At 42.6% G+C, this 72089-nt stretch overlaps 1 protein-coding gene and 1 long non-coding RNA gene across 2 annotated transcripts in view; both read left to right on the plus strand.

Annotated features, from left to right (window-relative positions):
* The first annotated feature begins 11272 nt into the window (after window positions 1-11272).
* Window positions 11273-19709, plus strand: LOC118003000. Its single transcript, XR_004677237.1, has 3 exons — window positions 11273-11358; window positions 12587-12625; window positions 19267-19709. It is a non-coding gene; the product is annotated as an uncharacterized LOC118003000 (long non-coding RNA).
* A 28033-nt stretch (window positions 19710-47742) lies between these two features.
* The window catches only part of GLDN (gliomedin), a 65383-nt gene continuing 41036 nt past the window's right edge, over window positions 47743-72089 (plus strand). The window contains exon 1 of the mRNA XM_034994013.1: window positions 47743-48105. Coding sequence (XP_034849904.1) covers window positions 47743-48105 — 363 coding nt within the window. The remainder of the gene's footprint in view (window positions 48106-72089) is intronic.

Genomic DNA, 72089 nt, shown 5'->3' on the forward strand with positions numbered 1-72089 from the left:
TAAAATATAGTTTTAGAAAACAATATTTTAAATGAACTACTTTTGGGCACCCAAGAAAAGGCGTTTCTGGTTTGGTCTCCCTGGTTAGGACTTACAACCTCATGCCGGTGTCGGTTGAATTGAGAATTACTTCCTTTGAGGATCACCTCAAAAATGAGTGGGAAACCAAGTCTTTTTGACTCAACGATTTTCAAAAGGACCAGGTGACGCCTTTTGTGCACACCTCCCTCCAGAGACACCCATGAACAGGTTTTTGGTGGAAATCCAGGTCATGCAGACTGGAAGGCCCGGAAGAACTTTAGAATTTGTTTTGTCATCTCTTCTGGATTAATCTGTCTGAGGCCCTTTCAAAGGGAGCAGATGTGCCCAAAGCCACACAACCAACTAGCAGCAGAGCCAAGATGAGAGGCCCAGTCTCCAAATCCCCAAGCAGCCCTCTCCCATCTCTACTTTCTCCTGGCTTAGGACCATTCCCCACAGGCAAGCCTCAAGCCAAATAATAGCAGCCTTGGCCCAGCATGCTTGGCTTATGGGGCAGTACACAGAGAGCCGTTTTCTCCTTTGTAATAACGGCTGTTGCTTCAAATGTTTAATGCCTTCCTGATTGTATCACTCAAAACTGCTGTTCCATCCCCTTAGTCCCCTCCCAGAGGGGCTTCTCTTCCAGTGACCCAGGGGTCAGTTCCAAGGCCCAGGATTTCATAGTCCACCTCAACCTCCACGATTTCAACAAGGCTTTCCTGCAAACGCCTCCTCTGCCACCTCCCTCTCTCGCCTCCCCGTTCATTGCCCACCCCAGGAGTGGCATCTTGCTTCTAGTGAACCAGACCTTGTGGGAATCCCAGTTTTACCAATTAGCACTAGTAGCCTTTGAGGCTGAAAGATCAGGAATTACAAACAAGAACCCCTCTAAGTCTGGTGGAGACCTAGCAGAGTCACCTTATGCTGTGACTGTAAGGGACATGGTGGACAGGGTACTGTGGGAGCATGAGAACAGGGGATTATTTGGGTCACTCTGAGGAATGTGGGGAGGCCCCAGGAAAGCTTCACAGAGAAGACATTTGAGCTGGGCCTTGAAGAACGATTTCGAGGCAGAGAAAGGATCTTCTAAACCCAGCTCCTTGCCTCTAGTCATAGAACTGATCTCAGAGAGCAAAGCAGGAGATGGAGAGGAGAATTGCAGTAAGAGACAGGGAGGACCCAGCAGCTGGGATGCAGCTACTGTTTGGGGTAGCACAGAATCAAATGGTCCTTCCTTACTAATTTGGGTTATGCCCCAGCTGATGGTATAAGGTTATCTGTCCACTGGTATAAGCTAAGATTTAATGCCCTAATGACATTTAAGTTACTTTGTATTTTTGGCTTATCATTTTTAGAACTTATAGAATAATTCGAACTTATGGAGCCTATGCCATGAAAAATTAAGTGTAAGAAATTACTGTTTCAATTGTTATATTGACAAAACACATTGACATCTCACTACCATTTATGGCCTTGGGTGATGATTAAAAGTAATGATATAACTACTTCACGGTGCATGCTATGATAAGGTGTTTACTTGGAGATGTGTCATGAGCCTGTGTTTTTAAAAGATGATATGTAGGGCGCCTGGGTGGCTCAGTTGGTTAAGCGACTGCCTTCAGCTCAGGTCATGATCCTGGAGTCCCTGGCTTGAGTCCCACATCAGGCTCCCTGCTCGGCGGGGAGTCTGCTTCTTCCTCTGACCCTCCCTCCTCCCATGTGCTTGCTGTCTCTCATTCTCTCTCTCCCAAATAAATAAAATCTTAAAAAAAAAAAAGAAAAAGTTGATATGTATCATTGAAATTAACATAAAGGAATCCAGAAACATTCTCTCTTTGTGGAAAGATCAGGTGGGAATCAAGAAGACATGGCTTCTCACTCTGGCTCAGCTCCTGGCACTGTGTCTCATCCCTGACTACCATCCACTTTACTTTCTCATCTATAGAAAGGAAGCAGTGCCTAGGGAGGGGAAAAATGGAATAGATGGTTTCTAAGGACTCTTCCAGCTCTGCCATTTCTATGGTGAAATTCAAGGGATTCCTTTATTGAACAGTGGTCCAGAACATTTCCTTCCATGCCTATCTTGTGCATCATTTGCTTCTAAAACCCTGAACTCTTGCTTTCTCAGTAACTCTTAGCTTTGCTAGTATGTTGACTCAGAAATTGCTCAACTGCTAACGATCATTATCCCACTTTAGCAATTGCTGAGAAAGTGAGAAAAAGGAACTGGGCTGGGGGCAAAGAATCATCCCTAGGATAATGGATTACTATTTTTCCTAAATTAGAAAACAAGTCTTGAGCTGACAGCAAATGTGAGCTTGCTCACATGGCTAGTGGGAAGCTAGGAAAGAATGTGGCTGGGCCAGGCCCCCATTGGCAAGTTCCATCCCTTTAGGTTTCTTGGAGCCAGCAAAGGCACTTTCTGATCCCACAGTCTTCTGCCTCAGAAGGTTTCATGGAGAGGCAAGGGGCCTCTACCAAAATAGAGGACCCTTCCTCCTGAGCCTCCCATGTATTCCTTTCCATTGTTGGTGGCATCTGCTGTCTGATGACAACTGGGCTTCTTGCCATCACCAGGGCTTCCTTTTGATCCCTGGTTTACATGGCTTTCTGTTGAGCAAATAAACACACATGCATCCCCGCCCCCAACAAGACAAAGGCGATTCATTCATAGTAGCTGCTGCCCAGCTGACAGATGTTCTGGCCTCCTGGCCCTGCAGCCCAACATGCTGCTGACCCTAAAGGTGAAAGGCTCTGTCATCCATTCTCATCCCCCAGTTGGCCAATTGCTATACAGGATCATCCAAGAATTTTGACATTTGTCTTTCCTCCCCCACTCCTGCCCCCTCAGCTCTTAGTGGCTCTTAGGACAGAGCTGTTCCCAAAGTGGCCTTTGATCAGGTCAGCTGGAGAATGTAAAGGATGGGCCATGCGGTCAGGGTTGCCTTGCCACAGCTGCTCAAATCCTTCTTCTGCAGACCTGACTGTGCCTTTGCAAAGACAAGGCCATGAGGAGCTCTTTTAGGCACTTCCCCACAGAGAGAGAGAGAACAAGGAGAAGCCCCTTTGTAGGAATTTAATGGCTGAAAAAATAAGTCCCACCTTTCTGGCTTTATCATGATGTTGGGGCTCAATAATCTTCCTTTCTTTGCTAGTTGACAGCCTAGTGGGGGGAGAAAAGACCTTTGTTTGCTAACATGCTGTCCAGGTTTTAGAGTCTAGGGGACTGCTCAACCAAATGGTTGTTGAGCCCAGAGAAGGAAATGTTGACTTCCAACGGGACGCTCATGAAGGTTCTACAGAGGAGGTGACATTTGAGCTGGGCCAGAGGAGAAGTAGAATTTCATTGGACAGAAGTAGAGATGGGAGGGCCTTCGGTTATGCAGCTGCTTCTGTGTGAAGGCAATAGAATGCAGAGCCAATCTGAGCAGCAGGGAGGGTGGAAGAGAAGCTGATGAGGCAAGAGGGACCACACCACCACAAAGATGCCTTCCAGTTTGTCAGTCAGCCCACCTAAGGGTCCTGAGCCCAGTTTGAGTAAAACTCTTTAGACCCATTTCTTCGTAGAAATTCAGAGGGTTTTGAGAGAGAAGTAGCCCCTAAGGAGTCCTTAAAAGGAAACTCCATGATCTGAATTCAGCTGACTCCCTTCCTGTCTAGGCTTTTTTGGAGTCTTCCAACATTTTTCTACATAAGTTACTGAGTGTTCTATGCTTGTACCCTAAACCACAACTAACCAGAAGGGCCGCAAACAGCCTATTAGCTTATCTTTGAGAGCTATAAGACTCTCTAGAAATCACTATGGTGCTTTTCAGCTCTTTTCATAGGAAATCATCTCTGGAGCAAATGATCAGGTGCACTAGAAAGAGGGTTTGAGTCACGTGTGACAGCATTAAGGAGTCAATTTCACTCTGCCAATAGAGACTTTCAAGAATAAAACCCTAAAGAGCCTGCTCCCACCAGAGCTGTGAGGCTTGAAGCTCTGGACCTCTGGTGCCACTTGCAGACCACCACCAGCTCCTCCTCTAGCCCTACACTGGGAGCCAGCTCCTGCTGCTTTTACCTCCTACAAGGAAGAGCATTTTCCCCAGATTACATCCATCTTCATGCCTTTTTAGTGTATCAAGCGATTGAAGTTCCCTGTTAGCACAACTATTGTTTTTTTGTTTAAAAGTATAACAACAAGAACATTTCCCTTAAGAAAATCATCACCCCCAGAAACAGAAAACAATAGTAGGGGACAAATTGGACACCAGTAGAACTGAAGGCCAGCAAAGTGTGATTAGAGAAACAGCAGGAAGGAGAAAGAGGCGAAGAGAAGTGAACAGAAAGCTAAGAAAGGACACCACCTTCCTAGGAGAGAGAATTCAATCAGACCAGGGGGTGGAGAAGCTGTCAGAAGAGAAATCAGATCCAAAGGGACCTGCCACAGTAAGGGAATGGCTATAGAAAAGCTGGACTTTTAAGGTAACTTATAGGAGGCAAAGGCTAGAAAGACTGAGTTTAGAGGCTGAAAAAATTTATGTGGGAAAATCCCCAAAGGCAATTTCTCACACTGGGCAAATTGTCAATCTGAATCCAAGTAGTTGAGTTGGCCATGTTGCCCCTTGTCATTTGCCTCCCCGTCTCTGATATGGAGATTATTTGCACTATTCTATGATAGTTCTTGCCCAACAATGGCAGACATTAAGCATAAAACATAGAGAGCAGAAAGCTTCCTTTCCAAATTAGGTCAACTTAGCCTTTTAGATCCTGGGTTTAGAAGCCTTTTAGAAGCAGGGTTCACTTCATTCTGGATGGCGAGGCTACACCTCTAAGGTCAAGGATTCCCCACCACCACCACCACCCAGCCAGGTGTATAAAAGGTCAAGCAGAGAATGAATGTCTCCTCCTCCCTCCAGAGGATACTTAGGATCAGGAGCCACAGGTCTGCATGTTGGATCAGAAGCCACAGGTCTGCATGCTGACCCTTCTCTGGCTGACCCACTATGCCTGCTTTCCTTCCTTTTTTTTTATGCCACCATCCAATGCATGCTACTACTCTCTCAGGCCTGAGTCTTGTGCTCTTCATCCCTTGGTTGACTAGACCTGATTTATCTGCCAACTTTTCCATCAAGTATCATTGGGTTGCTTTGTCTTTCCAAGACTAGGGTTACTGCTTACTAAATTCAACTCTCTGGGAATGACTAGAATCCTGGGGAAATACTGGTTATATCTGGGCTTAAAAACAAAAGTCCAAAGGGTATGATGCTACCAAATGGTTCTTGGAAGTTGTACAAACATTTTTAAAGGAGTAATATTTAGGTAATGATTTCTCTGCCAAAGAAACTTTTTCACAAGATCCCTCTGTATTCTCTACAAAATGGTAGAGCTACAATTCTAAAACAGCAACAAAGGGAAAAAGAAGAACTGGATTAAATATTTAAAGTGTGAACTTCTTAAATAAGTTTCCCCTTTTATCTTTGTAGTATCATTCAGTTGCCCCTCTTGACCATTTTTTTGTTCTCATCAAGCAATTTATTACCAACTCCTCCCCACCCATGTCAACTCCAGTCCTCCTCTTTCTCATTTCTGCCTACAGACTCTTCAAAATATGTGCCCATACTGTTTCTGCTGGCAGACATGAACTAAACATCAACCTGATGATACTCTTGCAAATTCAAGTGAACAGTCCTGATCATAGTCACTCTTTGGGGTCCCCTCTCCCATTCTACTGTGAAGCATCATTACTTGCTTGAGGGCATTCACTGAGAGACTTTGCCTAGGCCCAGGAGTGTATCATTGACTCTCCCTCCAAACACAGACTCATAGAATAATGGGGCTGAGGGTCAACCTGACCACCCTCAGAGAGCACTTGTCATTCCAGCCCTGAGTTCTCAACTTTTAGCCATTACTCCCTATAAATAAATAATGGCCTATTTTCATCTGGGCAACCTTGGGCAAAATGTCATTCCTGGAGAAAACACCCAGAGTCTCCTTGGGCTTTTTCTTACTTTTCTCCAGCTACCTACCTCACTACAGATCACAGTCTTGGACTGAAGGTGTCCATCACCATAACTAGCACCACCTCCAATCTCTGCCTGTCGGAAGTTCCTTGTCACCTTCCTAAGTCCAGCTCAAATGCAACCTCTTCTGGCAGGCCTTCCTTGATGACCAGCCTACATCTTTCTCTCTTCTGAAGCCCCATGGCACTTGGAATTGCCTTTGCTATGGTACTTGGCACTTTCTACCATAGACAGTAAGCTCCTCGAGGGCAGGATCCATGTCTGATTCATCTCTGGGTCCCCTGCAGGGATGAGCCCAGTGGCCCCTCTTGGAGGTATGCAGGAATGGCTGAGGAAGGAGTGAGGCTCTAAACCTGGCAAGATACACTCTGTCAATAGGCTAGGAGGAGCCTGGGCCTGGGTTCTACCTCTTCATAAAGCTAGTTATTTCCTTTCCCCTTTCATTCTCACTACCAATCCATTCCTGAAGGACCTCTCTCGTTCACTATCTTCAGCCAACTGTCACTACGGGACAGAATCCTCTGTGAAGGCTTTAGCAGTTAACAGCTTAGAATGTTGCTGCTCCCAGAAGTCTTTGCACTCAACAGTAAGGGTGCGATGGGATGGGGTTGGGGGAGTGCTGAAGGAGGTGAGGGTGAAAACCTTGAGTCCCCAGTGACATGTACTCTTATTAGAGGATTTAGGCATGACAGGCTGGGCAAGGAAAGAATTTGGGGGATTGGGAGAGCTATTTCTTGATACCCCTCCAATCATAGCCCTTTAGTATTCTGAGCTACTTTTGTTCTCTTTCTGCCTATGTCTTTTTTAAAAAGATGTCCTGGCACAGAGTAGCCCTTAAATAAATTGTAATCATTAATATCAGTACTAATAAGTCAAGAACATAAACAACATAGACACATAGCCCACCCTAAACACATGAGTGCTTGGAGGTGCCAAGTATAGATGTAGATAGATTTTGTTAGAATTTCTGAAGTGTCAGTGCAGGTTTTGACACTGAAGTGTCAGTGCAGCCCAACCCTACATTGGGCTCCCTGGTGGTAGAAACAGTCTGAACAAAGATAAGGAGGTGAAAACCAGCAGGTTGTGTGTGCACAGGGAATGGCCAATGACTGAAGAGAGGGCTCTCCTAAAAGACTGACAAATGGAGTTGGTTAGATGGCAGGAAGCAGTGAGAGGGGAGAGAGAGTCCAAGTTGAAGAGAGACATGATGACAAATTCAACTTTGAGTTGTTGGTAGGTTAGTAAGAGGAAATGTCCCCTAGGAGCCTGAAGATCCCAGGCTGTGAGTAGATAGGTAGGGCCCAGGGTCACAGGGAGTACATGGATCCTGCAAAGCAGCAAGTGCAAAGGAAAGGGCAGGGTGCAGCATGCAGGGGGTGTTCAAATGAAAAGATGGGGTGGGAGAGGTGATGGTGATAGTGGTGGTAGATAGTGCTTTTAGTACCTTTGAGCTCTGCAGCAGAAAAGTTCAGAAATACAATGCCATGGGGGAAAAATACAGGATGGGGGACAGAGAAGTTATTAGCAACCTTAAGTGTGCTCTAAAGGCAACTTTGCTTAAATTAAATATTGACATTGTATCTACTTAATGATTTAAGAAATTAACATTTTTGCTGTTTTTCTGGGTTGGAAGACATATGGAAGGCTCCATAAATAGTGAGTTGAAGTTCCCACTTGGCGCTCTCCCTGGTGCTGGATTTGCATAGTGCATTCCTTGTCTTAGGGGTTTACGGAAACCACTGCTTTCTCCCTATTCATATCCGTTTAGGTGCTAGCCAGGAAGTAAATCTTGCCAAATAAAATCACCTTTACATGACTTGTGCTTCTCCTCCACCCAGTATCACTAAGGCTAATGTTTGCTGCAAAGTTTTGAATGGAGACAGCCGTCCTTTCCAGGAGTAAAACTCTCTCCCTATTTTTTTCCAAACCAAATCATGTTCATAGTGGTTTTTAGGGGGTGGTAAGATTATGGAGAATGTCTATTTTCTTTGCATTTTCCAAATATTACTTCCATAGTTTAATTTGTATTTTTTAAAGAAAGAAAAGTAGATTGGAGATGATTGGAGTTATCTCTCTTAGAAAGTCTTATAAGATAATCATAAGCTGTGAAATTCTCAGTGACATGGCATTGCCTCTGTGTCTCTTTTAAGAGAAAATTCTCAGCATAATATTCAGGTTTTTAGAATTTATTTATTTGTAAAGATTATTTATTTTGGAGAGAGAGCATGCAAGTGGGGGGAGGGGCGGTGGGAGAGAATCATCAAGCAGACTCCCTGCTGAGCATGGAGCCCCAGGTGGGGCTCTTTCTCATGACCCATAATCCGCTTAAACAACTGAGTCATCCAGGTGCCCCTAAAATTTATTTTTTAAGAAGATAAATGCACAGAAACTCTGTAAGGTGAGCTCTAGGATTGCAATTCAAAATAGATAGTTTACGGGGCGCCTGGTGGCTCAGTGGGTTAAGCATCTGCCTTCGGCTCAGGTCATGATCCCGGGATCCTGGGATGGAGCCCTGCATTGGGCTCCCTGCTCAGCAGAGAGCCTATTTTTCTCTCTCCCTCTGCTGTTCCCCTTGCTTGTGCTCTCTCTCTCTGTCAAATAAATAAAATATTTTTTAAAAAGTTTACTACTCCAAATGACTGCTTTTCTTCCTTTCAATGTAGGACATAACCTGTGAGTATCAACTCTTCAGTGCATTACAGGAAAATTTTGGATTTTGGAAGATTCCTCAGAAAAGAACTGTAAGGTCATGGCCTATGTTATATGTCTAAGAAAAATTCAGCAAGCAGGGATGAATGGAGAACACAGTCATATGCTTCGGATTGTCTCAGAACCAAAGTCAGACACTATGAACTTGACACATGAAGCACTAGGTGCTGCTCACTGCCCTCCACTGTTGTCTTCATATCCCCATGCTCTGAGCCAGCTGACAATGTCCCCTGAGTCCCTACATACTTTCTGCTGGACTGTTGTTAGGCTTTCCTTTCTTTCTCCAACCTTTAGCTTTTTTTTTTTTTTTTTTTAGATTTTATTTATTTTTTAGAGAGCAAGCGAGTGAGAAACAGCATGAGAAGGGAGAGGGTCAGAGGGAGAAGCAGGCTCCCTGCTGAGCCAGGAGCCTGATGTGGGACTCGATCCCAGGACCCTGGGATCATGACCTGAGCCGAAGGCAGACGCTTAACCATCTGAGCCACCCAGGCGCCCTCTCCAACCTTTACTAAGCACCTAGTATGTGCCTTTTACTGCACGTTTGCTCTGAGATGATAGAAATGGACATAATAGATCCCTTCCCTAAAGAGACTCAAGAGCCAAAAGGAGAGGCAGCTACACCAAGGTGACAGTAAAGCAGATTACTACTGGCCCAGAGGCTTATACAGGGTGTTAGGGAGCACAGAGAGCTCCTAATTTTGTTTGGTGGAAGAGGGTGGGGAATAAATAAGGGAAGAGGGTCATAAAGGAGGGGACACTTGCATTAATTCATCAGGTATACTGGGGAGGGGGCAATGGGAGAAGATCTGGGGGTGGAGACCCAGAAAGAAGAGCCAGGAAGCTACATCAAGAGAAGGGCTCAGGAATGATGAAGGGACTTACCTGGGACCTATTCTGCCAAACTGTTAAATGGAAGACTGAGCCCCATGGACTGACATGAGGGGGTAGATATAGTAGGTGGAATTCTAAGATATAGTAAGTGGAATTCTAATTCTACTATAATTAATTCTAGAGTAGGTGGAATTCAGGTCCCCAAGATTGCAGCCCTCTGTAGAACCCTCTCCCCATGAGAGTGAGTAGGATTTGTGAAGATATGATTTCACACCTGTGATTATGTTACCTTATATGGTAAAAGGGGTTTTATAAACGTAATCAAGGTCCCTAATCAGTTGACTTTAAATTAATTAAAAGGATGATTATCTTGGGCCTGAACTAAGCAGGTGACCTTTTTAAAAGGGTGCAGGTCTTCCCAGAAGTCAGAGTGATTCCAAGCAGAAAAGAGGCTCTCCTGTTGACCTTGAGGAAGCAATCTGCCATGTTGTGGAGAGAACCACATGGCTAGGAACAGCATGTGACCTCTAGGAGCTGGAAATGAATTGAACAAGCAGTGAGCTTGGAAGAAAACCCTAAGCCTCAAGTGAGATTGCAACCTTGGCTAACACCTTGATTCCAGCCTGGTGAGACCCTGAGCAGCTATCCCATACCTATGCCCAGACCCATGTGGGATAATAAATTTATGCTGTCTTAAGCTTCTAAGTTTGTGGTAATTTGTTATGTAGCAACAGAAAACTAGTTCAGTGGGTAAAGAAGGAGTAAATGTTAAAGATGGAGGAGGTAAGATCTAGAGCCCTATGAGAAGCTGGGGAGCAAGAAGCATTCTGGTCAGCTGGTCAGTCAGTGAGAGGTGCTGAAGTATAAAGTCAGGCAAAAAATCCCTGCCTACTTCCTAAGGATCCCTGTGATAGGAACTGAACCCATGACTTTCTTTCTCAAGAGGAATGGTCAGGTGAGTGGTGCGGGCTGAGGCTCTATGACTTTTCCTGCCCAAGAAGAGACTGGTGGAAAGGAGATAATCCAGAGATGATGTTTATATACTGGGGAGATGTCAAAAATGTGTTTCGTTCAAAGGCAAATACTTCATTTTTGTACCATGAAACTTGACAAGTTTCTTCCTGAAATTTAGTTGTTTCCTAGAACTTTCTTTCATGTTGTTACTTGCTACCAAAGATGCAAAAGCAAACTCTTGCATTTTGTGGTGCATTTCAATTCCTTCAAAATACTGAAAAAAAATCAAAGTATAGCCAGTTTATTTTTCCCTTCAAAGGAGCCAATATTTGATTTTTCTTCTTCTTTTAAAAAAATTTGGGTCACACTGGTGAATCATTTCAATGTTTGAATCATTTTAGAAGGTCCAGAGGGGCTATTTCTTTAACACTGGAAATAATCAGAGGTTATACAGTATTATACATAGGAAGGACAAATAGCTTTAAAAAAGAAACTCCTCCATCTCTTTTTCTTCTACCATCTCAAGGACGCTAAGTCTTCACTGAAAATAATACACCATTTTTCATGACAAAATTATCTTCAGACAAAATTTTAAAGCTCTAGTAAATTGTGCAATAGAATATCAAGTGCCTATTCTGTGAGAAAAGTATGGCATAGTGTTGTCACATCCACAGGTGGAAGCAAATTACAGACATTTAAAGACGATTAACAATACAGGATGATTATATGTGGCACAAGGAGTCCAGATAATCAACAGTATAATTGCAGGGGAAGGAAGAATTGCCTAGAGTCCAGGTGACCAGCCCATCTTTGGAGGAGGAGTGATCTCCCATCAGTGGTAAGGACTGAAAAGGGGAGGGCTGGCATAAGGCAGGAAAAAGTTGGGAAGGTTGGAAGAGTCTAGACATATTTGTGTAGCAATAAGTAAATCAGTTGGATTGAAGTTAGGATTCATGTCAAAGGAAGTAGGGGAGATGTGGGGAAAATATTACTGAGTCTAGGCTTTTCCTATATGCAACGGAAAGCCACTGAAGTCTTTTGGATCCAACAAAAGAAAATATTTCATGAAGACCCGTGGTCAGTTGTGTTTGTTTGGATTGGTGGCAGAGAGCCTATTGGGAGTTTATGGCAAAAGTGATAAGGTCCCAACCAGGGCAGGGGGAAAGGAGATGGGAAGATGACATTCAAAATATAATATACAGACAAATCCAAAAAATGTGATACCTCTCTAGGGAATTTATTGATGTCACAAACCTTCAAAGATTTTGGCCAAGACCCAGCTTGTTTGGTGGGGACCAGAGGTCTCAGGCAACCTTCCTTTCTCTTTGCAGAGAAATATAATTGTATGTGAGCTTACAGTGACGTTTTTAGAGAATCAGCTCATGACTAATTGAGAACTTCAGTGGGAACTAGAGATAATCCCACCACCCTGCTGCTACTACTCCCCACCAAGTAGTCCCTCCTCCATCCCCAAATCACTTTCGTGGTCAGAAGAAGAGGTCCTGGAAAATGATCCCACCCTTACCTCACCCTTCCTTTCTTTGTCTCATGGTCAGTTTCTGAATTTATTTTTGAGAGAGGGGATAAGAATTTGCTTGAATTATACTCCAAGGAGATACAGGTCTGGGGAACCTACGGTTTGGCTTCTCAGTGGACTTTCTCTCTCTCTTTCTTGTGAGCCCTCAGGTCCCACTATTGGTATTTCTTCCCTCAACTCCTCAGAATGACCCATATGTCACACAGAAAACCTCTGTGGCTCTAGTGGTGTGAGAAGGGAAAACAGTCACCCCAAAGTCTTAAGGCTGGTGCAGAGGAGAAAACAGAACCTATACTCAGGATACCTAGGTTCTAGTCTACATTTTCCTTGTCAGGACCCTGAGAAAATCACATCACCCTTGAGTCTGTCTCCCTGTCAACCATGTAGGAATCACAAAGGTGTGCTGGATTGTCATGAGGATGGTAAGATAAGTAATACACAGAACACACTTGCTGATGCATGGCATCTACTTGTGATAGCTAAATGGCTGACCCTTACTCTTTCTCCCGCTTTTTATCTCCTTTCCCAGATTCAACACACCAGCATTACTTTGATGTAGAAAGAGAAGGTAAGCACAAACAATGAATCATGGAACACTATATCAAAAACTAATATGTAATGTATGGTGATTAACATAACATAATAAAAAAAAAAAGCTAAAAAAATGCCTACCCTAAAAAAAAAAAAAAAAAAAAAAAGAGAGAGAGAAGGTAAGTGCTTTCAAAGAGAAAAGATAGCAGAGATGGCCTGGGGGAGTAATCTTCCTTATGAAGAACTTTGTCCTTGGCAAATGGCCTCAGCTCCTTCCACTCATTTTTTTTTTTTAATATCATATTTCATCCTTTTTTTTCCACTTCAAGTGCTACTCTGGACACCCTCCAATGTCTTAATTTCCCTTTTGAGTTCTGGAGCCCCAAACCTGGCTCTATTCTCTAAGACAATTAGGCAAGAAGAGTATTACATGGAGTAATCTTGGCATTTTGTAGAGTTCACAAAACTAAAAGTAGTACTTTATATACTGTTTTGTAAAAGTGATTTGCTATTGGTTCTCCTCAGAAGAGAGAGACAATCTTTGATAGTTGTTTTCTAGAAAGGGAATGCCCCAGAATCAGGCTGGGAAATGCTCTCTAACAATGTGTTGCCGTTCTGAGGCACAGAAGAGACCTTAAGAAAGATTTCAAGCTTGGATCTCAAATTTCTAGTCCAAATTTCTGTTATTTCACTGAACTTTGAGCTCATTAAGGGCAGGGATGATGTTATAGCCATTTTTGTAGCTCCAAGATATAGCACATAGGGACATTCAATACACCTTTGTTGAATGAACATCTATATCAAGTATCAACCCAAGTAAGGCAGAAAACTTGGAGCCGTAGACTCCTGGGACCTGGCACCATCAGACCAGCGGATATAGGATTCCTAAATACAATAGTTTCTATCAATGGGCCTCTGCCAGTAAGTCCTAGGGGAGCACCAACCAAAAGAGATGGATTCTAAGTGTGTGGCTAGACTTCCAGGTCCAACCAAATGGAGGAGGGACACTGTACTCTCTCTCACAGTGATTTACAACTAAACACTCTGAACAAAATACGAACACACAAAGCAATTAATTAAGGACTCTGAAAAGTAAGTAAAAGCAAGTAGATTGGGGAAAGAAAGAAAAACTCAATACCTGACCTGACCAACATGGTGGCAGTGAGTTTCTTAGAAATTTTCTCCTGGCTTTGACCTGAGGGTGAGCTGACTCATGAAACTGCACAGCAGGCATAGACAGCAACAACTGTAAGAACCAGCCCATCTTCCTGGACAAATGACTTGGAAAAGGGGCCCTTGCAGCCAGAGTGTGTGGGGAAAATTCTTTTTTTTTTTTTTTTTTAGTTTTTGTTCTCATATATTTTCTCTCTCAGCTCAGTCGCAAGGCCAGATGCAGCTTCCAAACTCCACTGCCACCCCCATAGCAGCAGCTCGGGCACCTAAAATCCCTGTAAATCTGTACCTCTGGATAGAAGAATGTAGAAAACGGACCCCTGCTATGTGAAGAATATAAGGGGAGTCCTCATTTTTTCTCTTTTCTCTTGCCACTTTATCCAGAGGGCAGGCCTAGTAGAATGAAACTTTGTGATGTCATTGTGTTATCTTTTCCCTTGAGAATTGGTCAGATTTTCCTGGTTCTTATCACATCGGGTAATTCTGGATTATATCTTAGATATTTTATATGGAATGTTATGTAACTCTGGGTCCTGTTAAAATCAGAGCATGATTTTTGTTTCGTTTTAGCATTCAAGCAAACCAGTTAAGTGCAGACTGCAAGTCCTGTCTCACCTGCTGTATGCAGAGATTCCACTGTCAGTTCAGGTTCCAAAGTCTTTGCTGTGCATTTGGGTGTATTCCACACATGCAGAGCTTAGAGGTAAAGCCCAGGACTTATGTTGGTTCATACATGGAATCCCTTTCTCCCATTCTTTCCTCTCCAGGATTTCCCTCACATTCTTCAGCTCCCAGAATCACCTTTCTCTGGTCTCCTGGACAGAAAGATGGGGCTCTTTCTCAGAGTTATAGCCACTCATGACATCACAAAGTTTCATTCTACTAGGCCTGCCCTCTGGATAAAGTGGCAAGAGAAAAGAGAAAAAATGAGGACTCCCCTTACATTCTTCACATAGCAGTTCCCCTGCCTGGGCCTCAGGTCCTCATCTAGAAAATCTCAGGGTTGAACTACATGATTTTCTAATTTCCTTCCAGCTCTTAAATATCACCCATTATCAGCTCTTCTGTGAACTTTTCTGTTCAAAATGATAACATTATCAAAACCTAATGCTATGAAGCAAGAAACCGCTTTCCTGCCAAGTCTTTTCACCCTTTGTAATGGTGCAAATGACTGAAATGGAGATGCTCACAGAACAGAACCAAAAACGAAGTTTCGTAGCAACCAGAATGGAGGTTGGCTTTCCCCAACAGCTTCCTGCAGAGCTGTTTGAGCACCATGGGAAGCCTGGAATTCATTGCAAAGGAAAGGAAGCTGTCAGAAAACTTTTCACTCCCCATAAATGCATTTCCAATCTTATCATGTTTCTCAGAAGCTAAGGAATGGAATGGAATGCCCCTATGGCCTCAGATTCCTAGTTTGATGTCAAGTCTTGTCAGAATAGGTTAAGTCTGTGTCTGTAAACACAATAACTACCACTTACATAGCATCTTAAAGTGAACAGAACAGTTCTCTTTCATGCATAATCTCATTTCATCCTCCCCACCACCAACCTCTGCAATAGGCTGTAGCAATCACCTCCTGTTTCCTCAGAGGAAACAGTCTGAGAGAGGTTGAGAGTTTTACCCCAGGCTATCTAGTACTAAGCTTGAGAACGTGCCAACTCTCTGGCTTCCAATTCTGTCCTCTTTTGCCACCACCAGGAACCAGAGGCCCTAAGCAATGCCCAGAGCCAAGCTGTGACCTGCAGCTACTGGGCAAGAGGCCAGTTACTCCACATTTTAAGGCAGGTGTAGTACATTAGATCCTCTCAGATCATTCCTCCCAAGAGGAACGCAGTGTTAAGAGTTGGCTCCAGGGGCGCCTGGGTGGCTCAGTCGTTAAGCATCTGCCTTCAGCTCAGGTCATGATCCCAGCGTCCTGGGATCGAGCCCCACATCGGGCTCCCTGCTCCGCGGGGAAGCCTGCTTCTCCCTCTCCCACTCCCCCTGCTTGTGTTTCCTCTCTCACTGTGTCTCTCTCTGTCAAATAAATAAAATCTTTAAAAAAAAAAAAAAAAGAGTTGGCTCCAATACACTCTGTCCCTCTCCCAGTCCCTCATTGCCACTAGCCAGGCTACTTGGCATGGAGAGGCTCTCTGATATTAGACACAAGCTCTTTGGAAAATGTCTTTCCTCTCCTCCTTCCAGCTGCTTGAGAATGTGCTTGTCTTTGAGTCAAGTAGGCTTGGGAATTGGTGGTTGCTTCTTCAGGTTTTGCCATTGAGGGGCCTTGAAGGGCTTTGCTGCTTGGCCCCTAACGGGCTTCCTCTCTGCTCTCCTCTCCCCTGAGGAATTGCTCTTCCCTCCCATTCTTGCACATTCATTCAGCCTCCACTTTGCATTGATGTGCCCGGAGGTCGTCCTTCCCTCCCTTCATAAGCTAATTTCAGCTCATTTATTCACACATTGTCCCTTCGTTTTCAAGAAAAATACAAAGTAGTCCCTTTGAGTATGATAATTCTGAGTCATTGCATACCATCATTTCAGAACAAAAAGATGTCAAAACGTGGGCGGGTTCATTTCATCTAGCAAGGGAGTAGGACTTCTTTGTTTTACCCTTAATGACTCATTCAACCTGAATCAAAGCTGAGTAGTCTTGGCCTTTGACCAGGAGGCTGGGGGGGGGGGGGGGGGGGGAGGAGCAGGGTGTAGTATGTATCACCCCAGCTGGGGCCATGTCCATGTGGCATGGAATGGGCAGAAGGAACTGAGAAAATAGAATGGTAGATGGTGTCATATGAAGCCCTTGTTCATCTCTGGATCTCTATTTTCCCATCTATAAAAACCTCAAAAGGATCACACAAGAGTGGGTTGGGACTGGGGTACATGACCTCACTATAACTATTTTCCTGAATCACTGTGCTTTCCTACTTGGGCATTGGAAACTTGATTCAGGAAAGGAGGTTCAACCCTCACCTGGCTTAGGTACCTGAAGAGGTGGAGAGAGGAGGCTTTGCTAGCAGACTTAGGTTTGGATCCTGCCTCTGCTACTTCCTGGCTATGTAACCTTGGGATAAGTATTTCATTTATAAAAAGAGAATAGTCTTTATCTTGATAAGGTCATTGTGAGGATAAAATGTAATATCTGCCACAATTATCTCAGGGACTTCCCTGACTCACATACAGGATATATAGGACAGAGCACAGGTAAGCTGGGTGGGCTTGGACAGTCTTTTAATATCCCTCAGTTTCTTCTTTGGTAAAATTGGGATAATAACGTGCTTTACAAGAGGTTTCTGAGAGTTAGAGATGATATAGTAAAGAGTCCAGCATAGCACTAGGACCTTAAGTGGTGCTGCTGGTAAATTAGAGATTATCAGTATTTACCTTACCTAGGGCCAGTGCTGGGTCAAAGCAGGAGACAACAGTGGGTTTTGAGCCAAAGAAGGTGGGACCAAGATGCCATCAGTATACAGGCTGGGCCAGTACCTAGAGATGTGGTGCAGGGTGCTCAGACAGGAGATGGTGTCTGGCAAGAATTCACACCCCAGGACCAGAGGGGCTGCCCCATGTACCTACACATACAGCTATATTTTCCACAGTGTTGGGTTCAGGCAGTTTCCCTGATGGGTTCACAGGCCTCAGTACAAGCTGCCAGACAGGGCTCTGCAGAGGCCTAGAAATAGGGTAGTAACACCCTAGGGCAGTAGCTCTCAACATGAGGACCCAGGTCACTGCAGAAGATTCACAAACATAAAAACATTCCTTTTGGGGAAGGAGGACTTTTTGTTTTGTTTTGTTTTGTTTTGTTTTTCCCTGGTGGAAACTGGGATCTATGGGATTTTGGTCATGCTGGACTGTCTAGTGGTTCACAGACCTTTTGAGGTTCCAACACAAGTGGCCTTGGGGTACCCAACTCTGAACCAGTCTGGGAGAGCAATGGGATTGTCTCCCCAGTCCCTCCCTTCAGCAAGTTTTAGTTGCACACCCTGGAGAACCAGGTTTCAGTATATCTCCCCCCAAAAACCATGACCAAACCATCTGCTAAACAAATCACACACTGTTCTGTCTCAATAATCTTACTTGCATCATTGTGCAGCCTGGAATGTCCTCTCCACTCACCCAAATCCCATCCATGTAAAAGGCCCAGCACCATTCCTAACTCTTCTGGGAAGCCCTCCAAAATTTTTCTAGCCCACAGAAATTATCCCTTCCTCAGAACACATGGTCATGCCACCATTTTCTTTCTGGATAGCTCTTCTATGGTTTTGTTTGTTAGCATCTGTCTTTGGTACTTTTAATTTTTTTCTTCATAAATATTGGTTTCCTCCATCTTTCTCATTTCTTTCTTCCAGCTAGTCACCAAAGCCTGTTGGTTGTACCTATCAAAATTATCTTAAATCCATCAACTTCTCTTTACCTCTCAGGGTCATTCTCTGGTTCAGGCCACCATCACTGCAGCAGCCTCCTGAGAAGTCTCTTGCATCTGGACCAACCCTTCCAATTCATTCTCCACCCTGAGCCCAGAGGACTGTTTCTAAAATATAAATCTGTCTCAAGATGCCTGGGTGGCTCAGTCGGTTAAACACCTGCCTTCCGCTCAGGTCATGATCTCAGGGTCCTGGGATCGAGTCCCACATCGGGCTCCCTGCTCGGTGGGGAACCCACTTCTCCCTCTTCCTGCCTCTCCCACCTGCTTGTGCTCGCTCTCGCTCTCTCTCTGACAAATAAAATCTTAAAAATATATAAAAAAGTAAAATACAAATCTGCCTCAAGCCCTTTATCCCACTAGCCTCAAGAGAAAATATAAACTTTCCAACAGACTTTTCAAAGGCCTTCATTTACTGGTCCCTGCCCACATTTGCAGTCATGTTTCTTAACATTCCCCTCCCCCCAACCCCTTCCACCATTATCACAGGCCTGCCACATTCTGGCCATGATAAATCCTTATTAGCTCCTCACACACACACTCTCCTGGACATTCTATCTGGATTCTTCTTCCTTCCCACCCACCATGCCCCTCACACAGCACTTGATTCACCTACACATATTCAGTCTTCAGGTCTCCAGTTCAATGTTCTCTCATCCACTAAGCCTTGACGCCTGCCGGCTCCCCAACACACACTCCAGTCTCGGTGACCTACCCAGAGAGGGGACTCCTACCCGGTCCCCTCCCCATCGCCATACTTTTAATTCCATTTTATAGTATTGTTTTATACTGGTATTTGTCCCCCAGTAGACTATAAGCAATTTCAGAACAGAAAACATATCTGCACAGTTTATTGTTACATACCCAGTGCTGGGCCCAGTGTCTACCTTTCACAGATGCTCAAGAAATAATTTTTTAATGAATGAAAAGAATCTATACATCCAAATCTTCAAGGGCAATAAAATTTTATGTGCTTCTCTGTATCTCTCTCCAGCGCCTGATTCAGAGGCCTGTGTATTCTAGGTACAGAGGGAAAAAAAGTAATGCCCTCATTTAAATAGAATGCTCCTCTATTTCTTGGTGTTTCCCTTTCCCAGACTGAAGGCTTTTTGAACTACATGCTGACAGGAATGCAGCTGACAACATGGTGACCTAGATCTACTTCCAGGGGTGCTAGATGAGCAGGAAGACCCACAAAATTCAAGGCCTTCAGAAGCTGAATGGACCACTCATCAAGGAGGAGCTGGAAAAAGCCTTGATGGAATCCAGAAATTCAAGTTCTCATCCTGGTTCTTTAATTCAATAGCTCTATGACCACAGACAAGTCACTTAGACACTGGAATTCAGTTTCCTCATTGGTAAAATGTGGTAAGGAAAAGGACTGATAGTTTATCTTCACATATAGCTCTGAGTTATCATTCATTAATAAACATGTCACCACATTCCCACCAGAGGTGAGGAAGAATTGGGCTGTTTCCAACCTAAAGATCAGGATACCCATATCATTACAAACAAGGTAAGTGTTTTTATAATTATACATATTATATGAGGCTTTAAACTTAGTAGTGAGTTTTCATATTTTTAATTCTTAAAGTAACTGTGGCAGAGGCAGCTATATGGGCATATCAATATCCATTATTCCCCTCTTGCCTATCAATTTATTAGAAATGGCAATATGCCCAGTTAAAAACCATATTCCCCAGCCTCCCTTGTAGCTAGAATGATCATGTGACTAAGTTCTAAAAGATAAAATTTGAGCAGAAATGTCATGTGTAGCACCCATGTAAAGCCTCTCTAAAGGGGGAGAATACACTCTTTGCCTTCCTTGTCCTCTCCTTTCTACTGGCTGAATGTGAACAAGATGCCTGGAACTTGGCAGCCATAGTGGACCATGAGGTGATGTGCTAAGAATGGTGGGGCAGCAGGACAGAAGGAGTTGGGTCCCTGACACCTGGAGCCACCATCCCAGCCCTGGGTTATTTTCTGTTGGACCTCTTTGCCATAAGAGAGAAATAATTTCTATGTTCCTTAAACTACTGTTATTTTAGTTTTCTTGTCACATGTAAACCTAACCCTAATTGATAAAATAATCATCTATTTTATTCAAGACCCTGTGCTAGATGTTGCAAGGGATATAAAGGTATATAGGATTTAGATACACAAAGAGTTGGGCAGGAAGGCTCTGTCTGGTATGAAGGAAATGCTGAGAAAGGTTTGGCCTGGCCGGGCTGTGTGGACATGAAGAGGATTTTATGAGATGAGACCAGGGAATATTATGGAAGGAGCTTAAATGCCAGCTAATGACATTGAACTTGACCCAGTGATGGGCAAACAGCAGATAAGCTTGCCTCCAATTTGCGAATGAAGAAACCCAGGCCTTGGCAGATTACAGGACTTGTTTAAGGTCATCCAGCCAGTAAGCTGCAGAGCCAGAGCCAATCTCAATTCTACTGACACTTGTGCCAGTGCCATCCCATAGTTCTGGTGTCCTTGACAGAATCTGGGGCAAAAAGAGTAGGAGTGGAGGTTTTGCACTTTGACACAGCCAGGGAACTAGACTGTGCCCCTCCTCATACCCCCACACCTTTAAGAGGAAGCTTTGGGGGGGTTGTTAGAAGTTTAGGATCCAGACCTACCTTGAAGTCAGAGGACCCTTCCTCAGCCTCTTGCTTAGCCACCCCCATGAGGCTACAGGGGCCAGGGTGCTGCTTTGCTATGTGGTAAGTGCCCATGTGTCAGGCACAGTGTTGGGCACTCTGTACACATTATCTAATTTACTACCTTCAATAGTTTAACAAGAAAGTTATAATACCACGCCTATTTTACAACAAAGATGAAGAAACTGAGGCTCTAAGAAATGAAACCACCTACCCAGAGTCACTCAGTGGATGGCAGAGTTGAAGTTCAAAGCCACATTTGTTCAACCAAGCTGTGTTCTTAGCCCACATTCTTTTTTTTTTTTTTTAAAGATTTTATTTATTTATTTGACAGAGAGAGACATAGCGAGAGAGGGAACACAAGCAGGGGGAGAAGGAGGGGAGAAGCAGGCTTCCCCGTGGAGCAGGGAGCCCGATGTGGGGCTCGATCCCAGGACCCTGGGATCACAACCTGAGCCGAAGGCAGACGCTTAACGACTGAGCCACCCAGGCGCCCCTTAGCCCACATTCTAATGTCTTCTCAATCCCTGCCAAAGCATGGAATAGTCTCCTATTACTACTCAGACACCAAAGACTTACCTAGTTTGATAGGTTGACCAGTACCAGATTCCCACTGTGTGCATTCCACCTGCAGTCAGGAGTCAGTGTCCTATCCAATAATCCTATCACCCATGCCCTACATGTGACCCTCACATGGGTGAGGGATGTCCTGGGGAGGTAGACCCACAGATGCCCAGATCTTTGTTGCCTCAAGCCTCCCAGGGTTCTTTGTCTTGGTTGGTCATGTGGCAAGGGTGTCAGAGTCCTCCCATTCTAGGTTCTAGAATTCAGTTTCCAGTGAGCTGTTTCATGGAATCAGGGACACTGCATTCTTTGTGTCCTTCCTGTGGCTGTTATGGTTAAAATGCATTTGTTATGATTTGCACTAACATTCATTCAATAAACAACTGGTCATTGGAACTGAATCTCCTATCATTGCCAACATTTGGAAAGTTGCATTTTATTTTGCTGGTTATCTAGTGTGCATCTTTCCAGTAATGTGGTATGTCCAGTGTTCCAACACAAACCACAAACCCCTAAGCTGACCACACTGGTTTTCTTCTGGAATTTCCATAGGAAACACCCTGAGATGTAGCCTGCAGAGCTGAAGGTGACTGATGGACCCCTGTCCCCTCTGTATTCTCTGCCCAACAGAGACCAACTGCTTTGTCAGGTTTTGCCCTGGGTCATCACCAGGCTATCCCATTCTTGTGCAACCTCCCTTCCTATTGGAAAAATACTCTTCCTTTCCAAGCTCAGCCTGACTTTCACCTCACACACTCTTGCTAATCAGGCTGAAGATGGAATATGTTTCCCTTGTTTTAACTAGATATATTAGGCTTAGCCTAAGTCTAGCAGATTTGAATAGTTATTGATAGAATATTCATCCATTTCCTTGTAAACACTATAACCAACATTCCTATTTTCAGCTGCAATACTTAGAGCATCTGAAATCAGACATGAAAGAGTAATTTAAATTTGTGCATAACAAAGTTTTCTGAAGATATAAGCAGATTCTGTCAGATGCAGAAGCACAATCCTTACAAACACTTTCATGCATTGTAGTGTAGTCAAACTATCTCACCAGAGCTTGTCATTACACCTTGTAGAAATTCTCATCGGTGGTTCTTATACAATCCTCATAATCTGCCATTGTCACCCAAAAGTGAAGGCCAGTTATGCAGTTGGATCCACACGATTACCAAAGGCTCACTGCTTCCTTGACTGCAACATTCTCATTAAAATTATGCCCTAGATGTTTCATATATGGCAACACTTGACATATGTCCCCCCAGGAAGCATCAGCAGTTGGTGGACATGAAAAGACTTTGAAACCCTGTATAACAGTGTATGATGTGTCAGCTGTCCTTTTACATGGTAACAGATGGTGGCCAAAGTCCAGCGGGGTGCAAGGCCAAGCTCTACCTCTTAATTGTGGTGTGATCTCTACTAGGTCATTTACACTCTCTCACCCCCAAGTTTTTCATCTGTGAAATGGAAATGATAATGCTTGCCCTACGATGAGGTTCAAATGAGATCATAGTTGGGAAATCCCTTCAACATTCAAATGTTAGCGATTTTATCACACACATTAACTTTTAATCTTCACAACAATAGGAGGCAAAGGTCATTTTCCCCTTTTACAGACGTGGAGACTCAAGTGAATAGGCACTGGAGGATCCGCACCCAGGTCTCCCTGTCTGATGCTCTTTCCTCTCTGGGAGGAGGCACACTCCATGGCACCATCCCTGTTTATGGTTCTGTCCTCTGCACACTGCAAACAGCACATCATTGAGCTGTTGGCCTTAAGTCTGGCAGCAAATCAGTCCTCAAGAGCCACACAATGGGGAGAAGGGGACCAAGGGAAGGCAGTCAAGCCCCTGGGGCCTCTACTGTCCATGAATCCTACTCCCAGCCCAGCTGCTTGATTTTCCCCAGCACAAGTACCTGTGGAGCACCTGCTTCCACCTCAGCCCTGGGGAAAGCAGATGGGATTCTGTGGCGCTGCCCTGAAAAGGCATGTCATCTGGTTGAGGCAAGAACTCAGAGACACAGCAACAGTTGAACACAAAACAGTACATGTTCAGGTGCCAGGTGAGTAGGAAGGACAGAGGGAAGGACACTCCCAGATGCTCCATTTGGGAACCGTAGAAATTCTTAAAGCTCTCTGTGGCCCCAACAAGCCCAAGAAATACCTTAGTTTGGGGAGACATGGAATCTACATCATCCCTCCTCTTTTCTCAACCCCACTCCTAAGGTCCCTTTCAGCTATATCCCTTTCTATCCCCAAAGCTGTCTCCCTTACTGGTCTATAGGCTCCACAAGGTTAGATGGTAGACGTTTCCATTGCCATGTGCTCTAGACCGGCTCCAGAGTCCATCCTCAGTGAACATCTACTGAATTGAACAGATGTAAGTAGAGCACATGGACAGCAATAGGGACTCAACCTCTGGCCTATGAAAGAGCATGCAGGCAGGCTGGACTCTGTCCTGGGAAGGGGGAGGCCTAGACCCCCATGGAACAGCCAAAGGAAGAGAAACCCATCAACATCCTATGAACTAAATGAGAGAAATATTGTTGAGGAGAAAAACCTGATAAATGAAATTCCTGAGAGCCGAAACTGTCAGGGAGCAAACTCCTCCCCTTGTGTGAGAGGCGGGAAGGTGGTGTTCCGGCCACCACCAGCCAGAGCTGGGCTGCGCAGGTGAAGGGGCCACTTCCTGCACTTGAAGTAGACTGAGGGGAGCCCTGTGGGCACCTTCCTGCCTCACTGTGGGGGACTCATGGGTGAGTTTTGAGGGCCCTGACCTCTTCAGAGGAAGGAGGCCTAATTGCAAGTTCCAGTGTTCTTCCCTGATCTTCTAAAGAGTGACTGGAGAACAAGTGGGGGCTTTCTCTGAGCCACGCGGAAGCACAAAGGGAAATTAATAGAGAGCTACTTTATGCAAACACCTTTCTCTTTTTGTATACTATTTTTAGAAAAAGAAACTGCTTTGGCATTTAGAGGTAAGTTTTACAGAAGAGTTTGTTGCTGCTGCTGTTAACCATCCAAATAGTAAAAGCCAAGTGGAAATAATCAAATGTCAGTAATACCACCAAAATGCTTAAAGCTATCCACAAGGCCCCCTTCAGCCATCACATTTTTAAACTTCTGGAAGTGTAGAGAACCTGCTGGGAACTTGTCATGACCTAATGCTTGACAAAATGTTTTCCACCTTCCCTCCCCAACCTCCCCATTAGGGTTTTTCAAGTGCACTTGATTGCAACAACTTTGGGCCAAGCTAACTCACTGTATGGCCTTGGGCAAGTCCCTATCCCTGTCGGTCTCAGTTGCTGATTGTAGCACCTCTAAGTTTCTCTCCTGCTGAAAGGGGCTCCTTTTCAGCACCATTGAGTCCAGAACCAGTGATCCCATTAGGAAACAATGTGGCTCCTAAAATTATGGGTCTGCAGGGAACATACCCCACTTCTGGCTGAACTGTTCCCAGACAGCTGCTAACACAGAGGCTCCAAGCTTTCAAGCCTCAATAATGGCTCCAAGGAATTCAGTGTTTTCTTTTGTACCAAATGACGGCTGGAACCACAAGGGTCCTGGACAGGCCTTACTTAGCTGGCCCAGTAAAAAGAAAGAAATTGACCTTCTGCCTTCTTCCTGCATTCTCTTCCAGTGGTCTCCTGGGCCACCTTCTTCAGACCTCTCTCCACACCCCTACCACCATGCCATCACCACTGCAAGAGTTTGGCTCTTGGGTGGCCTATGAGTGCCTACTGTGCCCGGCCCTCTCCAGCCCTCTCCTTCCCTGCCTGCTGAGAAGCTCCTTTTGTAGGAAGCTGCTCTCAGGTGGGAAGGAGCCCACTGACCAATTCACACTGAGACGTAATGCTTCCTAAAGAATTAAAATGCAGATGTCCTATAGGAGAAAAAAAATCCATTAATTTCCCAAAGAAATTAAAGAGTAGAACTTGAGGCATCAAAGATGAACCAAGAGAGGAAGATGTTTTATGGCATGGGAGCTTTCCAATACCAGATTTTTGGATTTGGGTGTGGCTCTGACCTTTCTTTTACAAATGTATACTCTGGGGAAATTTGTTTAACCACCCTAAAATCCAATTTCTAGAACTATAAAATGGCCCTGGAGCTACTGACCTACCCCCATGAGATAACAGGAAAGTGCTTGCAAATTGTACAGTTCAGCATAGACCCCCATGCCCATGCCCTGCTCCCCACCCCTAGTCATCTCCTTCTTAGCTCCACTACTCACTCCCACTACCCTGAGAGCAGAAGGAGGGAGAGAAAGATGCTGGCATGTTCCCTTCCAGCCTTCCCCACACTTCATCCCCTCCCCAACTCCTAATCAGCGTAGGGATTTTGAATGTTGTTTTTGTACGTGGATTTTCCCCTGCCCCCTAGATGAAGCACTCCAAGTCTCTGAAACCGCAGGGTTTCTGACACACTGTGCAACAGGACAACAGAAGATGGGTGTGCAGGGTGGGAAAGAGGAGGGTCTGCATGGTGGACAAAATCAGGAGACATGAGGGTCATGCTTTTTTTTAAAAAAACCTACACAAAAATGTGTCCCTTTTTGACACTATTCCCAACATCTCTCAGTCCCCTTGAAGACTGGGCAGCACGATGACATGCATGGTGCTATTTTACAATCAGGCAGCACATGGAATGGGGCTATTCCCACATATTCCTCAGTGGGGGACAGCCCTCCAGCCCCCAACAGAGTTGACACTCTCCTTATTTAAATGTAGGCATTTCTCATCCCTTCCAAAGATTAATATTTATGAAGTCCTAACTTGATGGGAATTATTCTAGCTATTCCTAATTACCATTAGGCTTATATGTTAACAATGTATTCCCAAGTAAGTTTGGGAATTGGTCTAAAAATACGAACATAGAAATAAGAATGAATAAAAACAAAGCCAATTCTCAGGTCATGGTCCCAGTGTCCTGGGATCGAGCCCCGCATCGGGCTCCCTGCTCCCCGGGAAGCCTGCTTCTCCCTCTCCCACTCCCCCTGCTTGCGTTCCCTCTCTCGCTGTGTCTCTTTCTGTCAAATAAATAAAATCTTAAAAAAAAAAAAAAAAGCCAATTCAAAGGACACTAGAACATTGCAAAGAGAGGAACCATCATGTTTATTAAGCCCCTGTATGATGAAATTAGGTAATGCATGCTGGGGAACAAGGTCACACGCTGAGCAGAGCTGGGTTAGAACTGTGTTCGTGGATGGTTGAGAACTTAACAGTAAAATAATATAAACTAAAAGATAATTATGAGCCAAAAAAATAAAAAGGTAAGTTCAAAGCTGGTTCAAAACTAAACACCAATCTAAATCCACTTAACAAACAAATAGATGGAAATGAAATTTAAATGAGAAGAAGCATAAGTGGAAATGCAAATTTCAGACAGGCAGAGTAAATGTGAACTGAACTCCACTTAAGCCATCCACTGATCTGGAGTTTTTACTGTCAGCTGTGGGCCTCCTACTGGGTCATAATACCAAGGAAGAAGTGATTCTATATTGGGAAAACAAGGTTAAAGACAAGAACAATAACAGAATGCTGGGGCTTGTGTTTGACACAAATTGAAGGCGGAAGTGGAACCGTAACCTCATTTTTGGTGAAAATCACCAGGAAGAATAAACAAAAGAAAAGCGTTCTTGCTCCCCTCTCCACGAAAAGGAATAAAATGCCAGTAACAAGAAAAACAAAGTAAGAGAATTCCTGAGCCAACATCAACTCTGCTTGTTGGGGTGAGTGCCGAAAGCAAGTTGCTCCAGGGTAAGACACTTACAGTGGTTCTGGAAAGCCACTGAGGATGGAGGCCCTTTGGATGCTTGTTGCTGGCAGGGCAAGAGGTTGTGAGGACCAAGGAGACACAGAAGAAAGCTTCCATTGTAAGGACCTTGGCCTGAGGATATTCACCTCCTCCACCGTCTGCCATCTCTGCTCTGTCCTCTTGGGCTAGCAGCGTGACACTTAACCTTGGGGCTTGCCCCTCATGCTCACCCGGCAAATAATGAAGAGACTTCCTGAGCACCCCCAGTTTTCCCAGTTCGGTTAGCGTAGGTGTCTGAATCAGGTTGCCACACAGTAAAGACCTGTTTTACTGAACACTATCAGCTCAATTCATCGTTCACCTGCACCTCCCAGCGATGGCTTCCAAGATGCCAGGGTCAAAGCTCTTCTAGGAAAATGAAGGAAGAGAAGTGCCTCTGCAATATTTAAGTCAAATTTCAGGTCTCCCGGACAACAAGAAATGAGACTTGAGCAAAATTAATAGGAACGAGACATGGACCTTGCAGTCAAAGAATTTTGCTGGTAGAATTCTCAACTACAATAGAATATAGAAGGTGGCTTGAGTTTAAATATTTTACTAGTAAATCCCACAGATCTAGCCTCTCACTCAATGTTTTTATTTTCTTTATCAGAACCATCCAAAATCATGCCAAGTACCTAAAGAAAGCAACAATGTACCTATGACGCCACACTATCCTTGACTCTCAAAAATAGCAAGTTATAAAACTGGAGAAGAAAATGCCCTTCCTCAAGTCCATTGAGGAAGCCCAGAAACATAGAATTTTGAACCTGGAAGAAGCTTTAATCGGACACCCAGGTTTGGGGTAATAATACTATCTGACAAAACGAAGCACAGGGTCTCGGGAAGAGGCCAGTGTGCAATGAAGGGCCTTAAAGTGTGAACATCCTTAGTTTCATGGTATATCTACCTCTGCCAATGAATCACTGTGTAATTCGTTTAAGTAGTCGTGTACTGCACTTTGTTGATTCATAGACTTTTCAACCTGGAAATATCAACTGGCTTGTCCATTGCCACACAGCTAGTTGGTGGAAAATGTCAGGGATCAAGCCCAGTGTTTTGAACTCCTATCCAGAACTGTGTCACCTCTACTTGCTATATCTGCAACTACTTTGTATACACCCCGAAACATTCAAAAGTACCACATACTTTTGGTTTCAGGCAGTCAATAAAAGGTCTTAATTATCTAGCATCAGGAAAGAGAATAAACACATCTAACATTTAGAAATAAAGTAACTTAGGACTTAGTCCAGCCCTAAATGAAAGCCAGTGGGTGATACATGGCACCATATGTCAGGCTGGTTAACAGCCTAGCTCTCTCCTGCTTGTGCTCATCATTGTTCTCCATTTCTTCCAGAATCAGGTGCCAGGGCTAATTAAATTTCTGATTAAAGCCCAAGGCATCACTGGGAGTTCAACTGGCCAGCTGGCTGGGTATAAACAGTCCCCTCTATTTGACTTCCAAAGATATTGGCATTATATTGGTAGAGCCATCTGTTAGACTCCCCCAAATCATGCATTCACTTATTCATTCATCCATTCATTCACTAATTTGTTCATTCATTCATTCATTCTTTCAACATTCTTAATGAGCACTTCAGGACATGGGACACAACAACCTCTCTTCTCAAGGAATTTACAGTCCATTTGAGGAGATAAGAAATGAACTCATGAAAAGAATTTGAGGTGGAGCACTTGTAGGCAGAGCAGAGGAGGGGGGAGAGAGAGCTTCCTCAAGGGGGACCTGATCCAGGCAGCCTTCATGGAGGAGGCAGGGTCTGTAAACCCCTGGAAGGTAGACACAAAGCCCTCTTGATCTTTCCAGCCCTTGATTGAACAAAGAAATATCTCAGTGAGACTCGGTGACATGAACCAGTTGCTTAGATACTTGTTAATTTCTTCTTTTTTTTTTTTTTAAGATTTTATTTTTAAGTAATCTCTACACCCAACATGGGGCTTGAACCCACAACCCTGAGATTAAGAGTCACATATTCCACTGAGAGAGCCAGCCAGGCGCCCCAGGACTCATTCTTCTCTGAAGTTTCCCCAAAATGGAAGATAAGATTATTGGGGACCTAGCCTCCTCGCTACATGCAGGCCCTCTGGGGCCAGGCTTGGGCCTGACAGGTAGATGAGCATCTCTTCAGAGGCACTGGTTCATTTAGAATAGGGGTTCTCAGCCATGTTAGATCCAGTGCCTCTTTTTTCTAACAAATAATTTTTAACTCTCCCTTTGTTGTGCTCAAATGAAAACCATAAATAACACAATCTGCCTACACACAGAATTTTCCCTCCAAAATCCATAATTTAAAGAAAATTATAAATAATGCACTCGCTGTTATAATCAAAGAGCAAAGAAAAGTAATTTTATAGTAAAATATTAAGTATTTCAGTACCTGGAAAAAATGTGTACACAGCTACACTGGGAGACCTAATGAGTAGTTAGATGTTTGCACTTCTGTGCAGAATCATCATGAATGCAATATTTAGAAATGCACAGATCCACATGTATTTTAAGGGCCACTCAAATACTGATTGGCATTGCTATTCATTACATGATTTTCCAGAATCATGGGGATACTGGGGAACAACCCTTAGTAAAGTCCTAAACAAAATGTGCCACCTTCACTCAATTTTTCATTCCTAGAAAAATTCAGTTCCTGTTAAAATTGAAAAAATCCTTCATGTCTATATGTAAAATGGAGTTGGATGCTAGACCCAGATAACTACAAACAGGGTTTTCATGGACATAAACATCTAGTGGGACGTTTGAAAGTCATGTTGACAGTACCTTGTGGTATAGACTGTCCTGACCATGGCAGAACATCTGATACCCCCATCCAGTGGCACCCCCCCCATCATTGTAACAAATTGTGATGGTGACAAATGCCTCCATAAATTTCCAAAAATGCCTCTTAGGGAGTGAAACTACCCTTTCTGGGAAGCCTATATTAGAGGGCAGGTGTGTGATTGTGTGGTGTGTGTGTAGTTTATATGCATCTTCTAACAGCTGGCAGTAGAGATAGCCTGCTCACCCTTTTGCCTCCTGAGGTGGTTAATTTTGTGTGTTGGGGCACCTGGGTAGCTCAGTCGGTTAGGTGTCTGACTTCTGCTCAGGTCATGATCTCGGGGGTCCTGGGATTAGAGCCCTGCATCAGGCTCCCTGCTCAGCGGGGAGTCTGCTTATCTCTCTTCCTCTCCTCTGCCCTTTCCCCCACTTGTGCTCTCGCCGTTTCTCTCTCAAATAAATAAATAAGATCTTTTAAAAAAAATTTGTGTCAGCCTGCGAGCTATGGGGTGCCCAGTTATTTGGTCAAATATTATTCTGAGTATTTCTGTGAGTGTGTTTTTGGATGGGATTAATATTTAAATTTATAGACTGAGTAAAGGAGATTGGACCCTCTAATGTGGGTGGTCCTCATCCAATTAGTTGAAGGCCTGAATAGAACAAAAAGGCTGATCCTCCTAGAGTAAGAGAGTAAGAGAATTCCTTAGATTGCCTTAAACTGGGATATCAGCTTTTTCCTGCCTTCAGACTCAAACTGAAACATTGGCTCTTTCTGGGTCCGAAGGCTGGAAGCATTCAGACTGGAACCACAACATTAGATCTCCTAGGTCTCCACCTTGCTAATTCATCCTGTCAGCCTCCATAAAAACCTTAAGCCAATTCCTTATTATATAGATATAAAATCTATATTTAGCTATGTATACATCCTATATACATAACTATATACAGCCAATAGGATGGGATACTTCTGTTCTGTTTCTCTGAAGAGTTCTGACTAATCATTCCCATTCAAGTCTGAGTAATGTCTTTGCCCTGTACTGCCTTCTGTCCTCTGATTCCCCACTTCAGCGTGCCGGGCTCTTGGCTATCACAGTTTTTGGTCCACCATAAGACACTCTGAAGTACTATATCAGGAGGCTCCAGCTGCAGCACATAGGATCCCACCCCAAACTTAGCATGAATCAAGCAGTGGCAAACAGAAAGGGGAAGGGACCCAACAAGGCACCCTTTAGAGCTGACTGACTGGCCCTGAAACTTTGGCCCCTTTTCAGTGTCTTCTTGGACACTCAGGCTTGGGTCCTCTTGTGAAACAGGGAGAAAGGGCCTTTGGGAGAAGACTGGTGGCATTTTGATTACTTTGATTTACTTTGATTATTCCCCCTTCTAAATAGATGAATTAATTCTGTGGTCAGGAAAGGAGTCTCAGAAAGAAAGTATAGCAAGAGTATTTCATCACATATTTACTCAGTCACACAAAAATGTATTGAATGTCTACTGTATGCCAGGATGGCATTAAGTTTTGAGAACATAATGTTGAGGAAGATGTAGACCTGTCCTCAAGGAGCTCACGGACTGGCAAGGAGACAGACAGGTAAAAGGCAATTATAGAATAATGGAATGTACACCAGGATGGGTAACACAGTTGCAGTGGGAGCACATAGTTAGGACAACTAACACTCCCAGGGAGGTGGTGTCAGGAGAGAGGAAAGCCCACCAGAGGGAACAAAGAGGTGGGTTCTGAAGAATGAATTAAAGCTAACCAGACAGAGAAAAACAAAAGGGAAAAAAGGCAGAGAGATGAGTGCTGCAATGACATGAAACAGAGAAAGAGCAGGCACCTCCCAGAAGCTAGAAGAAGGGATATAAGGTACAGGTGTGGAGTGGGGAGAACTAGGCTAGAGAGAGCAAGAAGGGGTTGGATTGTGGGACACCCTGTGTGGGTCATGCAAGCCTGCTTGGTTTTCACCCTGAAAGCAATAGGAAGCCATTGAAATATTTTAAGCAGGAGAGTGGCATGATCAGATTTGTATAATAAACATACCACTCAGACTGAAGAATCGAGTCTGGTTGCATAAACTAGCAGACCAGGAGCCGGAGGAGCACTCAGGAAAGTGTTGCAGTAATTTGGGGGAGGTGTGATGGGGACCCAAATTAAGGCACAAGTCAGGGAGGAAAGAAGGGGTATGCAGAATATCAAGTAGAGAAAATATTTGCATAAACACACACACACACATATATACACATAACTGATCAGTAAAACATGAAAGAATCTTGTTATAACTAATAAAGCAAAAAAATAAGATAAAATGATATGGTACTTTCTTCCGTTGACTTCATAAGGGTTTTGTTTTGTTTTTAGGGAATATAGGATGTGTTGAGTTTGAGTCCCTGTGGGTCTCCAAACAGAGCGCCCCCATTGGTAGTTGGCCCTGTGGGTCCAGAGTTCAGGAGAGAGGCCTGGGCTGCAGATAGAGTTTGGGAGTCATCCATAGTAGGTGGCAGTCAGAAGCTTTGGAAGTGAGCTAAATCACCAAGGGAGAGTCTATATAGAGAGGAAGTAGGCAAAACCCTGCAGAACACTAGCAATCGAGGTGAATAGGGGTTAAATAGTTGAAGGAGGCTAAGAAGGAATTGTCAGAAAAGTAGGAGGAAACTTGAAAGAAAATAATGTCATGGAAGCCAGGATAGGAAGGAATGCCATGAAGGAGGGAGCGATGAAGACCACCAAAGTTTGCAGAGAGGTCAAGTAAGGTTGACCTTCAGACTGAAAAGTGTGCATTGTATTCAGCAAACAAGTCACCAGTGACTTGTTTCTTCTATTTTGTTTATTGCTTATTTCCTCTCCCCCCCCATTTCCTTGTACAAATTAGTTGTACTGAGTTGTTATGCAATTCTTTTATTTTCTTTGTTAATCTGGGATCTCTACTCTACTTTTTCCATAATATCAGCTTTCTTCTCCTTTTTGTCACTTACAGTCAGACCAATATTTTTCTTCCATTGCATGAAGATAAGACTCCACCTATTTCCCCCAAACTCTATTCTCCTGCTGTTCTTCCTCCCCTGAAGGATGAATCCTTTAGAATGCTTTCACTTCCCACTCTCACACCAACATGAGATGTGTGCGAAAGTTTTCCTTCCCCTCTTTCTCCTTTAGTACTTTCAGTTCCAGGCTATTATTAACATTTCCCTTGAAATATGTCTCTTCTATTTTGAGTACTTCTATTACACATCCTTAAACAGTCTATTATTATCCCAACAAATGTAACTAGTTATATATTATAAGGATTCTTGCTCATCACTTTTTTTTTTCCTTTTTATCCTCCATCCATCTTGAAGCCTTTATACAGATTCAATTATTGTTTGGTTAGATCCTTTATTAATATCTTTTTCTCTGATTGAAGATGTGGGTGACATGTTCTTTGAATCTTTGCATATCCTCAAATATATTTCTTTTACTCTGACAGGGGAACAATGTCTTGCTACAGGATTCTTGGTATGCACTATTTTTTTCTCAGTGATCTTCACATGATTCACCACAATCCTCTCTGCTTCAAGTGTTTTAGAAGAGAAAGTTGATGTCCCCATGATCCTTTTTCCTCTGTCAGTAAATTGTACTTTCTTTCTGGATGATTGTAACATTTTATTTTTATCCTTAGACTTCAGGAATTTACCAAACTGTGACTCATTTATCTTGCCCAGAACTTGCCAAAACCTTCTAATCAGCAGTCTGAGGCCTTTTTTTTTAGCTTGGGAAATTTATTTTCTACCACTGAAATATTATCTCTCTCTTTTCCATCTACTTAACTTGCTTGCAGATCTTGTCTTTGGGATCCAGAAAGGTTTTTTTGAACTCTACTAGAATCTTTACATCCTAATGTTCTTATTATTTTTAAAGTTCTTATTGTCCTTTAGTGGCTTGTTTTTATGCAAGCCTCTTTCCTAAGAGTATTGCTGGTCTCCTTCGGTATTATAGTAGTTTCTTTTGTCTGCTCTCGGGGCTCAGTGCCAATCACTGAGGTGCTTTAAGATGGGGCAGACCGACAAGTGGTGGGCAGTATTCACCCAGTCAAGATGCCAGAAGGAAGACACTCATTCTCTAGTTTTCTCACGTTGCCCAGTCTTGGGAGTAGAGATAGAACATAGTATACATATACAATTCCCTCCCTCTCATCCAGCTGAGTCTCTTTGCCAGGATACCTACTGATGCCCAGATACTGGGGCCTTCTTCTGATCACAGAAGAAGGGGCAATTTGGAGACTAGGTGCTTACATGTACAGCTTTAAGAAAGAAACACAGGTTCCATTCAAGAAGTTATCTCAGAGTGACATGAGCAAGACAGCAGAGTAGGAACTCCTTCTTCCTCCATAAACACAGTGATTCAGCAACAATTCACAGACAAATTCCTTTTGTGAGAAATTCAGAAACTAATTGAAAGGTTTTTGTACCCCAGGCAAATATGAAACCAGGCTCATTGAAGCCAGGAGGGAAATTCAGGACACTCTTTTGCCAGAATTCCTACCTCTAGCACAGCACCATATGATCAGGAAGAGACTCTCCAGGTCCCAAGTTTTCACAGGGGAGGGAAAGAGTTGATTCATGCACCTAGTGGCCCAGCTTTTCCAAAAAGGCTCCCCAGAGAACTGGCTTCTGTCTTGCCAGCCTTGGCACTCTCATGGGTCCAACACAGTCTAGCCACCCAGGGGAGAACAGAGACAGTGACTTGGACTGGTAAATGCCATGACTCCTCCCCTCTGCACAGCACAGAGCAAGCAGGCAAAAGCACAGCTGCCTGCTTCTCCCTGGTAAGAGAAAAAGTTGGTCCAGGCTTCCAACATCACAACTTTTCTGGGAGCTTCCCAAAGGACTAGTTCTGACTTGCCTGTCTTGGAGTGCTCATGAGACCTGACATATTCTAACTGCCTGGGTGCTAATGAGAGCAGAAACAAGATTTGGGTTGGTAGTCATCATAGTTCAACACAGAGCAAGCAGAGATAGATAGATATAGATGGATGGATGGATGGATGGATGGATGGATGGATGGATGGATGGATGGTTGGATGGATGGATAGATAGATAGATAGATAGATAAACTGTTCCCAGATTCTCTCTAGGGAAAGAAAAGTTGGACAGAGTGTCCAGTGATCCAACTTTTCTGGGTACCATCCAAGGAACTAGCTTCAATATCACTTGTCCCAATGCACTGATAAGATCCAGCATACTCTAGACATCTGGGAGCTGCAAAGAACAGAGAAAGTGGGTTGGTTTAACACAAAATATTGAGAAGCCTTTAGAATCTCTGGCCAGGCTGATTGATGGGGGTCTTCTCCTGTAAACAGCCTGTCTGTGAGGACTATGAGAGGTGGCTGTTTTGTCTAATGCACAGACACCAACAAAGAGTCAAGGAAAATGAAGAATCAGGCAAAGATATCACAAAGGTACACAATAAATCTTTACAAAACAATCCTAATGAAATAGAGTTATGTGATATACCTAACAGAGAATTCAAAATAACTGTCATAAAGATGCACACTGAGGTCAAGAGAACACGAATGAAGTGATAATTTCAATTAAAAAATAGAAAATATTTTAAAAAGGCCCAAATAGAAATCATGGATCTGAAGAACACAATAGCTAAACTTAAAAAAAAATCACTAGAGGTGATTCAATAACAGACTAGAGCAAGCAGAAGAAAGGATCAATGAATTTAAAGATAAGTCATTGAAAATAATTCAGTCAGAGGAGCAAAAAGGAAAAAAAAGAATGAAAGAGTATAGAAAGCTTAAGGGACTTATGAGATATCACCAAACAGGTTAACATATACATTATAGGAATTCCAGAAGGAGAAAAGAGAGACAGGACCAAAAAACTTATTCAAAGAAATAATGGCTGAATATTTCTCCCTAATTCTGGGTAAAGAAATGGACATCTAAATCCAAGAAGCTCAAAAAATACAAAAAATGTGAAGCAGGAAAATTTCACATTGAGATACATTATAATCAAACTGTCAGAATTCAAAGACCAAAAGAGAATTTTAAAAACAGCAAGAGAAAAGCAAATTGTCATATACAAGGGAACCATCAGAAGACTATCAGCAATTTCTCAGCAGGAACCTTGCAGGCCAGAAGCGAATGGTAGGATAAATCCCAAGTGCTCAAAGGAAAATACTGCCAACCAAGCATACTGTACCTGGCAAAACTGCCCTTCAAAAATGAAGGAGAGATAAAGATTTTCCAGACAAACAAAAGGTAAAGGGAGTTCATCACAATTAGACCTCCTTACAAGAAATATTAAAGGAAGTTCTTCAAGTTGAGATAGCATAAGAAAGTATGAAATGTGTTGGTAAAGGTTAATATATACACAAATATAGAATACTGTGTTACTATAATGGTAGTGGGTAAATTATTTTTAATTTTAGTATTAAAAAGACAAAAATATTAAAAATAACTATACCTAAAATATGTTAAAAGAGAAACAATATGAATAGATATTGTGTTGTCACAAAACAACAAAATATGTGAGGAGAGAAGTTATAGTGTAAAGTTTTTAGATGTGATTGAACAGCTTAAAATAGACTATTTTTATGAGCTTAAAATAGGCTTTTAACTATGAGGTATTGTATGTAAGCCCCAAAGTATCTATCAACACCAAGAATACCTATAGAAGTTACACACAAAAAAATTAAAAAGAATTTTTAAAATATCAGTACCAAAAAATCAACAAAATACAAAATAAGACAGCAAGAGAGGAAAAGACAGACAAAAAAATTACAAGATCAACAGAAAACAACAAAATGGCAATAATAAATCCATGCCTACAAATAATTAATTTAAATGTAAATGGATTAAACTCCCAATCAAAAGAGATAGAGTGGCAGGATAGATAAGAAAATAAGACCCAACAATATGCTATCTATAAGAAACTCAATTTAGATTTAAGGACACACATAGGCTACAAGTGAAGATGGAAAAAGATAGTCCATACATATAGTAACCAAGAGAGAGAAGAGGTGGCTATAGATATACCACACAAAATAAACTTGAAGTCAAAAACTATCACAAGAGACAAAGAAGGACATTATATAAGGATAAAAGGGTCAATTTACTAGGAAGATTGAACAATTATAAATATATATGCAACCAATATCAGAGCACCTCAATATATAAAGCAAACATTGACAGAACTGAAGGAAGAAATATATAGCAATACAATAATAGTAAGAGACTTCACTTTTAATAATGGATAGAACATTCAGACAGAATATCAATAAGGAAACATAGGATTTGAATAACACTATCGACCAAATGAACCTAAGATGCATATACAAAACATTCTAACGAACAGTAGAAGAACACACATTCTTCTCAAATACACATGGAATTTTCTCTAGGATAGATCACATGTTAGGTCACAAAACAAGTCATAACAAATTTAAGAAGATTGAAATCATACCACATATCTTATATGAAATGAATCTAGAAATCAATACCAGAAGGAATACTGAGAAATTCACAGATATGTGGAAATTAAACCACATACTCTTGAACAAAAATTAGTTCAATGAAGAAATAAAAAGGAAATTAGAAAATACCTCAGGTCAAACAAACAAACAACAACAAAATCCATGACATACCAAGATTTATGGGATGTAGCAAAAGCAGTACTAAAAGGGAAATTTATTGAGATTAAAAAGAAGAAGGAATAAAAAAGAATAAAGATCTCAAATACACAATCTAACTTTACAACTCAAGGAGCTAGAAAAAGAACAAACTAAGCCAAAAATTAGCAAAAGGAAGGAAATAACAAAGATTGGAGCAGAAATCAATGAAATAGAAGATAGGAAATTAATAGTAAAAAAAAACACACAATGAAAGTAAGAGTTGGTTCTTTCAAAAAATAAACAAAATTGATTCCTTAGATAGACTAAGGAAAAAAGAAGACTCAAATAAATAAAATCAGTAATGAAAGAGGAGACATTACCACTGATGCCACAGAAATAAAAAAGGAACATAACAGCCTACTATAAACAATCATACAACAACCAATTGGATAACCTAGAAGAAATGGATACATTCTTAAAAACATACAACCTACCAAGACAGAATCAGAAAGACACACAAAAAAATCTAAACAGACCTATAACTAGCATGCAGGTTGAATCAGTAATTAAAAACCTCCTAATAAACAAAAGCTGAGGACCAGATGACTTCACTGGTGAATTCTACCAAACATTTAAAGAATTAATGCCAATTCTCAAACTTTTACAAAAGATTGGAAAGAACGGAACACTTCTAGACTCATTTTATGAGGCCAGCAAAACCATGATACCAAAAGCAGACAAAGACACCACATAAAAAAAAAAAAAAGGAAACTGCAGGCCAATATCCCTGATGAATATAATGCAAAAATCCTCAGTGAAATATTAGCAGATTGAATCCAATAGCACATTAAAAGGATCATACACCAAAACCAAGTGGAATTTATCCCTGGGATGTAAGGAGAGTTCAACATATGTTAATGGGATACATCATATTAATGGAATAAAGGATAAAAATCACATGATTGTCTCCAGATGCAAAAATGTTCTTGACAAAATTCAACACCATTTCATGATAAAAACTCTCACCAAATTAGGAATAGAAGGAAATTAATTCAATATAATAAAGGTCGTATATGAAAAGCCCACAGCTAATATCAGACTCAATGGTGAAGAACTAAAAGCTTTTCCTTTATGATCAAGAACAAGGCAAGGATGCTCACTTTCACCACTTCTATTCAACATGGTATTGGAAGTACTAGCTAGAGCAAATAGGTAAGAAAAACAAGTATAAGGCATCTAAATCAGAAAAGAGGAATTATTACTATCCCTGTTTGTAGACAACATGATCTTATATATATAAAACACTAAAGATTCCATGAAAAACTATTAAAATATAAAATAACTCAGTAAAGTTGTAAGATACAAAATCAACATATGAAAATCAGTTGCATTTCTGTATACTAACAACAAACTTTCTGAAAAAGAAATAGTAAAACAATCCCATTTATAATAGTGCCCAAAAGAATAAAGTACTTGGGAATAAATTGAACTAAGGAGGTAAAAGACTTCTATACTGAAAACTAAAAAACATTGTTAAAAGAAATAGAAAAATACAAACATAGAAAGATCTCAAGGCCATGGATTTGAAGACTTAATATTGTTGAAAATGTCCATACTATCCAAAGTTATCTACAGATTCAAAGCAATCTCTATTAAAATCCCAATGATGGTTTTTACAGAAATGGAAAAAACAATTCTAAAATTCATATGGAACAATAAAAGACCACGAATAGCCAAATCAACCTTAAGAAAGAAGAGCAAAGCTGGAGTCATCATATTTCCTGATTTCAACATATATTACAAAGCTACAATAATCAAAACAGCATGGTACTGGCATAAAGAAAGACATACAGGCAAATGGGACAAAATAGAAAACCCAGAAATAAATCCATGCATATGTGATTAACTGATCTTTTGACAAATGTACCAAGAACACACAATGGGAAAAGGATAATCTCTTCAACAAACAGTGCTGAGAAAACTGGATGTAAATATGCAGAGCAATGAAACAGGATTCCTATCTTATGCCATATACAAAAATCAACTCAAAATGGATTAAAGACTTAAATGTAAGATCTGAAACTGTAAAGCTCCTGGAAGAAACAGTAAAAAAGCTTCATGACAGAGGTCTTGGTAATAATTTCCTGGATCTGACAGAAAAGCACAGGTAGCAAAAGCAAAAATAGAGAAGTGGGGGAAAAAATAGACAAGTGAGACTACATCAAACTAAAAAGCTTCTGCACAGCAAATGAAACAATCAACAAAGTGAAAAGAAAACATATGAAATGGGAAAAATATTTTCAAACCATATATCTGAAAAGGGGCTAATTTCCAAAGGGCCCCTACAACTCAGTAGCAAAAACAAACAAACCAAAACCCTAATGACCCAATTTAAAAATTGGCAAGTACTTCAGTAGATATTTTCCCAAAGAAGACATACAAATGGCCAATAGGTATATGAAGAAATGTTCAACATCACTAATCATCAGGGAAATGCAAGTCAAAACCACAATGAGATATTACCCTCACACTTGTCAAGGTGGCTATTGTCAAGGAAAAAAAAAAAAAGACAAGTGTTGTTGAGGATGTAGAGAAATTGGACACTGTTGGTGGAACTGTAAAATGGTGCAGCTGCTATGGAAAACAGTATGAAGCTTCCTCAAAAAATTAAAAAATAGAACTATCATATGATCCAGCAATCCCACTCTGGGTATTTATCCAAAAGAACTGAAATCAGGATCTTGAAGAGATACCTGCTTTCTGGTGTTCATAGCATCACTATTCACAATAGCCAAAATGTGGAAACAAATATCCACTGATGGATGGAGAAAGAAAATGTGGCATATACATACCATAGAATATTATTCAACCTTAAAAAAGAAATTCTGTAATATGAGACAATATGGATGAGCTTTGAGGGCATTATGCTAACTGAAGTAGGACAGTCATAGAAAGATAAAAACCACATGATTTCACCAATATGAGGTATCTGAAATAGTCAAATTTGTAAAATCAAAGACTGGAATTAGTGGTTGTCAGGGACTAGGGTAAGAGGGAAATGAGGAGTTACTAATCAAAGAACATAATGCTTTAGTTAAGCAAGATGAGTAAGTTTTAGAGATCTGTAGTACAATATTGTACCTATAGTCAACAATACCGTATCATATAACTAAAATATTTTTAAAGATTTTATTTTTTATTTGACAGAGAGCGCAAGAGAGCACAAGCAGGGGGAGCAGCAGAATGAGAGGGAAAAGCAGGCTCCCTGCTGAGCAGGGAGCCCAATGTGGGACTTGATCCCAGGACCCTGGGATCATGACCTGAGCCGAAGGCAGACACTTAACCGACTGAGCCACCCAGGTGCCCTAAAAATTTGTCAAGAGGTAGATCTCATGTAAGTATTCTTACCATAATAAAATAATTTTTTTAAAAAAAGAGACCAAGTAAAATGACATACAAGAATAATTCATTCCTAATAACTTTGTAAGACTGTAAACCAAAAGAAGAAAGAAAGAAGGGAGAGAAGGAAGGAAGGAAGGAAGGAAGGAAGGAAGGAAGGAAGGAAGGAAGGGAACGAGGGAGGGAGGGAGAGGGAGAGAGAAAGGGAAGGAAGGAAAGGAGGGAAGGAAAGGGTAGGAGAGATATAGCCTAATATCACAGTTATGCACATCTCTTAAAAAAGAAGAAGAAGAAGTCATCTGGGTTCAGGATCTGTAGTCTGACCTGCGTTCCCCCTGGCTGAGGACTGTCCTCCAGTCCCCTGGTTCTGCAGATGGAGTGCCATCTCTCCAGACTCGGTATTGGCAGGAATCCCTTTTGGTTCCTTTCACTTAGACTTTGGAGAGGTGAGGCATATCTAATTTTGCTTGTCACTCTGACTTCTGACCCCAAGGAGGAAAAGTCTTGGTTTCTCAGGCCCCAAATCCACCTTTCGTTCAAGTCCCATATTCACCTCTGAGATGCAGGGATGACAGTTCCCCTACTTGGTCTCCAGGAAATCGTTCTGACATCACTGCTCTCCCTGAACCCTCCATAAAATGCTAGACTGGGGACTGCCTTTCTTTCTCTTGCATAGTTTACATATTCTAGCAATCAGGGCTTGCCCCGCCTTTGTTTTGGAGTCTTGGAGCCAAGTGCTGCTCTAAGCCCTTTTCCATTTCATCAGTTTGAATCCTTTCCCTGCCCTATTTTTCCACTTCCTGCCCATCATCTTGAGCATTCCTGACTGGCCCTAGATTTGGGTCAAGAAGGTTCCCACTTTCAATGGATGCTGGTGAGGTTTCAACAGTATGATCTTGAGCAAGTTGCTTAACCTTCGTGAGCCTTGCTTTCTCATCTGTGAAATGGTTATAAGGCCTGCCCTGCTCACTTCACAAGCTGATTATGGGGCTCAAATAACATGAGAAAGTACTTTGAAAACTGAAGTGCCCTACACATGTAAAGCTTTGTTTTGTCCTTTCAAAAACAGTGGTTCAAGTTTCATAAGTGGGGCTTTGCAGTATTAAGTTACTTCCATGGATCTAGCCATTTCAAAGCTACCACTGGAGCTTTTCTTCATATTTTCGTTCTGTCTCTGAAAACAATCACTTTTTTATTTACTGAAAGGCCATAACTCTAGGTGAAAAAGAAGGCTTCTCTCCACTGTCTGATATGATTACAATTTAAAGTTCACCAATACTGGAATTGCAGACCTGTCTTTGACACTAATCAGGTGGTTGATATGGTAGATGTGGAGATGTGCCCCACTTCCCTTTCAAGGAAGGACTTGATGCCCAGCTGCAGGGAGTGAGGTCAGGGTATGCCTCAGCTTTGAGAGCCACCTGGCCCAAGGTCACACCCTTCCTGGGGCAGCCCACATCTGCCCTGTGACTGGGTAAGACTGGGGTAAAAGCCAACCCATTCTGGCCTGATAAGGGACACACCAATGGACAATACTCAATTCAGAGCTCCCAAATGGTTGGCTGAGCCTTTATAAGACTGCACTGAGTTGGACTTCTCCCTCTACCTAATCCTGCTTCCTCTATTTCCTTCACAGATACTGATCCCTACTAAATATCTTGCACCCCAAATTCCATCTCAGCATCTATTCCAGAGAACGCAACCTGTGATAATTGGCTATGATGCACTGCGAGGGCACGATGGGTGGGGTAGGGAGGGGCATGTTTATCACAAAGGAAATAAAGCACAGAAAGGGCAGAGGGAGAATTTGAAATAGCCCTACTGTACAACCTCTGACAGCTCCATGTCTAACAATGCTTAGATGACTCTCAGATACTGCACCTATGACAGGTGGAAAGCTGTTGTTGCTTCCCCAACTTAGACCAAAATCTCATAGGGGAAGCAGTATCTTTTATTCTTATTCCCAGTGTTAGAGATGACTTGATTTGATGATCTCACTTTGAAGTACCAAAGGCTGACTTCTCAAAAAATGCAAATACCTGCTGGGTATCATACAAAAACTCCAGCTAGTATCATGATAGCCGAACTGTCTAAATGTTAGTCATGGTTCTATTTTTCAAATACCTTTAAATGTGCAGTGAAAGAGAAAATGGTATTTTCTAGAACTCAATGTCTTCTTATTTTATTTGGAAAGATGGGTTTGAAGGCTGAGATTTAGCCTGGTGGAGGTCAGAGATGGTTTCTGTAGTGACAGAAGCCACTGCAAATCCTACCAATAAAAGGTAATCTTTGAAAATGAAAATCTGTCATTCATCAACCCAACCTCCCACCCAACACACACACTTAAAACCCCTAACTTTCCATTGCTCCTACAATAAAGACCCTAGTCTTACAAGGTCCCACCCACAGAATCTGGCCCCTAACTCAGTCTCCAGCCTCACTTCATTCCCTTTCCTCCCTGCTCCCTATGGTCTTTATCCTACAGCCACACTGACCTTCTTATGGTCCCTCAAATAAACCATGGTGCTTCCTGCCATAGGATCTCACATGTGCTGTCCCCTCTGACTACAACCCTCCCACCCACACCTCCACCTAGTTAACTACTGCTAATCTTCAGATTCCAGTTCAAACACCATCACAAAATCAGGGAGACCTTCCCTGACCCCAGACTCCACATCTAGGACAGGTTCCTCAGTGATATGATCTCACAGAATAGCACTCCTTTCCTTCAGGTCTCCTATCTCATTGTCTCGTTTAGAATTATACCCTCACACAATTACTCAGCTAATTCCATCTCCCCACTTAGACCACAGGCTTCAGGAAGGCAGGAATGGTGTCTGGTTTTGCTCTCATTCCTATTCTTAGCTCCTAGCACAGTTCCTGACAGATAGTAAGCGCCCAATTTGTTGAATAAATGGATAAATGAATGAGTGAATGAACAAAGAAAATAAATTTCTGACTCATTTTGGTTGGGGAGCTTGAAGTTTCGTGGGGTTAAAATGTAGAAATGTTGAGTTAAAAACCCAATGTGCTTGGGCGAAAGATATATTTTGGTGGCAACTATTACAGAGATTTTTTCCCTAACCCCTGGCAAGGAGGAAGGGTGGGGATGGGGAGGCAACACAGCACCATCAGGAGTCACAGAATACCTGCCAACCTCATCAAAGAGGATGACAATACCCAAGATCAGGCCTGAGAGTAAATGAAAATTATTCACTTGACAGTCATGAGGAAATGCTGTGGACTTAAAGTTAGAGTATATGCTTGAATTGGATATTTTTCTCCAGGGCCCTAAAGTTTACTAGCTGGAATTATTTTTTAAGGACAATTCTATTTAACCTTTGAAAATGAAGCAGCTGTCTTTTAAAAGAAAAGCTACTTCTTATTGTAAAGATAGCACAGAATGTTCTTGGCTTCCTTGGTTCTCCAGAAAAGGAAAGTCAGATATCTCCCTGTGTCTTCACTATATCTTGAGCCCCTGTGTCAACAAAATAGGCCAGATTAATAGCTAACTTTTTTTTAGAATTACTTATTACTAAAAGTACCAGCCCATCCTGAGAAATACTAGGTAGGGCAGTTTACACAGATGTATCTGCCCCTCGAGGAGTCGTGGGAGGCTTAGGTAGAGCCAGAGATGGAAAGTCCCCAAATAACCAATCTCAAAGCCACTGTGTTCAGAAAAGAAGCCAAGTTTACCATGTATTGAAAAGTTCTGTTCCTCAAAAAGGATCCCAAAAAAGTGTAATTAGCTAATCAATTTATTCATCTAATATTCCTTCTTGGCATAAGCCCCTGCTATGCACAGTGAAGAGAGGTCCCTTTCTTAAGCATACTATAACTCAACAAAAGAAGTAAGATCTGGAAGACTAAGATGTTGGTCAACAGCCCAAGGCACAGCAAGGGTGTCAGCAACTTCAGACAGTCCATAGACAATAGCACTAATGTCCACTGAGTGTTTACTATATGTCAAGTGCTCTACATGTATATTCTCATTAAATCTTCACAAGCTATGAGATAGATATGATTACACTCTCCTTAGAAAAGCTGAGTAACATGCCCAAGTTTGTAAATTTAGAAAGCAGTTTCAAGCTTAGTTCTATCTGATTCCAAAGCCCATGCCTCTAGCCTCTGAGTCCCTGGGGCTTGCAGAATTCAGGGAAAGGGAGAATTGACTGTGGTATGGAAGGCAAGGCTTGATGAGGGACAGGGTTCTGAGCTAGGCCTTAGACAGGCACAACTCTGAGATAGGACAGAGAAGGAGAAGGGTCAATGCATGGTGCTGTGGTGGAGCGAGGGTGTAGAGAGAAGACAGAGAAGAGAGGGAAAAGAGAACAGAGCAGGGCCAGTTGCTTGGATACAGCCATCCTGGGGGGAGGGATGAGTGAAGACACCTGCCTCTTAGGCTGTAACAACTTGTTCCACCCTTCTCCTTTCCAATAAAATATTATATTCCTACACAGAAAGATTTGAAGAGGGAACCGGAAGAAGTGTTGAGTGGAAGAGGAGTCTTGCCTTCCCTTTGCTCTCTTTCTGCCTCTCTGCTCTCTCTGAGTGCAGTATCCCAGGCACTCCACCCATCTGGTCCAAAGTCGATGCCACAAACCTTTCGAGTCCTACATCCCAAGAAGGGTAGCATCTTCACCTGAGGTCGTCAGATAAAACCTGGCTGGTTCCAAATGGAACTGGAACTCCACTCCTTCTACTATGGGCTCTGAACCAGAGGGGTTGGGGGTGTGTGTGTCAGGCTGCAGTTATTCTCCCCACTGGACAGGCAGCCTTCCAAGGAAGGTAGCTCCAGTTCAGTGGCACAAGTAGAGTTTCATGCTTAAGCCTTACTCCCACTAGGCACACCTCATTTTACATGGACGTATGTTCACTATACAGCCTTTTACTCATTCATTTGTTCATTCACTCATTCAACAGGGAATTAATGGATGGCCATTTCAAGCCAGGGACTGTGCTAGGTGTTGGGGGAGACAAGATCAAACAATATGTGGCCCCTAACCTCAGGAGCTGTATACTCTGTTATTGCTGGTGAGCACTGATGACATGGTCAGGTGGTAGTAACTATAATGAATGTTAGGATAAAGAGAAGCTGAGGAGGCTCCGTGGGACTCCCAACTGCTCACATTGCAAGCTGCTTGCCTTGTTCATTTCTGTACCTCCAATGCCCATCACTATGCCTGACACACAGCTCATTAAATTTTTAGTGAATTAGATGAAGATCTTACTGAGCCTGATTCCCAGCTCTGTCTCTCTGGGGCTTCTCTCCATTGGTTTAAGCCTGGCATCCTAAGCCTTGATGAGATAAGGATACACGGCATTCTTCAAATAGATCACAGTATGTTAGAGTGGGGAGAAACTGGACAAATTTGTCTGTATCACCTCCATTCCCTCCCAGACATCATGTCCCCATAGTTTAGGTCCTTCATGAACCACTTGGAACTTCATGCTTTCCTAAGTCTTCCTCATCCTGGATGCTATCCTAAGAATATGCAAAGTTGGTCCATGTCCCAATTAAAACTCAGGAATCCAGACCTTGATGCAGAATCGTGACAGCTCCAGCTGGCTTGATGGCAGGGGACCACCTCCTCCTCTGAAATAATGGGCTGTGGAAACAGCAATCTTGGCTTCCAACACCATCAGGGTCTCCTGTGGGCCCTGGGGCCCCAGGGAGGCAGAGCCATTCAAGGGAAAGGTGAGAAGAGGGGTGGAGAGGTCCTCTGAGGAGGCTGAGAAGTGTCTCTGCATTTGGGGGATAGTGATCCTTGAGGTACAGGCATCTGAGCTGACAGGAAAAGGAAGAGGTAACTAGGAGGCATGAGGCAACTGCCCCCTCAAGCAAGGCAGGCTAAGTAAGGTCCAGAAAGAGCCTAGACAGAGCCCCAACTCTTCAGCCAGAAAGCACCTCAGAATCAATTCAGAGTGGTCTTGGGACATGTGCAGAGCCCTTCAGCTGAGTAGTAGCAGGATGGGGTTAGAACCAGGTCTCCTGATTTCCACCCTTGAGTTTTTTTCTCCTCACACTGTTGCCTCCTAGATATGGGTCTCATGGGAGAGTTCTTGGCCTGTCACATCCTAGAAATCTCCCTTCACAGAGGACTCCTGCTTCTTAGGCAGGGCGAGGCTTTTCTGGTTCTGATGGGTGGCCTTTTTAACCCTCCAATGCCAACTGTATTCTTCTCTCTATCCATCCCCTTCCTCAGAAACATCTCATGGGGTCTTCAGTGGTCACGTGATGGGCAGCCTGGGTCCCTGCCCAGCAGCAGACCTAGGGACAGTGGGCACATGTCTTGGCATCTGGGCATGATCCTTTTCTCCAGAGAGGTCAGTGTTGGGGGGAGAAGGGAGTGGAATCCAGTGACTTCTCCCGCCCTAAGAATTCCTGCTCTCCCCCTCAGTCTGACCCTCACTCTGCTGGCCTGGGCCACAACAATGCCCACAGGCAGGGCACTGAGAAAAGGAGGGAGACCTGGGTTTGCCCGTTTTCTTGGCCAGGCACCAGGAGCATTAGCACTGCCCCCCCTTCCCCCCTGCCCCCCACCCACCCACCCACCCAGTCATCTCCACTTGCTCCTCTCCCCCTCTCACCCGCCTGTCCCTCCGGGCTGCTCAGGCGCCACCACTACTGTCCCCAACCCGCCCCGCCAGACCGGCCAAAGGGCAGCGTGACTCACGGCGCTGCCACCAGCCCACGGCTTGCCCGTGGCGTATAAAGGCTGCCCGGCGGGAGGCGGCGAGCCCTGCCCGGCCCGAGGCGCGCAGAGCATGGCCAGGGGCGCGGAGCGAGGCCGCGGGGGCGCCGGCTGGTGGCTGCGGGGCGCGCTGGCGGCGGTGGCGCTGCTGGCGGCGCTCAGTGCTGCGGGCACGGTGTTCGCGCTGTGCCAGTGGCGCGGGCTGAGCGCGGCGGTGCGGGCGCTGGAGGGTCAGCGCGGCCGCGAGCAGCGCGAGGACAGCGCCCTGCGCTCTTTTCTGGCTGAGTTGAGTCGCGCGCGGCGCCGGGCGCCCGCGCCACCCTTGGACCCCGCCAGCGCCGCGCGCAACAAGCGCAGCCACGGCGGGGAGCCCGCGCCCCACATCCGCGCCGAGAGCCACGACATGCTGATGATGATGACCTACTCCATGGTGCCGGTAGGCGGGGGCTCGGCTCCCCGTGGCGCCTCCGCCAGGGTGGGCGGCGGGCAGTGAGGGGAGAGAGGCCCAGATGCCCTGTGCTTCCCTGGCTAGACGGCGAGGTGCAGAGAGAGAGGGCCCTGGGTGTGAGCCCGGCTGGAGAGGTCACCTGGGCAAGCACCTTAGTCCTCCGAGGTCCGTTTCCTCCTCTGTTAAATGGGGGACGAGGTGAAGGGCTGTCTTCCACCTCTGGCATCTTTGGGTCTGCAGGTAAATGAGGGGCGTAGGCAGTGTTTTTAAGAGCCTACTTTCCTTCCTAACTTCGGACAAAAGTTTTCACAATCTGGTATGAAGGGGGCCACAGCGGCTCCGGGCTCTGCCTGTGCGACTTGCTGGAGCCCCCTGAGAACACGGGAAAGACATTTCCGAGAGTGCAGACTTCTTCAATAAAAGGATGCTTTCCCCGGGCTTCAGCGAGTGGTCTGGCTTTTCACCTGGCCTCGGACCATCCTCATGAGATTGGTTGAAGGGAAAACAATCAGCCCTAATTTTACCAATCACCTGGAACCTTGGTGCTGGGAACTCTTGGGTCTAAAGCGGTTCCAAGTGGAAGAGATCAAAATAGAGAAATTTTCTTAAAAATCCACTGTGAAAGCTGAGTTTCTCATGTGGGCTCCAGCGGGTCTATGGAATTCCTGAAATTACCAGTGTGCACTCAGGGGGCGTGCATCTAGGGGAGTCCGTGGATTTTCATTAGATTTGCACTGCCCCCAAAAAGGTTTAAGAAACTCTGCTCTTAAAAACGTCTTTAAAGCAAGGCCTCGAAAATCTTTTTTTTCCAGTTTGAAGTTTCTTTGCTTTTGCTGATTTTTAACTCAGCAATTATCTAACAATTACATTTAGATCACATTGCAGTTCCCCATTCAGTTTCATTATCCATTATGACCGCACTGGTCTTATTTCATTTTATAATTGCAAAGATTTCAGTTCTGGCACCCCAAGTCAAGCATGAGCCATACTTTGGAATCCTTGGTATCTGAAGATAAACTCACTTAAAGCTTCTGCATCATAAAAGCTTTAAAGTATCTTATATGAGCTGAAATGATTTTACAACTACATCATGGGAATACTACATACTGCAAATACATCTTTTGAGAGAGAGCAAATTTTCCATTCCTGGCTTCATTCTTTTTTTTTTTTTTTCACCTGTGTTATCATTTAAAAATCTGGGCCCAAGCAAAAAAATTTTTAAAAGACCTCTGTAAAATGAAGAAATCTCCTTTCGAGGAATTTACTCTTTCTCTTGGCTCTCTACCATGCATTTTGAGGGTTTTTTTGAAACCCTTGAAGAAGGATGCATCGGAGCATCAACATTTTATATTTTTAATCCTGCTTTTAAGGTAGAAGCTTGTGTATTGCTGCTTGTTCAGTCACTAACCCAAGAGAACAGAGAGACCCATTTCTGTGTCAGTCGGAAAGCTAGATTTAACGATCACCACCTGCTGTTATAGGTCAGAGAGCAGAAAGATCACATTTGTCAGGCTGAGAAGCATTCATAGATTATCACCAACTCATACCCCACTTGTAATGGGTATGCTTTGACCTTACCGCCTCATTGAGGAAATTTCCAGGCAGGTCAGGAGAAAGTGGCTGTCATATTGCTGCCTTTCCTGTTGGGAGTAGTTCTCAAGCAGTAGGCGAGGGGGTCACCTGGAAGCACATTGAAATACAGATTCCACGGTCCCCCCCCTCACACTTATAAAATGATCATCTCCAGAACTGTCTTCCTTAAGAAGTCCGAGATCACCATTCCCCTACCTTCCCAGCCCCTTGGTGAGTTAGATACAGGGGGTTCCACGTGCCACTTTGAGAAAGCTGCTCTAGATCACTGCTTCTCTACTGTAATATACACGTGAATACCTTGACAATCTTGTTCAAATGCAGAGTCTGACTCAGAAGGTCTAATTTCTGGCTTGAGATTCTGCATTTCTAATAAGCACCCACTGATACCAATGCTGTTGTTTTGAGGACCTCACTTTGGATAGCATGGTTCAGGAGTAGGGGATGCACACTGAAATCACATGGGGGCTTTCAAAATGGCTGATACCTAGATCCCACCACCAGAGATTCTGAATTAATTGTTAGAGGTGCATTGTGGCATGCCTGCACATTGGCATGCCTTCCTGCTGACAGTGAGTAGCATTAAGCATCTCACTCCCACCAGGTATCTTTTGAGGCCTCCGCTTCAAGCAGAGGAACCAATTTTATTGCTGAAAGCCTTTTACTTTATTCTAGCATCATTCATCTTTGCAAATTTTTCTCATTTTTACTCCCTGTTTTTCTCAGAATAGAGAATTATTCACATGAGGAAACAATGTTTTAAAAAGCACTTTCAGGGCTTGTGTGCACTCTCTCTCTCAAATAAATAAATAAGATCTTTAAATAAATAAATCTTTAAAAAAAGTAAAACTTTCATGGGCACCTCTAGTAGAAAAGTTGCTAAGAGAACTGTTTAGTATACATTGTGGAGGTGGGTGTGCAGACTTCCTTTGGTTGAAGTCACACCTTTCCCCACCCTGTTATACATCACCAGTAGGTTTTGAATGAGTATGAGATCAAAGGTCCCCCCACTATGGTTCCATGTCCTTAGAGACCTAGGAACAAAGAAATAAGCTGTAGGCAGACTAATGTCAGCATTTCATAAAGTCTTCCAAATGGCTTATTTATTCAAGATGAGTCTCCTCAAGCTAACCGACCCTTCAAAGTTCTGTGCTTTTGGCTGAAAGTATATCAACTCAGCATGGTAATTTTGGTTAGCATTCTGCCCAAAAACTGGTTTTAAAAGGGCGCAAAAAAAAAAAAAAAAGTAAGTGGGTACTTTGGAGAAAAGTAATAAAGGCCGTGGATACCACTGAGCTAGACCAATATTGGGAAGCCATCTGCCAGGAACTCCTGCAGGAGAGGGGGTCCTGTCTAGTCCCCACCTCACTTCACACCACCCCCATCTCACTTGTCTTCCCATCAGCTGCTCTCTCCTCCCATTTTCCAGGTCTTACACTTATTGATGTTCTGGTAGCCTCATCATCCTGTCCAAAATCTAAGGTCAAGCTCCCAGTAGGAAAAAAGGTTTTACTTCTCACAATGTGCATCCATTTTTTTTTAAAGATTTTATTTATTTATTTGACAGAGAGAGACAGCGAGAGAGGGAAAACAAGCAGGGAAAGTGGGAGAGAGAAAAGCAGGCTCCCCCACTGAGCAGGATCTTGACCTGAGCTGAAGGCAGACGCTTAACAACTGAGCCACCCAGGCGCCCCTAATAATGTGCATCTTAACAAGCTCTAAATGGGTTGAAGATTTACATTTTTAAAAAATGAAACCCTAAAACTACTGAAGGAGATATGGTTAAATTCATTTTTAATGTTGGAATGGGGGAAATCTTTCTTTCCAACAACTCAAAAACCAGAAGCAAAGAGTAAATAAATTTAACTACATTTTAAAAAGCACACACAACAGCAAAACACCTGGATGGCAAACAACAGCAAAAACAAACATACAGCTCATAAACATAGGCAAAAGACAAAGGACAAACTGGAAAAAAATATTTGCACCTCATATCCTAGATACAGGGCTAACCTTCTGAATATATATAACACTCTTATAAGTTTATAAGAAAAAAAAACAAGAATTTAATAGGAAAATCAGCAGAAATAGGAATCCAGTAGGAAAATGGAACACAGTTCTCAGAAAAAGAATTACAAATGTCTCTAGGTAAACATGTGAGAAAAGATATCTTGGTTTAAAAATTCAAATTACACCTGCCCTGAAATATAATTTTTACCTGTCTGGCATAACTACAGAAGTTTGACCACACATTCTCCTGGTGAAGTTGAAGGGAAATAGACATGCTTTTACATTGATGTCTGGACCACAAAATGGTACAACCCATGTGGAAGGCAATTTGGTAGTACCTAAAAATATTACAAATACATTTACCCTGTAACCCAGCAATCTCACTTGTGGGAATTTATCCTGCACGACAGGCTTTATCACCTATGAAATGACATATACACATATTCATTGTAGAATATTGGTAAGAGCAAAAGACTATTCACAACCTGTGCCTGTCAATATGGAATTAGTTTGATAAACCAACCCATGCACTCACTGGGATAGGTAGCTGTAAAATGAGAATGAGGAAATTCTCTATGTCCTGTTATTGGAATAATCCTTAGGATATATTTTAAGTGAAGAAAGCAAGACAGAAAAAAAAATATATATTGTATTACCTTGTGTAAGGAAGAAGCGGAAAAATAAGTGAAGATATTAACAAACGTGCTTTACTTAGGGAGGGTGGGGGTAAGATGAGAATGAGCCTCTCACTGTATAGCTTTGTGTATCATGTTGACTTTTGAACCATGTGATTGTGTTACTATAATTGTGAGTGAAAAGGCCCTAACCACGAGGTTACATGGCCACTGGCCCTGGACTGGGGGGCAGTTGGGCGTGGCAGACTATGTTAGCCTGAAGTTCATGTGCTGTCTTGCGGGGGCGGGTGGCTTTCACTGATTGTTCCTGTACAAGAGCAAGAGCTCAGTGTGCCTGATCTTTTGATTTTTTTTTTTCAAGAGAAGTGAAAAAATCTGACTTCTTTTGTGAAATCTCTTGGCTTTGAAATGTTGACCAAAAAATTCCAAACAAATGTTTTTAACTGGCTGAGTGTGTTGGCCAAACAACACTCATATTGTTAGGGGCCATGCTAGGACTACCAAGCTTAGTTCCCAGCAGTCTCGTCTTATAATAATGGATGGTTTTGAACAGAAATGGCTTTATTCAGCTCCACCACATCACCCTCCTCCACGTATTTCCCACCCTGGTTCTGCAAGGATACCAGTAACTGTGCCATTGTTAACTGTTGGTTGAGTGGAGATGGGTTTCTTTGTGTGTTTGGTTTGGTTTGGGTTTTGTTTTGTTTTTTGGCTGTTTCTAAAAATCAACTCCACCTTCAGTGGACAGAGATTTTCCAGCACTGTGGCTTTTCAAAAGGTTATGCTCCAGTTCTGAGGATAGTTCTCAAGGAGGAGAAGCCAGCTGTGTTGAGCTGTCTGAGGCTTTTCGTGATGACTGTAATGGGGTACATTTCTGTGGATCTATACATTTTCTTGTCCGGGGGGGAAATCATGTCACCTAAAGTCATAGCTCCTATCTGCATAGATGCTATACTTCTTTGAAAGCCCTAAATTGCCTGTGTCAGGGATTACCTCCCTTTCCTACCTCTTGGAGTGAGTCACTTCCAGATGGTGTAAAAGCTGAGGATTCAGACCAGGGGGGTCAACGGACTGTGCCCCATAGCCAAGTCAAGTCTGCCACTTGTAAGCCCGCAAAGTAAGAATGATTTTTACATTTATAAAGGGTTAAAAAAATCAAAAGAAGACTAATATTTCATGACCCACAAACATTATGTGAAATTCAAATTTTAGTCATCATAAATAAGGTTTTGTTGGAATACAACTATGCCCATTTGTTCACATATTGTCTGTGACTACTTTCACATGACAACAGCAGAACTGTGTAGTTGCAACAGAAACCATATGGCCCACAAAGCCTAAAATATTTTCTTTTTGGCCCTTTATAGAAAAAACTTGCCAACTCCTCATTAGACTGTGGTCCATTGGAGCAGAGGAGATACTAGGGATTTTTCCTTTGGAGAACCTAGGCAACTAAATCATGGTGTTCTAGGATTGGGTTAACCCTGGGGTTTTGTTTTGTTTTGTTTTGTTTTTTGGGTTTTTTTTTTTTAGCTTAAGGGTAGAATTTAGTGATTCATAGTTGTATATAACACTATAACACCCAGTGCTCAATACATCACATGCCTTCCTTAATGCCCATCACCCATTTAACCCATTAGCCCATTTAACCCCCTACCCACCTCCCCTCCAGCAACCCTCAGTTTGTTTCCTAGAGTTAAGAGTCTCTTATGGTTTGCCTCCCTCTCTGTTTTTATCTTATTTTATTTTCCCATCTTTTCCCCTAATGTTCATCTATTTGTTTCTTAAATTCCACATAAGAATGGAATCATACAGTATTTGCCTTTCTCTGACTGACTTATTTTGCTTAGCATAATACCCTCTAGTTCCATCCATGTCGTTGCAAATGGCATGATTTCATTTTTTTGATGGCTGAGTAATATTCCATTGTGTGTGTGTGTGTGTGTGTGTGTATACCACATCTTCTTTATCCATTCATCTGTTGATGGACATATGGGCTTTTTCCATAATTTGGCTATTGTGGACATTGCTGCTATAAACAGTGGGGTGCATATGCCCCTTCGAGTCAGTATTTTTGTATCCTTTGGATAAATACCTAGAAGTGCAATTGCTGGGTCATAGGGTAGTTCTATTTTTAACTTTTTGAGGAACCTCCATACTGTTTTCCAGAGTGGCTGCACCAGCTTGCATTCCCACCAAAAGTGTAAGAGGGTTCCCCTTTCTCTGCATACTTGCCAACATCTGTTGTTTCCTGACTTGTTAATTTTAGCCATTCTGACAGGGTTTTAAGACCTCCCCCAAGGAGACAGAATCTAAGATGGAACTGACCCAAAGTGTGGTCTCACCCTGGAGGGGGGCTACAGGCCTCAGGCCTTTTGTTCCTTCTAGGCCAGCTGCCCAAGTCAAGAGCAGTCATGTTAGGACAGCTTTTAACCACCGTTAATCCCATATCTAAGCCTTGTTTCAAACCCCATCGTTCTCTTTAATTCGAAGGGAGTGGTTTATACCCCATTAGGTCCTACAGAACGGTCCCTCGTGAAAGATCAGAGGCCTGATACAGAAGAACAAGAAAAGGCAGGGCAGCCAAACCCACAAACCCACGTGCAGTGCCTGGGAGGTATCTTTCCATGGCCTTTGTCATAACAGCAGGTGCACATGGTCACTTGGGATGTCACACCTGCCACTGCAGTTGGTTTGCATGTCAGAAGCCATTTCTGAGTGTCAATTAGGGTGGGGGAGAACTTGAAGCTACATGCCTGCTAAGATTGTGTCCGCTGTTGGTACTGTGAACACACCCATAAACTTAACTCATGATGGCACGTTGAGGAAGTTGGGCGAGAGCTAGCTCCTTAGTTACATCCTTCAGACACTTTATCAAAACACATTTTGCATATATGCAAATAAAACACTCAATGTAGATATACAGTTGTCATGATTCTCTAAGGACATATGTAAAAAACAAGTGGGCCAAGACTGAGCATCTGGACCCATGAGAACAGGGCGCTTGCGTTGACCATACGAATGGCTTTAACAATTTGGACCTGCTCCTAGATCCTGGAGCTATCAAAAAGCCCTTAGTCTCTTTCTCGCCAAAGCATTAGAGGTGAGGGAAGCAGGAACAAGCCTGCTAAGCTTCTAAGCCTGAGCAGGATGGACCTTCTGGGGCCTAGTCCACTCTCTCTGTTTCCTGCCTTTCCTTCAACCTATACCGCCTCTATTCCAGGGATAAAAAGAATTTTTTCCCTTAGGAACTCAAAGCCACATGCCCCCGGAACAGTGCCACTCCACTCTGAGGAGACAACAGAACCCCCAGACCAGCCCATCAGATAGTGACATTGCCCACTAGACCACAGGCTGAGAGATTTGGGGCAGAGGGCCCTTTCTGGGTGAGTTCCAGAATTACTTCTCAGATCATGAGTCTTCCAGTGCCAAGAGGTTGTTTTTCATCCCCAACACCCTTGTCCTAGAATTCTCTCTATGGCTGGCCCAGGCTCACCTCCACACGGTACTCCGGCCACCTACAGCCATTGTGTGGCAGCCCTAAATTGAGCAACCTAGGATTCCTTCCTCAACTCTTAGGTTCCCAGCCAAATTCTCTCTCCCTGATTCTTCCCTGAGTATGTTGTGGTGGTGAGGAGTGTGAACCAGAGTCAGATGGATTCACATCATGGGCCCACAGCCTTGTAGCTGGGTGACCTTGGACATGTCTTTTAACTTCTCCAAACTTCAGTTTCCTCATTTGTAAGATTGAGATAATAGTGTGCATCTCATAGTGCCCTTAGGAGGTTTAAGGGAAATGATGTAAGTCAAGCATAGCACCTGGTATAGTCAGGTTCCCAGGAGCTATTCATTGTTGCTTTTATGAAGATTTTCCACTCTTACTTTATTGTTAGCCCTTCTTGCCCCATTATCTCAGCATCTTGTTTCTGGGTTTATGCTTTATTGCCAATTCCTTCAGAATGCCACGTTGTCTGTTCACATGCACTTCTATCAGCTTCTGCTTTGGGATATTTGGCCTCTTAACACCAGCCCAAATCACCTTGTCATGAAAGCAAAACAGAGTTAGCCTTGATGGGGTGGCAGGGCTTCTTGAGCTGGTCAGGATTTCCTGGGCCCCTACCCCTTCTACATGGCCACTGATGACGAGGTTTGACACCCACTAAGAGGGAGTCATCTTGACCCCCTTTCTGACTGGCTCAGCTGTTGTTAACTCCTACTGGTTACTGTTGGTAGCAGTCCTAAAAAATGTTTTGGATGCTTTCATTTGGAAAATTGACAAAATGTGAGCAGAAGGTAGAGCAAAAACAACTTCTAAAAGAGAAGAACAATTTACTTCTTAGGGGTCTCATGTTCTCCAGGGTAGGATTACCTATGTGGGAACTATCAGAACAGGCTTCAGATCTGACAAAACACACTTATCTGAGGGGAAAAAAAAAAAAGATATATTTTTTTTCTCTACATTCCTCAAACTCCACCCCTCCCCCACCCCCTTGCTCCCGTAAAAGAAATCCTTGGCCAAATCTAGTTGACATTCAAGCTTCATTTCCATGCATTTTATCTACAGACTAAAGGTCATGTTGTGTGAAATAAACTGAAGCTTTTAGGTTGTGATTCTGCAACAAAGAGAGCATTTTTCAGCCCATCAGTTGCTTTTATGTATCTCTTTGGGTTTTAACAACTCTATATTTTAAGTAGATATAATTTACAAAGTTCAAGGCACAATTTTCTTTACTGAAAGGTAGAGTTAAAACAAGAAGGCCAACTAAAAATCATTCAAAATGCAATTTGTGGAGTTTGTTCTTAACGCAATAGGTAGAGTAACCTTTCAGCTGCCATTCAGAAAGTTTCCTGTGCTCACCAAAGTGCTGGGAACTTTGGAGACCCTGCCTGGGCTGTTTGAAAAGACTGAGGAGTACTTGGGGAAAAATTGTGGATAACTATTCCCGAGCTAAAATGATGAACTGGCAACTGCAAAATAATTCTCCGGTTTTTCAGTAACTTAATGGATGACTATTGGAGTCTGGATTCGTTTTCACTCAGAGGTGGAACATGCTCTCTTGCTCTAGGCAACCCTTGAGGAACTTGGAATCAATCCCTCTGAACAGGGAGACCTTTAGAGGAAAATCCTTTATAGTGACATGTGTGATGAGCATCAGACTAGTCAAGAAGAGAGAAAATAAATTCTCACTAAAGTGATGAAGAAGGAGACAGAAATTGAAGTGGGCAATGTAGGGTTGGTTAGATTTGGGCAGGCAAGGAAGGTGAATCATTCCAAGGGCAGATGATAACTTATGCCAAGCTCGAGGGACTGGAATGAAAATGGTTCCAGGATAGAAGAGCAAGGAACAAAGAAGATCTTCCTGCACTTGGGAGTTTGGGCTAGGGGGAGGGGAATTCCTTAAATTTACACTTTTGAGAAGTTGAGAATGAATCTGATGGGCAATTGGGAACATGGTAGATCTTTCATCAGGAAGGAGTCATGAAGAAAGTGGTTTTGTAGAACTGGTCTGGTGTGTGATGCAGGACAGGCAGGGGAGAGGTCAGAGGCAAGAAGAAATGTAGGAAGTTATTGCCTTAGTCCAGGCAAGAAAGGATTCGTGTCTGGCTAAGGTGGTGGTATCAGATATGGAGAAGAAGCTCTATATCCTACAAATACCAGACAGAAGAATGAATTGAACTGGTAACTAATTGGATATAAGAAAGAAAAAGGAACCATCTGTTCCAGATCCATCTAACACTGAGAAGGGTGAAGGCATCATAGGCAGAATTGAGGAAACACTGCAGCAGGTTAATTTAGAAGTGAGGATGCTAGGGGGTGCCTCGGTGGCTCATTCCGTTACGCATCAGACTCGATTTCGGCTCAGGTCATGGTCTCAGGGTTGTGAGATGGAGCCCTATGTTGGACTCCATGCTGGGCATTGAGCCTGTTTGAGATTTTCTCTCTCCCTCTCCCTCTTCCCCTCCCCACCCTCTAAAAAGTAACTAAAAGAAAAAATTTTAAGTGAGGATGCTGAATTTGTTTTGAGACTAAATATGAGATGAAAAGAGAGAAAAAAAGGGGGGAAGGATAACTGAGGAAAGAGAGCATTCAGGGAAAGGAGAACATCCTGCTTCCAAGAACTCTGTCTTTGCTTTGAGAGAGAAATCTTACAAGTCTAAAAAGTAAAAGGCAGATCCAAAGCCTTTACAATGAGTGCTAGAATCATGCTGTGTGTTTACTCCTGGCTCCCTTTTAGGTGTGTGAACTTTGACAGGTCAAGCTCTCTGTGCCTCAGTTCTCTCATCCTTAAGAAGGCAATAATAGCAGTGTCTACCTTAGGTGTTACCAAAAGGATTCAATTCAGTAATCCATGTAAAGTCATTGGCATGGTGCCTACAACTCAGTATGTATTAGCTTATTATTACTGATATTTTAGTATTTCTCAAATGCTTCCTTTCTGTGCTTCAGGGAATTTTGAAATCTTGTAATAAAAACAATGCTGATTGAATCAACAGAATTTGTCAGAGAAAGGACAGATCCTAGGATGACTCTAAAGTTTGGAATCGCAGGTGACTGGGGAAACACAGACTTGCAGAAAGAATGGTGTTTCTTAGTTATTTTTCTTAGTTATTGGGTCCAAAAAGAAAAAATATATATATTTTAGATATTTAGGGAATTTAATTATATTAAGCATAATTTACAAATATCTTTATTCATGTCCAGTGTGAACTCATGCATTCATTCCTTAATTGACCCAAATTTTTTGAACCCCATAGGAACAGCATGTTTGTCAGACCAATGGTCCCATCCAACCAGTGTTCTGAGGCTAACAGCATCAGTAATTATTTTGTGGATGAGCATCTCACCCCCAAGGACCTCCTCCAAATGTTTTCTGGAGTAACCACTTATAACTTTTCCCTGATACAAGGAGGAAGGAGGAGGAGGCTGAGCCAAGGAGTAGGTTGACAAAACATCTTCACAAATGCTTTTGCTATGTACAAAGAATGCCACAAGGCAGAGTTTGGGGATAATGGTTTAATTCTTTGTCCATTCCCCCAACACTGACAAGTTACTTGTTACAGTTTATATATACTTTTCTGATTATAAGGTAAGGATAAGAATGCTTAGATAAAAATCAGAAATTATCTGAAGATGCTTGTTGAAGGGAACAATGTGAGCACAAAATATTGTTATTAACAGTTGGTGAAAGATTATTCCAGCAACACTCATTCTTCAGAAAACTCCATTAAGGGCCAGGAGGGGACAAGTGATTCTCAGCTCACTTCAAAACACTCATCTTTTCCTTCCCTCACTCCTGCTGCACTTATTTGTCTGTATCACACAAACTGAAATTCTGTGTACAGTTTTGGTCTCCAATTTATCACCTTTAGTCACCTTGTCTCTTTAAATACATCTCACCATTCTTTGCTATGCTTCTAGTGAGGTAGTTGATGAATACCTCTTCACTGATGAATTCATCCACAACTCAACAAGTGCAAATCTAAAGTAAGGTATCTGTCAGTTTCTGAATCTGCTTTCTTGCCCTACTAAGAGTTTTAAAGGTGGGTCCTGGAGCATTTTTAAAATTCCTTCCTCAGAATTCATGCTACTCACCAAATAGGAGATGGTGTCAGGTATTGGTAAGACTTAAGAGGCCTACTCTACCTGTCAGAGATTCAGTCATTCAATACGTGGTTATTGAGCACCTACTATGTCCCAGGCACTGTTGTGGGTGCATGAGAAACAGTCTGAAGAAAGCATACAAATCCCTGTCCTCTTTGATTTCATGTTCTGGAAGGGAAGGGCAGGCAAAAACCAAAGTACACAATTACCTACAGTATTAGAAGGTGATAAGTGCTATGGAAAATGAGAAAGCAGGGGTGAGGATTAGAGAGGGGGAAGATGAAAATGGAATTATAAGTCATGTGGATGGGGAAGGCGACATTTGAGCAAAAACTTGAAGGAGGAGGAAATGAGCCGGGTGGATATCTGGGGAAGAGGGAGGAAGTGAGCCGGTTGGATATCTGGGGAAAGGCCATTCAGGCAGAGGGAACAGCAAGTGCAAAGGCCCTGAGGAAGGATACTGGAGCAGAGTAAGTGGGAGGGAGAAGTAGGTCAGAAAGCGGGTCAGATAGAAAACTGGGGGAACTGGAGAAGAGTTCACACATTGCTTTGTGGGCTGTTGTAAGGACCCTGGCCTTTAGGGGGAGTCTTTGAAAGGTTTTAGGCAGAGGAGTGGCATGATGTGACCTGCTTTTTCAAGGAAATCACTGTGATTAGACTAGACTTTTTATGGGGGCGGAGTGGGCTGTGGAAGCAGGGAGGCTTTCTATATAGCTGTTGTGATAATCCAGGTGAAAGAAGAGAGGGGCTTAGATCAGGGTGATGGCAGCAGATATGATAAGAAGTGGACAGTGTCTAGATATGTCTGATGCTCAAACTGATAGAATTTGCTGACAGCCTGAATATAGGTGTAAGGGGTAAAACAGATGTTAAATGACCTCAAGGATAGTGGCCACGCAATGGAAGATAGAATCGTCATTAACTGAGATGGCAGAACTATAGATGTTTGAGGGGAGTATCGGGAGTTCAGTGTGGGGCATGTTAACACTGAGATTTCCTTTAGATGTCCACGTGAAGAGGTCGAAGAGGGAGTGGCATACGAGTCTGGGAAGGGGTCTCAGTTGGAAGTGTCCCCAGGATATATGGGAAATGCTGAATACGAGGATATTCATTACCTGGACACTGGGAGGCTCTAACCAAGAATCTCTCCACTCCATATTCAACTCAGACTATTTAAAAAACTGAGGGTTGCTGGAGTGGAGGGGGGTGGGAAGGTTGGGGTGGCTGGGTGATGGACATTTGGGAGGGTATGTACTATGGTGAGCACTGTGAATTGTGTAAGACTGATGAATCACAGACCTGTACCCCTGAAACAAATAATACATTATATGTTAATTAAAAAAAAAACCTCAGACTGTTTAAAAAAAATCTTTTATAAACAGCCAAATTAAACCAATTGTTGTATTGTGAGCTTTTTGTGCCCAGAGATTTTCTCTTACCTTTATAAGCACAGGGCCCAGCTTATCAAGTGTTTGCTGATGAATAAATAGGTACTTCTAAATCAGTCAGAAATATCTTAGAAGTTTAACAGAAGCCTTTAAGCAACTAAGTAATACATAAGTTAATATAACAAATGCTAAGTGCCTATTCTGGGCAGTCAGGGTTCACACTGTGGGTGATAAGGAAGAACAAGACAGGAGACCCCAACATATTTATTGGCTAGTGGGAAGGAAAAGGCACATCCTCAAACACTTATGACACAGAGCAAAGGATAATAGGATCCTCAGAGAAGGAAGACTAAAATCCAGTGGGCGGTGAGGAAAGGTTTCAAGAAGGAGGCAGCATTTGAGCCAAGGATGGGCAAGAGTTCACAAGGCAAGTGCTGGGCCAGAGCAAGAAGGCATTTGAACAGCAGGTAGTTTGTTTTAGGTCCAGCATGATACGGGTCAACATAAAAATGTCTGAAGGCTTTGCCTTCATTGTTGACAATTATTTTGATCTTCCTTTCAATACTTTAATGATGTTATCCCACTGTCTTCTTACTTGCTTCGTTTCCAACAAGAAGACTGTTGTTATCCTCATCTTTGTCCCTATGTATGGATTGTGTCTTTTTTTCTCTGGCTACCCCTAAGATTTTCCTTTTAATACATGTTTAAATGGTTTTATTATGATATGCCTTAGTCTTATTTTCTTCATGGTTCCTGTGCTTGGGTTTTGTTGAAATTGCCAGAGATAGAGATTTATAGTTTTTTTGAAATCTTGGAAAGTTTTCTATTATTTTTTCAAATATTTTTCTACCCCCCTCCCCACCCTGCAAGCCAGGGACTCTAACTATACATGTGTTGAGTTACTTGGAGTTGTCCCACAGCTCATTGATGATCTGTTCACTTTTTAAGTCTTTTTTCTGTGTGTTTCATTTTAACTAGCTGATATTGGTGTGTCTTCACATCCACTCATCTTTCTTCTGCATTGTCTAATCTGATTTTAGTCCCATTCAGTGCACTTTTCACCCAGAATGAAAATGGCAATTTTCATTGCCAAAAGTTTGAATTAGGTGTTTTTTATATTTTTTATGTTTCTATTTAACATGTTCAGTCTTGTCTTTAGCTTCTTGAACATTTGGAATACAGTTAAAATAATAACTGTTTTATTGTCTTTGTTTAATAATTCCTTCATTTATACCATTTCTGGGTGAGTTTCAATTGACTGATTTTTCCCCCCTCATCATGTGTTCTGTTTTCCTGCTTCTTTGCAGGTCTGGTAATTTGTTATTGGATGCTAGACATTGTGAGTTTTACCTGATTTGGGGTGCTTATAGCTCAATTAGGCACTTTTTTTTTTTTTAAGTTGGCTCCACAGCCAACATGGAGCCCAACACAGGACTCAATCTCATGACCCTGAGATCAAGAGTTGGATGTTTAGCCAACTGAGCCACCCAGGTGTCCCAATTAGGCACCTTTTAATTATACCAAGGGGAAGAAGACACATGGCCTTGGGTAATTTCCACATGGCTGACAGATCCCTGAGGCTTAGAGAGGTTAAGCACCCTGCTCGAGATCACAGAGCCAGTGAGTGAAAGAACTGGAATTCAGATCAGATGGAGCTGGATCTGACTCCAAAGCCCGTTCTTTGTACCACACCTTTTGGCCTTGGGTATTTCCTGTCTTTTAATTTTGTTTCTAGAGTTTTTTGTCTTTTGAGGGGGTTTGAAAATTTGTCATTTCATGTAGTCAAATCTATAAAGCCTTTCTTTTATGGGTTCTTCTTTTGCTTTTACACTTAGAATGTTCTTCCCCATCTCAAGATCTTAACATCAAATCATCACCTCTATTTTCTCATAGTTACATATAATTTCGTTTGGAAGCTATTCCATTACATTTGCATGTGTTTAAACTATACAGAAATAAAAAGAAATGTTCTTTTCCCTTTAAGAAACAATTGGCCAGAATTTGTCAGTAGATTGCTGGATTTGAAAATAGACAATTCACTACAAAACAACTTCTTAAAGTATGGGCAAGGATTTGAGTTTAGTAACTTGATTTAAGCTGCTACTTTTTTTTTTTTTTTTTTTATGATGGGGGCTGTGGAGAGAACTGTCTCAGGATAGATACAATGTCACATTGTCTCTGTATTTGCATCTGTCTCCCATCTGGTGGAAGAATGATATGAAAACAGGAGATACTGGGAGAATGTGTTCTGAGCCTTCTCTGAGAGTGGACCATGTTTCTGGTTCTGGAGCTGGGTCAGCCCACTGGTGTGAGCAGTGCTCCTTGCTGCCAATGACTCTCACCCAGCCTGTCAACAGAAGGAAAAGCAAAAGGTCTGGCTATTCCTGAGGGGCAGCTACTTGAACTGCAGACAGGATAAGACTGAGAACCTGGGGCTTGTTGGTGCCTGAGGGGTGCCTGGTGGGAGAAGGGAAGCTTATAGATTTGTCTGGCTGTTTTTATAAATCTTACTCCGTTTTACATTGTAAAGCTAGCAACTAGACTTTAGCCTAATATATATTTTTTAAATAGCGTGAATTAATGATTTTTCGAAAAGTAGAACCACCTTATTTATGTTCAGATCATGAAACGATATCTTTGTATAACACCAATACAAACATTTAAAGTTGTTTTTATGAGGACTTCATTACTCCTCCCAGCTGCTCCCTGGGGCAAGCACTGTCATGAGTCCTATTTTGTCAAGGGTCTGGGGCACTTGTACAAGGTCCTGCACGGTCAACAAGAAACAACAAACATCTGCCACCAGTGACTGACCTGAGGTCAGAGCCCAAAGACATCACTGAAGCACACCTGGAGGAGGAAACGCTCCTTCAGGAACTTGCACTGCACGTTTTCAGATGTCCCCAGTGTTAATAAATGTCCCCAGGCCCTGGTCCCAGCTGAAGACAATTTTGCCAGGGACATTGGGTGAGGATGTTTGCTGGAACCACCTCTTCCAACTGGGACTGTTGATGAGTCCTGAGCCCAACCCAAGCTGCTTCAGCTTCTGTGACTTTACTTGCAAGAGGGCTGGCCAAGGCTTATGGGTGGACTCTAAACCAGCTCTCCTTAATTATTTGTTCGGCATTTTGTTAGAGTCTGGGCAGTGACTGGGGCAGGGTGAGAAGGTGGGTGGCAGGAGGCTGTATGGTCTCCAGCAGTTCATTTCAGCTCTGCAGACCCTACTCTGCAAAAGAAAGGCCTCCAGGAGAAGTAGTCCAACCTCTGCTTGGAGGGCTGACTAGCCTCCACCCCTATCCTAATCCACTTAGTAAAGCAAGAGTAGCTGGTAAATAGCATGTTTTCCCCACGGCATTGGATTTTCACTGATGTTTGAGACTGCCTTACATATCAGCACCCCAGTCTCTGCCTAGCCGACCCAGCCCTAACCAGCTGGGTGCAGAGCTCATGCAAGTGCCTCTACTCAAGAGAGCATGAAAGGTTTAGGTGATTTCCCGGCATACCAGGGGGATAGCAACTGTTTCTGGTTTTGCAGTGATGTTAATGTAGGCAGGAAGGGGACAGCCATGTCTCAGGAACCCTAATAGGATAATCCTGGCAGCTTCAAGCTCTTGTTTTCTAGGCATTAGTGGCATGTCTGCCAAAATAAAGTTATCTTAAACAAGCAGGCACAAAGAGAGATAGGCAACCACATGTTAGATGTTCACTTCCCATGAACAATGTTACTGCTGGTCAGAAAGAAATAATATCATTGGTTGAGGAGTACATTCTCCTTCCAGTTGAGTAACCAATTATGAAGTATTTATTGAGCACCTACTTTGTGCCCAGTGCCCTGTAATGCTGGGAAAGAAAACTAATGAGTCAGTGGGGCATACAGAAAAAGGATGAAACAGTCCCTACCAATGAGCCCATTTGGTTAAGAAGTCAGAGCAACACATGGGAAGTGTGCCAACAACCAGCCATATGGTGATGCTGCTGGCCTCAAAACAGGGGCAATCAGTGGGAACAGAGGTCTTTGGGGAAGGCTGGGCAGGGTTTAGTTGGACTCTCAGGATTCCAGTCAGGATGAACTGACAGGAGCATTCAGGCCCAAGGCCATTGGTGTGGGATGGCCAGGGCTTGCTTATTTGAGCTGACAAACGTCTGGACCTTTGGCTGATCTTCCTGTGGGCCTGGAGGAACAAGTTCATACCCAAGAATTTCAGCCCCATACAAGGCAAACTCCACTTTCCCATTGGGATTTGCAGATTGTCGTCACCATGTCTTGGCCCCAGTGTGAATTCTTGTCTCTCATGGGGATGAGTCCAGGGTGGCTGACCTCAGCTTCAGACCCCACGAGGGATTCCTCCAACACCTGTGGTCTAACCCTCCATCAGCTGGGCCCCCACATTCAGAGCCCCATCTCTACAGTCAATGGCAGGCTGATTATCAGCTCCCTGGAGCTGTTTCTAAAGGATCATTTGTATGTGCATAATAACAGCAATTTGCCTAATTACAGAGCGTCACAAAGAATATTCAATTGTCTAAGAAAAATGGAATTTAAGTTACAGAAGAGGTCAGATCTGAAAGGTAACTTGGAATTTGAACAGTGTTCTGGCTAGCAAATCAGAGACTGTACTTGGGGAACTTAGGAGAAGCCACAGCAGTATACATTGTTTAAGCAGGGCTCAAACCAGAGCCACTGGTGCGGATGTGCAGGTTTGCTCTCTTACTTTTTCATGAAGCAGTTCTGAGAGTAACAGGTGAGAGGAAGGTAGTTCAAAAGGGGAGCCAGCCAACCACCATGAAATTTTGTGTTCAGATGAACAGTGGCGACTCACTGCAGTTAGCAGTGCTCATTCTGATGAGAAACACTTTTGACTAAACCTTTCACTTTTGCACAGAAAAGATTTCTTAATATTGATGCATTTTCAAATAGTAAAAATCTAATATCCTATTCATATTCAAAATAACCTAAAGCAAAAATTTGCATTTCAAGTGGAATTCAGACAGTTCCTTTTGCAAAGGCTCAGCGGTATGAAAAGGTACATATGAAAGAAAACAGTACTCAGCTCTGGAAGCCAGCTGAGTGAATCTGGAACAGCTACCCCACTTACTCTCTCTGGTCCTCAGCTTTCTCTTCCATCCTCCCATGACTCTAGGTCTCTGGGTGTCCCTCCCCACCTCCTCTTCCCCATCTTCCGGGTGGAGCAGAATTTGAAATCATGTCTAGTCCAAACCTCTCATTTTACAGATAAATAAGGCCAACCTCACCCCAATTCACCCAGAGTAGCTCATTTTTATTTGTTTTATATTTTGGATTTTGGCAATTTATGTGGGAAAAAGAAAAATCTTGTGACTAATGAATACTTTGAAAATCACTGGACTAGACAACTGTTGTAGTTCATTCTATGTTCATGTGTCTAGAAGCAACAGAGGTCTGAGTTATTCCAAGTGATGGGAGTAATTGTGAAGGTATGATGTTTGGGTTCCCAGGGAAAGCTGGGCCATCAGACCCATCTTTTTTTTTATTATTATGTTATGTTGATCACCATACATCATTAGTTTTTGAAGTAGTGTTCCATGATCTTTTTTTTAAATTTTATTTTATTATGTTATGTTAGTCACCATACATCATTAGTTTTTGATGTAGTGTTCCAAATTCATTGTTTGCATATAACACCCAGTGCTCCATGCAATACGTGCCCTCCTTAATACCCACCACCAGGCTAACCCATCCCCCCAGCCCCTCCCCTCTAAAACCTTCAGTTTGTTTCTCAGAGTCCATAGTCTCTCATGGTTCATCTCCCCCTCCGATTTCCCCCCCTTCATTTTTCCTTTCCTACTATCTTTTTTTTTTTTAATACAATGTTTATTTGTTTCAGGGGTACAGTTCTGTGATTCATCAGTCTTACATAATTCACAGCGTTCACCATAGCACATACTCTCCCCAGTGTCCATCACCCAGCTACCCCATCCCTCCCACCCCCCCACCACTCCAGCAACCCTCAGTTTATTTCCTGAGATTAAGAGTTGCTTATGATTTGTCTCCCTCTCTGGTTTCATCTTGTTTCATTTTTTCCTCCTTTCCCCTATGATCCTCTGTCTTGTTTCTCAAATTCCTCATGTCAGTGAGATCATATGATACTTGTCTTTTTCTGATTCACTTATTTTGCTTAGCATAATATCCTCTAGTTCTATCCACGTTGCAAATGGCAAGAATTTGGGTTTTTCTGATGGCTGCATAATATTCCAGTGTGTGTGTGTATACCACATCTTCTTTATCCATTCATCTGTTGATGGACATCTTGGCTCTTTCCATAGTTTGGCTATTGTGGACATTGCTGCTGTAAACATTGGGGTGCACGTACCCCTTAGGATCACTACATTTGTATCTTTGGGGTAAATACCCAGTAGGGCAATTGCTGGGTTGTAGGGTAGCTCTGTTTTCAACTTTTTGAGTTTTCCAGAGTGGCTGCACCAGCTTGCGTTCCTACCAACAGTGCAGGAGGGTTCCCCTTTCTCCACATCCTCGCCAACATCTGTTGTTTCCTGACTTGTTAATTTTAGCCATTCTGACTGGTGTGAGGTGGTATCTCATTGAGGTTTTGATTTGGATTTCCCTGATGCTGAGAGATGTTGAGCACTCTTTCATGTGTCTGTTGGCAATTTGGATGTCTTCTTTGCAGAAATGTCTGTTCATGTCTTCTGCCCATTTCTTGTTTGGATTATTTGTTCTTTGGGTGTTGAGTTTGATAAGTTCTTTATAGATTTTGGATACTAGCCCTTTATCTGATATGTCATTTGCAAATATCTTCTCCCATTCTGTCAGTTGTCTTTTGGTTTTGTTGACTATTTCCTTTGCTGTGCAAAAGCTTTTAATCTTGATGAAGTCCCAATAGTTCATTTTTGCCCTTGCTTCCCTTGCCTTTGGCGATGTTTCTAGGAAGAAGTTGCTGCGGCTGAGGTCGAAGAGGTTGCTGCCTGTGTTCTCCTCTAGGATTTTGATGGATTCCTGTCTCACATTTAGGTCTTTCATCCATTTTGAGTCTATTTTTGTGTGTGGTGTAAGGAAATGGTCCAGTTTCATTCTTCTGCATGTGGCTGTCCAATTTTCCCAACACCATTTATTGAAGAGACTGTCTTTTTTCCACTGGACATTCTTTCCTGCTTTGTCAAAGATGAGTTGATAATTAGAGTTGAGGGTCCATTTCTGGGCTCTCTATTCTGTTCCATTGATCTATGTGTGTGTTTTTGTGCCACTACCATACTGTCTTGATGACTACAGCTTTGTAGTAGAGCTTGAAGCCCGGAATTGTGATACCACTGGCTTTGCTTTTCTTCTTCAACATTCCTCTGGCTATTCGGGGTCTTTTCTGGTTCCATACAAATTTTAGGATTATTTGTTCCATTTCTTTGAAAAAAGTTGGTGGTGTTTTGATAGGGATTGCATTAAATGTGTAGATTGCTCTAGGTAGCATAGACATTTTCACAATATTTTTTCTTTCAATCCATGAGCATGGAACGTTTTTCCATTTCTTTATGTCTTCCTCAATTTCTTTCATGAGTATTCTATAGTTTTCTGAGTACAGATTCTTTGCCTCTTTGGTTAGATTTATTCCTAGGTATCTTATGGTTTTGGGTGCAATTGTAAATAGGATCGACTCCTTAATTTCTCTTTCTTCTGTCTTGTTGTTGGTGTATAGGAATGCAACTGATTTCTGTGGATTGATTTTATATCCTACCACTTTACTGAATTCCTGTATGAGTTCTAGCAGTTTTGGGGTGGAGTTGTTTGGGTTTTCCACATAAAGTATCATATCATTTGCAAAGAGTGAGAGTTTGACTTCTTCTTTGCTGATTCGGATGCCTTTTATTTCTTTTTGTTGTCTGATTGCTGAGGCTAGGACATCTAGTACTATGCTGAATAGCAGTGGTGAGAGTGGACATCCCTGCCATGTTCCTGACCTTAGGGGAAAAGCTCTTAGTTTTTCCCCATTGAGAATGATATTCACTGTGGGTTTTTCATAGATGGCTTTTATGATATTGAGGTATATACCCTCTATCACTGCACTGTGAAGAGTTTTAATCAAGAAAGGGTGCTGTACATTGTCAAATGCTTTTTCTGCATCTTTTGAAAATATCCTATGGTTCTTGTCCTTTCTTTCATTAATGTAGTGTATCACATTGATTTGCGGTTATTGAACCAACCTTGCAGCCCAGGGATGAATCCCACTTGGTTGTGGTGAATAATCCTTTTAATGTACTGTTGGATCCTATTGGCTAGTATTTTGGTGAGAATTTTTGCATCCATGTTCATCAGGGATATTAGTCTGTAATTCTCCTTTTTGATGGGGTCTTTGGTTTTGGAATCAAGGTAATGCTGGCCTCATAAAATGAGTTTAGAAGTTTTCCTTCCATTTCTATTTTTTGAAACAGTTTCAGAAGAATAGGTATTAATTCTTCTTTAAATGTTTGGTAGAATTCCTCTGGGAAGCCATCTGGCTCTGGTTTCTTGTTTTTGGGAGATTTTTGATTACTTTGTCAATTTCCTTGCTGGTTATGGGTCTGTTCGGGTTTTCTATTTCTTCCTGGTTCAGTTTTGGTAGTTTATAAGTCTCTAGGAATGCATCCATTTCTTCCAGATTATCTAATTTGCTGGCATATTGTTGCTCATAATACATTCTTATAATTGTTTGTATTTCTTTGGTGTTGGTTGTGATCTCTCCTCTTTCATTCATGATTTTATTTATTTGGGTGCTTTCTCTTTTCTTTTTCATAAGTCTGGCCAGGGGTTTATCAATCTTGTTAATTCTTTCAAAGAACCAGCTCCTAGTTTCATTGATCTGTTCTACTGTTCTTTTGGTTTCTATTTCATTGATTTCTGCTCTGATCTTTATTATTTTTCTTCTCCTGCTGGGTTTAGGCTTTATTTGCTGCTCTTTCTCTAGTTCCTTTAGGTGTAGGGTTAGGTTGTGTATTTGAGACCTTTCTTGTTTCTTGAGAAAGGCTTGTATTGCTATATACATTCCTCTAAGACCACCTTTGCTGCATCCCAAAGATTTTGAACAGTTGTGTTTTCATTTTAATTTTTTCCATGGATTTTTTAAATTCTTCTTTAATGTTCTGGTTGACCCATTCATTCTTTAGTAGGATGCTCTTTAGCCTCCATGTATTTGAGTTCTTCCCGAATTTCCTCTTGTGATTGAGTTCTACTCTCAAAGCATTGGATTCTGCAGGTGCCTGGGTGGCTCAGATGGTTAAGTGTCTGCCTTCAGCTCAGGTCATGATCCCAGTGTCCTGGGATCGAGTTCTACATCGGGCTTCCTGCTCAGCGGGGAGCCTGCTTCTCCCTCTGCCTCTGCTTCTCTCTCTCTCTCATGAATAAATAAACAAAATCTTAAAAAAAAAAAAAAGGCATTGTGGTCTGAAAATATTCAGGGAATGATCCCAATCTTTTGGTACTGGTTGAGACTTGATTTGTGACCTAGGATGTGATCTCTTCTGGAGAATGTTCCATGGGCACTAGAGAAGAATGTGTATTCTGTTGCTTTGGGATGGAATGTTCTGAATATATATATGTGAAGTCCATTTGGTCCAGTGTGTCATTTAAAGCCTTTATTTCCTTGTTGATCTTTTGCTTAGATGATCTATTTCATTGAGGGGGATGTTAAAGTCCCCTACTATTATTGTATTGTTGTCAATGTGTTTCTTTGATTTTCTTATTAATTGGCTTATATAATTGGCTGCTCCCATGTTAGGGGCATAGATATTTATAATTGTTAGATCTTCTTGTTGGATAGGCCCTTTAAGTAGGATATAGTGTCCTTCCTCAACTCCTATTACAGTCTTTCGTTTAAAATCTAATTTGTCTGATATAAGGATTGCCACCTCAGCTTTCTTTTGATGTCCATTAGCATGGTAAGTGGTTTTCCACCCCCTTACTTTCAATCTGGAGGTGTTTTTGGGTCTAAAATGAGTCTCTTGCAGGCAGCATATTGATGGGTCTTGTTTTTTTATCCAATCTGATAGCCTGTGTCTTTTGATTGGGGCATTTAGCCCATTTACATTCAGGGTAACTTTTGAAAGGTATGAATTTAGTGCTATTGTATTGCCTGTAAGGTGACTGTTACTGTAAATTGTCTCTATTCCTTTCTGGTCTATGTTCCTTTTTTTTAGGCTCTCTCTTTGCTAAGAGGACCCCTTTCAATATTTCTTGTAGGGCTGGTTTGGTGTTTACAAATTCTTTTAGTTTTGTTTGTCCTGGAAGCTTTTTATCTCTCCTTTTATTTTCAATGACAGCCTAGCTGGATATAGTATTCTTGGCTGCATATTTTTCTCATTTAGTGCTCTGAATATATCATGCCAGTCCTTTCTGGCCTGCCAGGTCTCTGTGGATAGGTCTGCTGCCAGTCTAATGTTTCTACCATTGTAGGTTACAGACCTCTTGTCTGGAGCTGCTTTCAGGATTTTCTCTTTGTCCCTGAGACCTGTAAGTTTTACTATTAGATGTCGGGGTGTTGACCTATTTTTATAGATTTTGAGGGGTGTTCTCTGTGCCTCCTGGATTTTGATGCCTGTTTCCTTCTCCAAATTAGGGAAGTTCTCTGCTATAATTTGCTCCAATATACTTTTTGCCCCTCTCTCTCTTCTTCTTCTGGGATCCCAATTATTCTAATATTGTTTTGTCTTATGGTATCACTTATCTCTCGAATTCTGCCCTCGTGATCCAGTAGTTGTTTATCTCTCTTTTTCTCAGCTTCTTTA

The sequence above is a fragment of the Mirounga leonina genome, unplaced genomic scaffold (assembly GCF_011800145.1).
Source record: "Mirounga leonina isolate KUSES-001 unplaced genomic scaffold, KU_Mleo_1.0 Mir_91, whole genome shotgun sequence".
In the NCBI taxonomy this organism is placed as follows: domain Eukaryota; kingdom Metazoa; phylum Chordata; class Mammalia; order Carnivora; family Phocidae; genus Mirounga; species Mirounga leonina.